General features: G+C 42.2%; 1 protein-coding gene and 1 non-coding gene across 2 annotated transcripts; both read right to left on the bottom strand.

Annotated features, from left to right (window-relative positions):
• Window positions 1-12,742: 12,742 nt before the first annotated feature.
• On the bottom strand, window positions 12,743-52,616 carry HSD17B3 (hydroxysteroid 17-beta dehydrogenase 3). Its single transcript, XM_008711805.1, has 11 exons — window positions 52,463-52,616; window positions 49,026-49,072; window positions 28,293-28,368; window positions 26,510-26,617; window positions 25,178-25,245; window positions 23,890-23,925; window positions 21,040-21,074; window positions 19,876-19,957; window positions 19,151-19,216; window positions 17,616-17,765; window positions 12,743-13,922 (listed from the first exon to the last, which is right to left on the bottom strand). The coding sequence occupies exons 1-11, from the start codon at window positions 52,614-52,616 to the stop codon at window positions 13,824-13,826; spliced, it is 921 nt and encodes a 306-aa protein (XP_008710027.1). The 3' UTR covers window positions 12,743-13,823.
• LOC121100162 lies at window positions 29,253-29,358 on the bottom strand. The gene has a single exon (XR_005831902.1). It is a non-coding gene; the product is annotated as a U6 spliceosomal RNA (small nuclear RNA).
• Window positions 52,617-72,089: the final 19,473 nt, after the last annotated feature.

Raw genomic sequence — 72,089 nt, 5'->3', positions numbered from 1 at the left:
CTGAATGCTTCCACTTAATCTCAGAAACAAACAAGGATTTTTCTGCTTTCATTACTCTGATTCAGCATACTACTGGAAATCCTAGCCAGTGCAATAAGGCAAGAAAAGGAAATAAAAACCATACAGTTTGGAAAAGAAGAAAGAAAACTGTCCTTATTTGCAGATGACATGACTGTCTATGTAAAAAATACAAAAGAATCTACAAAAAAAGTTCTTTTTTAAAAAAATTTACTTATTTATTTCAGAGAGAGAGGGTGCACTTGCAAGTAGGGGTAGGGGCAAAGGGAGAAAATCTTCAAGCAGATTCCCTGCTGAGCACAGAGCCTGACATAGGGCTTGAGCTCACAACCCATGAGATCATGACCTAAGCTAAAACCAAGAGTTGGCTACTCAACCACCTAAGCCACTCGGGTGCCCCACAAAAAAGTTCTCGCCATAATAAGTGGCCTTAGCAAAGCACAGGATTTAAGGCCAACATGCAAAAATAAATAAATAATTTCTATATACTAGTAATAGAAAGTGAAATTTAAACCACAATACCATCTATAATTGCTGGGGAGAAAAGAGAAAGAAAGAGAGAAAGAGTTAGGTATAAATCTAACACAATATGTATGGGATCTATGTGCTTAAAACTATACAACTCTAATGAAAGAAATTAAAGAAGATCTAAATCAATGGAGAAACATACCATATTAATGCACTGTGAAGACTTCACTTAGTGAAGACATCAATTCTTCTCAAAGCAATCTACAGGTTTAACACAATTTCTGTCAAAAATCCTGGCAGTATTCTTTGTAGAGATAGACGAGGTAAATCTAAAGTTTATACAGAAAGACAAAGTAACTAAAATGATGTCTTTAAAGTATACCTGGTTTTAAGACTTACCATAGCTATAGCAATAAAGATAACGTGATGTCAGAAGAAGCATAGACACATAAATCAATGAAACAGAATACAAGTTTCAGAAATAGGCCCACACAAGGATGGCAAACTGAATTTAGACAAAGATGCAATAAGAAATCAATGGAAAGGGGGTGGTCTTTTCACAAAATGGTACTTGAGCAATTAGGCAATCATAGGCAAAATACAAGAACTTCAACTTAAATGTCACACATTACGTAAAATTCACTTAAAATGTAAAATTCACTTAAAATGTAAAAATTCACTCAAAAGGAATCATAGATCAATATGTAAAATTATAAAAGTTTTAGAAGAAAACTGGAGAAAATATTTGTGACCTAAGATTACAAACAAAATTTTTAGATATAACATCAAAGGCACAATCCAAAAAAGAAGACTGTAATCAATTGGACTTCACCAAAATTAAAAATGTTTGCTTGGCAAAAGATCCTTAATATTAAGAGGATAAAAAGACAAGCCCACAGACAGGGGATGGGGGGAGCAGAACACTGCAAATCATATCTGCAAAATTCAAAGGACTTGTATGCAGAATACATAAAAACTCTCTAGACCCTACAGTAAGAAACAAACAAGCAAGCAAAAAAAACAAAAGAAAACAAAAGAAAACAAAAAAACCACCTATTTCAAAAATGGGTAAAAGACTGGAACAGTCACTTCACCAAAAAAGATAAATGGACGGCAAAAAGTCCATAAAAAGATGTTCAATATCATCTATTTGAAATAAACAGAAGTAACTGTACACTAGGTTTAAAAATGCATACTCTGCAAATTCACTGGGACACTCTCCGTCGAAGCTGAGTTGCCAAGTAAGAAGATCTCTGTGCCGCGAGGAAGCCCAAGCAGGGAGGCTTCAGCAAACAGCTCCAGCCGACATCCCTGCCAATAGCTCTCATCAGTTGCTGGACGTGTAAATAAAGAGACCCTCCGATGATTCCAGTCCCCAGCCACTGTCACATCCACCCATCAAAACTTCCCAGCTGAGACTCTGCACACCCTGAAACAGATACAAGTTTTTTACACCGTGCCCTATATGAATTCATAACCTGCAGAATCCATGAGCACAATGAAATTGTTGCTCTAAGTTGCTAAGTTTTGGAGTCATTACCCAGCAATAGTAACCAGAGGAAACTGGCCCTCTTTGTTCTCTCTATAAAACCTACTGACTGCAAATCAGTGAGTATGCTTACTGAACATCTACTACCAAGCATAAAGCTCCTCTCTGCTATGTACCCTTTCATTTCTTAGGAGAAGGCATCGTGTTGTTCCCAAACCTGTTTATGTCGATTGTTTTTATTATTATAATTATGCAATTGAATTTGAAATTATATAAACCAATAAAATCTTGGCATCAAAAGAAAAAAATATTATAATGAAAACAGGTGAATGCTTTGGAAAGACTCAATAAAAGCAAATAGACAAAAATTACTTCAGTTAAATTAGACGTGGACGAGACAACGGTAAAAGATTGTTGCAGGGCTTTTGAAAATCCAAAAGGATTCAGCGTTCAGATTGTTTTTAAATGTCTTTAAGTTCTCATTCCCCTTTAAAGAAATAAAACCTATATATTGTAGTTGATGCATTATATGGATGTGATTTATATGAGAAAGGCTAGCAATTCCAATCAGTGGACGCATACTTAAAAGAAAGGACTTGGCCCTACATCAAAAGGTTGGCAAAAGAATATACTTTTATATGTTTTAAGTTAAAATAAAATGTTTAATACACTAACCCTTTGACCTAGTAAATTCACTCCTGGGTATAAACCTAAGAGAAATGGAAACATATGTCCAAAAAAAAAAAAAACAGGCAAAAATGTTCTTAGCAGTATTTGTCATGATAACCCAACCTGGAAAACTAAATGTCCATCAAGAGGAGAATGAATAAGCAAATTGTGATATATTCCTACCTGAAATAATACTCAACAGTAAAAGGAACGAATGCAACAACATGGGTGAATCTCACAGACATGATACCAAGTAAAGCCAAACACAGAAGAATACATACTGTATGATTTCATTTATATAACATTCTAGCACACAAAACTAATCCATAGTGACAGAACTCAGGAAACTTTCCAGGGCAATGGAAATGCTCCATATCTTGATAGGATTATGTTTCACACACCTGTATCCATTTGTCAAAATTGCATAGTTAAGATTTGTGTATTTTAATGTAAGTAAATTTTACTTTAAAGAAAATGGAACTTTAAAACTCAAGTGGGCAATGGGCAGAAAATGAAATTATAAATAAAGCAGGAGTGGCAAAACGTTGGTGTTATTGAATAGTATAATGAGGGTATGATACACTAGTCTAATTACTTTGTGTATGTTTGAAATTTTCCATAATAATTTTTTAAATTAAAATGTTAAACGTTTAAAGTATGCATTATCCTCTATGATTCCCAGATTTAACCAAACTTTTTTGATGAGCTGCCCAACTTCCTTCCCAAGTCAGGGGCCTCTGCCACACAGATCCTTGTGTGTTCTCTCCAAAGGGCGGAGTCACAGCTCTGGTGTGAGGTCGGCACATGGGAGCTTTTAAAACCACAGCCTACTGCTGGAGGGGGACCACTGCTCTCTGCCACATATCCTAACACTTAACAAATATCTGCCTTGTTTTATAATTGATTCGTGTCTTGGTACCTCATTAAAACTTTAAGTGAAAGGTGATGTGATATACCAGGAGGAAAAAACCATGAATTTTGTTATCAGGCAGAGTAGGGGCAAATCTCAGGTCTCACATTTTTAATCTATGTGGCTTATGACATTTAATGTCTATGTCCTTATCTGTAAAAGGGGGGCAAAAATTGGGCACAGATGGCTGTTGTCTCCCTGTCTCTGTTGCCCATTTTTTCCCACAGTAATAGAAGTCTTGGGATGTAGGTATGGTGTCGCAGAAAGCCAGCCCTCCCTGCGCTTAGGTGTGGCAGGGTGACTAAGCTCTGCCTACGAAAATAAAAGAATGTATTGCGTGACAGCTTCTAGGAATCTTCCTTAAAATGAAACTGGCATACTCTCCCGCTCCTTTTTTATCACCGCTTTCCTCCATTGCTGCCTGAATGTGAATGTGCTGCTGGAGATCCAGCCACCAGCTCGGACACTCTAGGAGTAGGGTAGCGGCAAGCCGGCAGGAACCTGGGCACTTCAAAGCTTCATTCAGCTGAGCTACCATTCCTGCCCTCGACTGCCCTCTACAAACTTTCATATGAAAAAGAAATTAATGTCTTTCATTTTTAAGCCGCCGCTGGAGTCTCTATTACACCACTGTAAGTTCACAAGTGAACTTCAACCTAACTAATACGATAACTACTTCACAGCGTGCTGTGATAAGTGGAAATGCGTGTGTCCATAACACATAAGAGGTACCAAAAATAATACTAAATAATAGTCCGCTTTGCATCCTTTGAGTTAAAGTCTTGTTGGTTTTCTTTAAACTCCTCTGGGTCTAGCATTAAGTAACAAATAGCTGTGGGAGTAAATTAAATATATCACACTTCCGTTTTTACTGAAAGAAGACATACTGATCCCAACGGGAAGAATTAAAAAGTACAATGGTTTATCATTGGCCAGGCATGATTAACATAATTCTAAAACCAAGAATTGATGGGGGGAAACAATCCTATATTGAGACAGACACCCTCATAAACCAAAGATCAATGTTTCTCACCATCAGTACTAGTGACATTTGAGGCCAAATAATTTTGTCTTGGGTGGAGGGAAGAGGGCTGAGCTGTGCATTGCAGAATAATTAGAAGCAACCTTGGCCTCTGCCCACGGGACATTCCAGTAACAGCTTCCTTCCCTGAGTTGGGACAACCAAAAATGTCTCCAGGCTTTGCAAAATGTCCTCAAGGGGACAAAATCACACCCTTGGTTGAGAACCACTGCTAAAGATGGAGGTATGTTTATACAACTTTTCTAGGAAAAAAATGGTAATAAGTATTAGGAACTTTAAAAATGTTTAGATGTTTTCATCCAGAAATTTTACTTCAGGGAAATAATCAGCATGTAAAATACACACACGTCAGTTTAAAAAGACCACCTCATTTCAAGATGATCTGAGTATAGTTTCTCCAGAGAAGATATACAAATGGCCAATAAGCACATTAACAGGAGCTTAACAGCATTAGCCAACAGGAAAATAAAAATAAAAACCACAATAAAATATCACTTCATATGCACCAGGATGGCTATAATCAAAACACAGATAATAACAAGTATTGGTGAGAGTTAGAATGGGAAATATTAACAAAACAGGAAACAACAAATGCTGGAGAGGATGTGGAGAAAGGGGAACCCTCTTACACTGTTGGTGGGAATGCAAGTTGGTACAGCCACTGGAAAACAGTATGGAGGTTCCTCAAGATGTTAAAAATAGAGCTACCCTATGACCTAGCAATTACACGACTGGGTATTTACCCCAAAGATACAGATGTAGTGAAAAGAAGAACCCCAATGTTCATAGCAGCATTGTGCACAATAGCCAAACTGTGGAAGGAGCCAAGATGTCTTTCACCAGATGAATGAATAAAGAAGATGTGATACATATACACAATGGAATATTACTCAGCCATCAGAAAGGATGATACCCACCATTTGCATCGACATGGATGGAACTGGAGGGGATTATGTTAAGTGAAGTAAGTCAAGCAGATAAAGACAATTATCATATGGTTTCACTCATATGTGGCACATAAGCAATAGCATGGAGGATCATAGGGGGAGGGAGGGAAATCTGAAGGGGGAGAGATCAGAGAGGGAGATGAACCATGAGAGACTATGGACCCCAGGAAACAAACTGGGGGTTTCAGAGGGGAGGGGGTGGGGGGAGGGGGTAACTGGATGATGGCTACAAAGGATGGCACATGTTGTGATGAGCACTGGGTGTTATATGCAACTAATGAATTATTGAACACGACATCAAAAACGAATGATGTCCTATACAGTGGCTAACTGAACATAATTTTTAAAAAAGGAAGTGTACAATAGCCATACATAAGGATTTTTTTTTTCTAATAAACTAGTGTCCTTTTAATGTTTATATTGTGGTCTTTAGCATGGTTTGGCTGCCCAACTTCATTTGACTACTTCTCCAATGCTCAATTAATCTCCTATAGGAGGAGCCTGAATCTCCTTTTCTCATGATCTGTCATCTAGGTAATAAACATGTGGTACAGTGATACAGCCAGGTATCCCCCACTGGTATGAGAAGAGAGCAGCAGTAGTAGGCAGGCTGGCATTCACTACCCAGTACCACCAGCATAAGCTTCATATCTGGACAAAGTGGGCAGGTGCAATGAAGTATTACTTGGAGTAACCTCTCCTTGTCCCTAGCTGGATAGCCTCCAAGACTAATTCTGATGACCCAGGATATTTCTGATCATTAGATCTAATAACTGTTAGTGGATTCCTTTACTCCTTAAACTGTTCAAAATGAGCTATTGCTTACAACTAAAAATCTAGTTAGATATGCAGTTAGTGACAGTGCAATTCACTCCAAAATACAGTCCAAGGTGAAGATGTCAAAATTCACCAGCCATTATAATAATACTCGCATCATCAATATCGACCAAACAAAAAGATGCACGTACAAGGATGTACGTTCTTTTAAGTTATTTATAACTTAAATATTTATTTATTTAAAAGTAAAAAATACCTAAATGCAAAGCAAAAGGGATGGTAAAATAAATTATGTTTAGTCGTATGAATAAGTATTAAGTAACCACTGTAAATCATCGTTTGAATTGACACAAGGAAATCTCATGCTGTAATCTTTTTTTTTTTAAGATTTTATTTATTTATTTGACAGAGAGAGAGACAGCCAGCGAGAGAGGGAACACAAGCAGGGGAGTGGGAGAGGAAGAAGCAGGCTCCTAGCGGAAGAGCCTGATGTGGGGCTCGATCCCATAACGCCGGGATCACGCCCTGAGCCGAAGGCAGACGTTTAACCGCTGTGCCACCCAGGCGCCCCTCATGCTGTAATCTTAAGGCAAAAGGCAGAATGGAAAATCTGCACTTAGACACACAGACACAGAGAACATTTATTTTAAAAATCCACAATCAGGGGCGCCTGGGCGGCACAGCGGTTAAGCGTCTTCTTGGGCTCAGGGCGTGATCCAGGCATTCTGGGATCGAGCCCCACCTCAGGCTCCTCCGCTGGGAGCCTGCTTCTTCCTCTCCCACTCCCCCTGCTTGTGTTCCCTTTCTCGCTGGCTGTCTCTATCTCTGTCAAATAAATAAATAAAATCTTTAAAAAAAAAATCCACAATCAGTGAAAAATGGTTAATATTGGGTGATGGGATAAATGGTGATCTTTATTCTCTTCTCTTTCATCTATTGGTTCTGTATTTCCTACTCTGCATAAATGTTTATAATTAGGAATTTATTTTTCAAAGTTTGAGAAAGAAAATTTATTTCCAAAACTGCCTTAAAATTTATAAACGATAAGAGCTGAATTATAGAACATGAGGTCAGGCCTTCTCATTTTACTGATGAGGTAACCAGACCCCCAAGAGGCCCACTCTCAACCATCTCAACAGTGTGTGAACCTGAAACAGTCCTTTTCTTTTCTTTGCTCCTTTTCTTTGTCTCTTGATGAACCTCCTACAGACCCCCCCCCACACACACACACAGGCAGCACACAAAAATAATTGAGGGCATTATGCTAAGACAAATAAGTCAAACAGAGAAAGACAAATACCATATGATCTCACTTATGTGTAGGACCTCAAAAACAACAAAAAACAAAAACACCTGTGCTCATAAAGAAAACGAATTGGTGATTTCCAGAGGTGGGGGGTAAGGAGGGGCGAAATGGGTGAGGGTGGTCAAAAGGTGCAAACTTCCTTGGGGCGCCTGGGTGGCACAGTGGTTGGGCGTCTGCCTTTGGCTCAGGGCGTGATCCCGGCGTTGTGGGATCGAGCCCCACATCAGGCTCCTCCGCTAGGAGCCTGCTTCTTCCTCTCCCACTCCGCCTGCTTGTGTTCCCTCTCTCGCTGGCTGTCTCTCTCTCTGTCGAATAAATAAATAAAATCTTTAAAAAAAAAAAAAAAAGAAAAGAAAGTTGCTAAGAGAGTGGATCTTAAAGTTCTCCAAGAAAGAAAAAACTTGTAACCATGTGTGATGATGGATGTTAACTAGACGTATCGTGTTGATCATTTTGCAATAAATGCATATATCGAATCATTATGTTGTACACCTGGAACTAATATAATGTTATATGTCAATTATATCTCAATTAAAAGAAAAGAACTGAAAAAAAAAAGATTTGAGGGATTTCTTTTCTCAAGTTGGATTCTGTTCTAAAATTCCTACAGGATTAGATAGAAAGACCCACCCAGCCCATTAGAGGGCAGTAGCAAGTCAGGCCAGGCTGAGCCCTAAGCACAGTGGATAAACTACAGTGAGAATAAACATCGTTCTTTGGCATCAGAAGCAGACAAACTTGATTAAAATCATGCTGACCCTGGGATGACCGTCTTCAGTTTTCTCTGGCAAGTGTGGGCTAATGGAGTCTGTTTGAAGTGGGGCATTCTGGTTCCCATCCCACAAGAGCAAGACATGGATGATGCCCCAGGGAGCGGCCCCAGCAACAGCTCCCACGTTTTTTCAGAGCAGCAGCCCATAATCACCTCATTCTCTTGCTCCGAGTGTTGTCAGAGGGCTTCTCCAGGCTTTGGCATCCTGGGAGGTAGCACAGATGGAAGGCTGGAAGAACACGGAGTGAATCCTTCTATCAAAATGACCAGCTGCTGATGCTGTTCCTTGGGGTTCCAAGCTCTCCAAACAAAAAGAGAATCAGGCGAGAGACGAGAGCCCAGTACTGCTCAGCGGAAACAAAAGTTCAGAGATATTTGGCAAGACTCCTTCTTCCCAAATGCTTCCCAGACAATGGTAAATTAGGAAAGTGGTCAGTGTTGAAATTGAGGTGCGTGGGCTTGGCTGCAAAGCCTAATTGCTCCCCTCTCTCCATGATATGTGATAGTGAAAAACACAGTGTTGGGGGAATACTGCTCACCTCTTGTTCTTAAGCCCAGTTAAAGAACCTTATCTGAGGCAAGTAGGGCTCTACCATAGCCTAGAAGATGACCCATGTTCAAATCCCAGCTCTGCCACTCACTTGGTCGGGTGAACCTATGGGCATTACTCAACCTTTCTGTGTCTTCATTTCCTTATCTGTAGAATGACGGTAATATTAATAGTAGTTCCTACTTTCTAAGTTGTCATGAAGATTTACATAGTCCCTTACCCATTATTAGTATTCAACAAATGTCAGCTAGTTTCTAGTGCTAGACCTCTTTGACCCTCGCTTCAACATCCTGGGGCCTTTGCTATGAGGAAATCCTCCCTTAATTTAAAGGCCCTTAGGGCATCTGGGTGGCTCAGTTGGATAAGTGTCCAACCCTTGATTTCAGTCATGATCTCAGGGTTGTGAGATCGAGCCCACGTCAGGCTCCACACTCAGCGGAGAGTCTGCTGGAAATTGTCTCCCTCTGCCCCTACCTCCCAAATAATAAATAAATAAATCTTTTGAAAAAATAAATAAAGGCCCACAAAAAGCTTGCTAGACAATCAATCATTCAAATCAATCCAGGATTAATACATTGGATAAACCCACATATTACACAACTAAAAACTAGATCTAAAATCTGCCCCAGGTTGTATACGCTGAAGTGCATTCCTTTGTTCACCTAAGCTGGTAGTGGAAGTTCCTCCCCAAAGGCAAATTTACTAAGATGGGATGTAAAGGTTTAGATGCCTACACTTTCATAAGTTGCTCCATCAATAGTTGAAATGCCAAGTAATCCCCTATGATCCATGCTAGGACAAACACTTACTGTAAGATTAATTAGTATGGCTCATTGTATTTTCTAAAGATGGCCACAACAATATTTGGGTACTTCTCCCATCAGGAGGTGGGCTTTGTGTTCCCTCTCACTGAATCTGGAAGGGCTTGAGAATAATGTCATGTGACTTCAAGGCTCATCATACAAGACAGCATGGTTTCCTCCTGGTTTTCTCTGGGATGCCCATTCTTGAAATCCAGCCACAAAGCTGTGAGTAAAACCACGCAGAACATAGAGGGGCCATGTGTAGGTTTCCATCCAGCAGACCCAGCTGTGGTCCCAGACAATAATTGCCATCAATTGCCAGATATGTAACAAGCAATCATGCAGCTCCAGAGGCTGACACATTTCCAGCCTTTGAGTCTTCCCAACTGAGCCCCCAGATACCATGGAGCAAAACAAATCATCCCGATGTGCTCTTTCTGACCCACAAAATCTGTGAGCACAAGAAAATGGTTGTCATTTTATGCCACCAAGTGGGGGATCACTTGTTACATGGCAATGATAACTGGAACATGGTTGTCTCACATTTAAGCAGATTGGGCTTTAATGTCTGTAAAATGGCTCCTACTTTGCTGAAATCTTGAATTCCACAATAAAATATTTATTCTTTGGGTTTAAAATATTACCCCTTTTGAAACATAGAGTTGAGTGTAGGTAGAAGCCCAGCATCCCATCTAGGAGCTACCAACTATTAATGGTATGACTTTGAGAAAATCACTTATTATGTGGGTCTTCCGTTGCATCCCTTCCCTCCAAATCCAATCTCTGTTCTCCCCCACCCCTGAACCTGGTGCCTCAGGAGATTAACCTCATGAATTACATCAGTGAGCTAGCGTCCAGTTAGATGTGACCAATGGGAGGCACCAGCAAGAGACCCAGAGGACAGCAGCAGAATGAAATTGAGGTATTTATTCCTGCAAAGGAAAAACACGACTGCTTCTCCTCTTAACACTCTACTCTCAATAATTCTGGTCATCAAATGTGTGGAGAGGTTTTCTCACACCAAGCAATTCTCAGACACCAGCTGGGTGTCCTACAATTTAACTCATTTCTGACACTCTTTTCCTGAAAGGAGCATCAGATCCCACAGGTTAAAGGTTGTCCTACAAGACTGCCCCCACTTCAGATGCCAGTTGCAAGTCCAGGCTGTCACCTGAGCTTCTGACCAATTTACTGGCTATAAAGTGAAAGTCCCCACGAACCCTCCTCAGGTTCAGTCATTTGCTGGAACAGCTCATACAACTCAGGAATAGCTAGATGCAAGAGATGTATAGGGCAAGGTACATGGGAAGAGGTGTGGAACTTCCATGCCCTCTCCAGGCACGCCACCCTCTTAGCCCTCCGCATGTTCACCAACCCAGAAGCTCTCCCAACCCATAGTTTATAGAGCCTTTATTACATAGGCATGATCGATCAAATTATTGGTCATTGTTGATCGAACTCAACCTCCATCCTCTCAACCTTCCCCAAAGATTAAGGAATAAGACTGAAAGTTCCAACCTTCTAATCACATGGTCAGTAGCCCTGGCAACCAGTTCTCATCCTTAGGGGCTTTCCAAAATCACCTCATTAGCATAAACTCAACCATGGTTGAAAGAGGCTTGTTACAGATAACAAATGGTGCACTTACTGGCACCACTTACTGGCTCTTACCATACCACCTGGAACATTACAAGGAATGGGGATGAAGGGGACATCTCCCTCTCTTTGGGGTGGCCAAAGCCTGGCAGCATCTCTCAGCTAGAGGTCAAGCTCCTCTGAGGCAGTGTTCCTTACACTGTTCTTTCTCCATCCTTCTTCTTCTTCCTCTCCCTCCCCCCCATCCCTCTCTCCATCTCTCTCACTGGGTCTATAATTGCTCCCTTCCCAGCCCCCTCAGGCTTTGGGGTAATAAAAGCACAACTCTCCTAGCTCTGATGACTTCCCTACACCCTCCCCACGTTTGCAAATAATTCCTCCAATTGCTCGATCATGCCTTCTGTTTCCTCTGCAGACCCTGACTGATAGAGAGTTTCTGATTCTTCAGGGTCAAAAAAGTCCACCCATCCAGCCTGCATCCCAGATCAGGCAAGAAAATCAGCAGAGCGTAGTCTGTCAGGACTAGTGACAAAAAGAGAAAGCACATGGAGCGATTCAAAGAGAAGGGATTCTGGGAAACAAACTGAGGGCTTCAGAGGGGAGGAGGGTGGGGGATTGGGATAGGCCTGTGATGGGTAGTAAGGAGGGCACGTATTGCATGGTGCACTGGGTGTTATACACAAATAATGAATCATGGAACATTCCATTAAAAACTAGGGATGTACTGTATGGTGACTAACATAACAATAAAAAATTATTCTAAAAAATAAATAGAAAATAAAAAAACAACAACAAAGAGAAGGGATTTAGTAGAAGGAATTGGCAACACCACAGCAGGAGGCGGAAAGAACACAAAGAGGGTACTTAGGAGCTCAGGTATCAATAACTGCAGGGCTGGCAGAACCAGCGGAGCAGGTGCTGTTTCCAGGAACTGGGTGTTGCAAGGGGGAGCCTCTGCATGGCTAATGCTCAGTGCCCTGATAGGGGTGCTGTGGGACTGGTGCTACCATCCAGCTTCCTGGGTGGTGCTGAGGCTGGCTACCGCTGTCCCCTCTGCAAGGGGATGGTAACCAGAATGCAAACAGGAAGGAGTTTCCCTCAGCCCTCACCTTCTTTTACTCTCCCAAAGTTGCCTCCCACGGGCAGAAGCTAACAAAAAAGCCGGCTGGCATAAGTGCCTTAAGACCTGAGCCTGGAATTTCCCTGCCCAACATCCTCAGAGTATGAAATGTGGGGCTTAGGACAGAAGACAACAGGTGAATAACCAATACCTATGGGCACCATCAAAACATTCTGTACTGTAGTTATTATTGTTACCCATAACTGATAAAATTTAAATCAATCTCCATACCTCAGAATGAATTTTTCCCAGTCTTTTCCCCAGACCAGGTTTGATAAAAGCTATGCTATTTCAGCCCATGATTTCCAAGCTTACCCAGGTTTTAAATGTTCTATCTACCCTGAGCTTCCCCCCAAACATCAAAATGCCCCATAAATACCAACCAAATTTCCCAGACTCCTTTTATAACTAGAGCAACAGTACATAAATTCTTTTCTCACACCCTAAGTGCCTCTGATGGTCTCAGGAAAGATGAGTGCCACCGAGTGTCTGCAGAGCCGAGAGCATGGTGATGTCTTAGGGGGAGCACAGGGTAGACTGACCCGGGCCAGCCAAAACACGCTCACTGGTCTGCTCCTCCTCCGACTCCCTCAAGACCTGAAGGCAAGTAGTTCCCCCCACACACCACCCCCTATATGTTGACAAGTAAAGGCGACAGCCCAGCACCCCAAAAGCTGGAGACCTATAAAAGTCTCATTCCTGCAGGTATCAACACCTGCACCACAGCAACGGTTTTTCAGCTATTTTTATCAATGTATGTTTTTCTGTTTTATTTTTACGCACACACTCTGACATAGAACCCCAAATATAAATAAAATAGATAAAGCTGGTTCTGCATTAGTTGAAATGGGAGGCCCCAGAAACTGGCCTGATGCAGCTGTGGGCCCCACCCCTTCCGCTAGAGTTTCCGGGGTCTCTGAGGAGCCCAGTCCGAGTGCTCTGGAACTACAGCAGGCTCGGGAAAGTTCGGTAACTGCTGACGTTCTTTAACACAGCCACAAAGGTAGCTTCTCTGTGTGAACGTTCTCAATATTCACGGTATCAGAGGCTTCCTTCTCACCACATTTATATTACAATCCCACATAGAAATTCTTCCAGTTTCCCCTATAGACACCCTCATCTTTTCACACACAAAGCCCTAAACCCCATTGCACAATGCATGTGTTCACACTACAGCTTTCCTAAGACGCAAGAAAAATGGGAAAAAAAAAAAAAAGGAAGTTGTATTTGGGGACTGTATTTGTGACATGGCTTCTCCAGCGTCAGGGGAGAGGGGGCTCTTCTCCTTAGTTTTCTGCGGCCAGCGGGGAACGTGGCGAAGAGAACACCGCTGGATGGCGCGTCGGCCCGCTTGGACTATACGGTGTTGGTATTCTGCTTGAGGTAGTCCATGTATTTCTTCTGGAATGTGCTGCTGTACAGAACCCGTGATGGGATCAGGCTCAGGAAGCTCCGCTTAAATAGACAAAAACATGTGTTTGGGGAAGAAAGAAGAGCAAGCGAGTGAGAAAGGAACGCCTCAGTGTATATTCGCCATCTTTAAAAATATTTTTCGGACTGCTAGACTTAAGGCTCAAAATCTTTTAGGCACGTGCTAAAATTTAAAGGTCTTATGACACTTTCGCAGCAAACAAGGTTTTCTCAGAAACCAAAACCGTCACTTGTAGAATCAACCCTGAGGAAATTCTAAATGAAAAGAACTCTGTCCCGAGGAACACGCTTCCCCCCCTTTCTCCTTCTCTTAGCGAGCACGTCCTCTTCCTAGTGCCCAATCTCCCAGTGTCTTCATGTTCTTTTCACCAAGGAGATTCCAGAAAACAATCAGAAATGCTTTCACCACCTGGCATAATGCCTGAGGCGTAGTAGGCACTAAGCAAAGACACAAATGCATCGAAGAGTTTATGAACAAAAGCCAGACACAGCAAAGTATAAATCACTAACATGGAACATTTGCTTGGAAAAGTGGGGGGTAGGTATGGAGGGGGGCTTCAAGTCAAGGCATGAAGGCTTAGTTGGACGCACACCAGGCAGTACGCACAGGCCTTGAAAGGCCTCTTGCCCTCGGATCATACCCATGTCCTGTAAGACAGCTTCAGGCCCCCGGAAGCAATCACTCTGTCCGCAGGGTAATCCTGGGCGTCCAACACTCCTCAACGTACTGCTCCCCACTGAACAACAGGATTTCAACCAGAGGAAAGTGTAAGCGTTTCAGTAAGTGTTCCTGTTCTTCAGAAAGCTCAGATTCTCAGACTATTGCACTCATTGAGATATTTCAAAGCAGGGGACCAAAGACGGCTTCTGGGGAAACAAAATAAAACCCTTCCTCCACAAGCCAAGTCAATGAGTGAATGCAACTTTTTCCTCAGGAACTTCATTATTATTCCCTTTAGAGCTTTTTAATGTCACAGCAAAATCAAGCCCTTTCATTAGCCTTGCCTTAAAACTAAATGTTTTGGCTTAATGAAGTCAGCCATAAAGAAAATAAATTAAAATTCCAGGTCCCTAGAAAATGTTCTAAAAGGTCCCTTCTTCTGTCTCCTCCTTGTCGTCTACCTTCTCCCAATCTAGAAGGATGGTGTAGAAGAAACCAGGGAAAGCATGGCATTGCACAAAGGTGGACTAAAACCCTAGCCTCACCATTACCGCCAAGTGGCCTTGGGTATCTCATCTAGCCTGAATCTCAGCTTCCTCAACTATAAAACAGGAACCAAATGATCTGTCTTACGAGATGGTTAAGAGAAGTAACCCCGAGTACCACATGGACCCTACATTAGAGGCTCTATTCCAGCCCCCGTTCCGGTCCTAAAACTCCTCGGGAGCGAAGTGCATGCTGTCTTTGCCTTGCCTTTCTGGAATAGAAGGTTTGCTTGTTTACCAGTCAATTCTACTTGATTGCTCAAACTTCAGAGTCAATGATTTTTCTAAATTCCAGCAGGCTCTCAATTGGCCTTAATGGCTTTAAAGATTTGTGTGTTCTCCTTTGTTTGCTCTTTTGCTTCAATAGGCACGAAGACTCTTTTGCCTAGGCTGTTCTTGGCCTCTATTTGCCAGAAGAGATTTGATTTGTTACATAAGAAATCAAAAGAGAAAAGACAAAATTTTTTTTTTCAACTTTTGACAACTAGAATTGCGTTGTGTAGCAAGACGATAATCTTGCAAGCCAGGCTATGTCTTGAGAAAACATTTTCTAAATGTTGATGGATTCCATTTAAGACATCAACATCCCAGAGGACATGTATTCTTCTATACGTGGGCCTAGGCTGGGTGGAGGGCTGGGATACCAGGGAATTCAGGTGAAGAATATGAACATGTGGGGTGCCTGGGTGGCACAGCGGTTAAGCATCTGCCTTCGGCTCAGGGCGTGATCCCGGCGTTATGGGATCGGGCCCCACATCAGGCTCTTCCGCTATGAGCCTGCTTCTTCCTCTCCCACTCCCCCTGCTTGTGTTCCCTCTCTCGCTGGCTGTCTCTATCTCTGTCGAATAAATAAATTAAAAAAAAAATCTTAAAAAAAAAAAGAATATGAACATGTGATAAATAAATAGAGGGGACACTGAGGGCAGAGGAGGAGATATCACCCCCATTCTTGGGGAACATTATCTCAGCATGGCAAGAGAGGTGCTGGCATTTGGTTTTCCAGCATTAGTCAAGTCCATGTTGATGCTGATACAGAAGTGAGAGCCAAAGGGCCTTTATGAACCAAAGATCCAGATGGACTGTAGGTGTATGGCTGCATGAGGGAAGTACAGCAATTCAGGGCTCTGCAGTCCTTAGTAGCCAGGAGTTCACTGACCAAGCCAAATGGATAGAAAGGGTCATTGCTCCCCAGAGTCATAAATCAGCAAGGTGAACAACCACCAGGTAGATGTGGGACAACAGCCACACACACTTGAGGACCAGCAGGAGATCGTGAAGATTCTTCTCCCTGATATCGTCTCAGTGAGAGAGGCAGGAGAAAGGCATGCTCCCAGAAAGACTGAACCCTTTAAATAAGAAACAAAAAGCACATTTCCTAAATATCCAGCTCGGAGGACTAGATCAAACTGAATTTGAACTCATTGGACATTCTATTAATTTGTTTTCCTGCCATGCAGCCAGTAGTGATCTGGAGAAAGACCAGATCACCAACAGGCAAGGTCAAGAGCTTAGATTCTTCCCGTGTGTCCACTCGGTAGCGTGTCTTACACTGGGGATGCTGCACATCGCTGAGGCTCTGCAGTAAAAGCAGCAAGTGATCTTCCGAGTCAGGGTCTCTTGTAGAGTCCCCAGGAGTCCCGGGGGTAACTGAACGCTTGGGAAGGGATCACGTATTCCTTCTAGCACCTGAGACAGAAGCAGAGCGGGGAGAAACCTAATTCCCATGACATGAGGCAGAGGAGAAAGTTGACATGTGAAGGGAAAGTAAAGATATGTCTAAAATTTTTTGGTGACACTTGAAACAGAACCACACTGACACTGTCTGTGTTTGTTTCCAGTATCAGTGTGCAAAAGTCAGTCTACCTTTGTTTCATGTTTGTGGTTGCTTCTAAAAGCAGCCCAGGGATGGTAAGACGTCCTCATACCCTATGCCACTAAATCTTACTTCCAGATTCGATGGAGTCCATGTTGTGCTAGAATCAGCTTGTACTTGGCTCTCAAGAGCCTATTCTGCACATTCCTAAATCCAGGGCAAGGACACACAATGGGAGCTTAAAATCAGCCATCGGGGGAGTATTTAAACCATGAAAACCAGCAAACCCTACAAATCAATGTGTTTGGGGTATTTTTCCTGGAGAGCCAGATATTAAAACATTTCTTAACGCAGGGAGCCAGAGAAGACAGCAGCACCCAGTCCCCACCCCGACACAAGGACCTTCCTGTGTCTTGGTCTGCTCTTCCAGACAGCTCAGGGAGCCACCTTACTTTCTGAGGAAAGAAGTGAGGGTGAGCCAAGGGTGATATTTGCCAGTAGGGGGTTATCTACGGACTGAGCCTGGGGGCTCCAGCTTCTCGCCTTCGCTACATACGCTCTTTCACTGGCTATGTGACCGCTTAGCAGCACAGCCTCGGCAGCACGAGCCTGGCCGCGAGAGGACAGGGTTGGCTGCTCCAGCAGCAAAGGAGAGCTCTGCAGGGACTGCGTGCTTCGAGGAAGGAGGTATCAGTTACCAAGAGTTCGTGGGTGAGGCAGCCACAGGTTTCATCACCAATCGTGATGTAATTCAGAGATTCTTTGACAAACTCGTCGGCAGTCTTGGTTATCATGTTGGCATGTAGATACTTCGTCATGGCAGTTGAAACAGCATATGGGGTCAGCACCTACAAGGGGGAATCGAGGCCATAACACAGGAGCAATCTGCCCACCCCCAAGAAATGCACCCCTATTCTAACCCTCCCTTTGTTTTCCAACTCTGTTCTTCTGTAAAAAGTCTCAGGATCTCCACTAATAATGGAGCACTGGAAAGGCATAGAACTGGCACAGAGCTGTGAATCAGAAAAACTGGTTTCTGGTTTAATTTCATCACTAACTCAAGCTGAGGCCTTAGCCACACAACGTCAGCTGGTTCAAGTGTACACAGGGTGACGGAGGACATGAATTATCTCTTAGAACATGGTGACCAGACCAAAGATAAAAATGCAGGGCAGTTAAATTTGAAATCCAGAAAAACAAGGAAAAAAAGTTCAGTATAATATGTCTCAAGTATTGCATGGGGTATACTTACGCTAAAAAAAAATGTTATTATCTGAAATTCAAATTGAACTGGAAGTCCTGTATTTTATCTGGCAACCTTATGTGAGAAGCTTATTGCTAATATATACAACCAAAGTTGGAGCTATTTAAATTTGGATTCCCACTTTCACACTTCAGTTAGGAGCCAGGAGTGACACATACTTGATCATCTTTCCTGTTGTGGTAAGAAAAATAAACAACCACACATCGTGGCCTGCAAAGCCAACACCATCAGTATTTACAGCAATCATTTTAAAGATTTAACCCTGAGTGTGCCTTTTTCATTTCTAATAGTAGGTCATAAAATTTCTTCCTAAACAATAACAAAAAATGTCTGCAAATTGTTTATTCCAGGTTCCAGAAAGCACTTAGCTCTAACTATGTTGCTGAACCAAGCCCATGCATGTCACTGACACCTCAAGACTACAGATGGCTGTGACAACCCAGCTCTGTTGACGGTTGGGACAAGGTCATCTCCACGATGGTTCTGTCATGGAGGTGAAACAGGAAACCAAGTACCTCTTCCCCAACTACTAAAGAACCACAGTGTGGGGATCTTTGGGGCCCATCACAGATGAACAGCTCCCAAAGTACCTCCAACCCCCGCCTGCTGCCTCGTTCCAACATGGATCATTTGCTGTTTTCTTTTGTATCTTCTCCACAATTCCTCCCACCTAAGCCCATCTCCTGTACCTGGGTCAGAGAGTAAAGGGTGGTTAGACAAGACCCCAATTTCTGTCCTGATGCAGTGCTTACTCACTGCATTTCCTCCTCCAGGGCATGGGGGAGGGCAGCAGCAGGCAGAACTAGGGTGGCTCAGTTGCCACTGTGATGGTCACAGGAACTCCCGTGGTGTCATCCAGACCCTCCCTCCTGGCTGTGTGTGCACAGCCGGTCCTGCAGGAGGCAGTGTCCCCAGCTCCATGGGGAGCCACAGTTCCTCGTCCCAAAGACCCAGCGCTGTTAACCTCACCTGAATAATGATTCCTTTCCGTTTATATTCTGCTTGCAGTGCCTTGGAAAACATGCACACAAAAGCCTGGAGCAAGAAGGAGAAAACAGCTAAGGGAGAATTTGTTTTGTCATCTGAGGCAACTGATTCAGATTTCGAAGGGCACTGCAGGGAGCCTACCTGCTTGACCTTAAAATGCAGCAGTTTGCCTGATGGGAGTTAGGACTTTGTTTCTTGGCTTGGGAAAATCTCCCTCAATGAGCAGGAGCATACATTTTGGGATAAATACATGCCGAGGGCCACTGCATACAGGCGACCCTACCCAGGGAAAGCTCTCCCTTGTCTCCCTGCTTGGGAACACCCCCTCCTCTGAGGGTTTGTTTTTAAGACTAGGGTATGGGACACCTGGCCAGCCCCCAGGACAGAAGAAAGCTCCAGTGTTACTTGCTGGCAGCAAGAGACCAGGGCTCTGGGGCAACGAGTTGAGTAGGGCCTGGAGTCCCAGGGGGGCTGTGCCTTTCCTGCTAGTTGCTGCAGGGCTCCATCAGCCCAGGGCCAGTGCCTTTTTCTAATTTGTACCCAGACATCTGCTGAACGGCCCTGTACATAGAAGCCCTCTGGACATTTGCCCTCCAGGCCAGCCTGTCCATCAGCTTGCCAGATGATCTGAAGTCCAGAGGAAAACGCCAACTGGGAGAAACAAGAGAAAGAAGGGGAAGAAGTTTGGCCTCCATGCTGTCACTCACCTTGGAAGCCGAATACATGGAGTAGAGAGGCCAGGGAAAGATGGCCACACCGGAAGAAATGTTCAAGATAAGGCCTTTCTGCCTAGAAAACAAAGGAAAGTTCTGAATGATTTGCTGCCTGATCACACGCACCCTGAGAGGAAAGAGAGCAAAAGAGCTCCTGTGACTTTCACTGGAAAAGTCCATCCCCTGTAGGATGTGCACCACGAGTTCTGCTCCCCAGAGCTATACGCTTCCCTATGGCCTGGATCACGACACCAAGCAGTGACCCCGCTCAGCAGTCAGTTGACATCAAGGGCTGGTGACTGGAAACAGGGGTTCTGCTGCAACAGAGATCCCCCACCAAAATGCCGAGGACCAACTCAGCTCAGACAAGACTCAAGGGGGAAGGGACCCTTCTTTCTCAAATGTGACCACATGAGCTCAAGGTCCCTTTTAACTCCTCAAGATGACTCACACAGGGACAGATGTCAAATGCAGAATCCTGTCTTGGGCAGAATTTGACAGCCCATCATCTACTCACACAGGGACCCACACACGAGTCTCCAGGGTCCTTACTTAATCCTCTTGAAATCTGGTAACTTTAATCCTTCCCAAATAGATGGTTCAATCCAAAAAAACCAACAAACTGCCAATTAGACCATAAGGCCAAGCTCCTTCTTCCTCTTGGGAAGATAAAACTATCAACCATTTGCCTTTAATGAATACCACGTGGGAAAAAGCCAGTTCCCTAAGGGGTGTTGTAATAGGATAATAAAACCATGCACTAAATAGAGACACTGATAGGTGGTGATTTTTTCTACTAAATTTGAGTAATAATAAGAAATGGCCTTGATCTCAGGCCAATCTCTGAAGTTTCTTTTATGATCACCATGAGTTCATGTTTTGAATACAATGTGTGCTGAAATGGCTATTCTCTTCCTCCAGTAGTGCTGCCCTATACTTCAACTATGCTTATCTGTTTGCGAAGCTGGCCTGGTCCAGCATGTTACATTTTCTCCTGCAATCTGCACGTCCTTCATCACAGTTCTACCATTGGTTAAAGCTGCAGCGGGATGAACTTTCTCCGCCTACCGCCTTCACCGTGTCCCAAGTCCCCAGGTCAGCTAACGGCCAGGCCAGGGAGGCCATGCTGTTCTGTGCTTTTTCAAAAACAGACCTTACCTTGACTCCATGTGTTTCAGAATTAGCTGTGTCATCTATAAGAGAAGGGGTAGAGTTAAGTCCTCTGACGAAGGAGCTGAGTATCCAGTGGGTGGGGGCTTAGGGAAGTAGGAGCCAGAGGAAGCCAGAAAATGAGCTTAATCTCTCAGGTGGCCTTGAAAATCTGCTGACACTTGTCGGAGGTAATTCTGGCAACACTAGAGTCTGACTACAGCCCACAAAAGGCAACCTAGACAAACAGCAAACTGTTAGAGTCCTCTGGTTTCGTCCCCATAAACCTAACGTCTTCCTGGAAAATGAGGGCAGTGAAAAATTATGGAAATTGGCTTCTGGCCATGGGTTCCCCAGATACTCTTCATTCTGGGAGACAGGTGTAAGTAGGTTGGCCATCATAAACCTCACCCACGAGTTAGAAGTGGGGGGACGTCAGGAAACCTAACCAGTGTCCACGAACAATCCACATACAAGGCATGAGCTAGAGAAGGACATCTCAGTCCAACAGCAGCCACGTAAGCAGCTTGCAGACGGTCTGTGGAATAGCTGCATAGGGAACCCATGTCTGTCCATTGGAATTGCAGGTTGAGAAGTCCTTTCCCTGTCCCAACTTGCTAGTCCCGGAAGAGGTCTTCCTAACCAGTTCTGGAACTTAAATAGCCCATTAAGAGAGCTCTTCACTTCATAATTACAGGGCACCCCTTTTAAGAATTAAGGAAGAGGCAAACCCACAAACTGATATGTTCTCAAAAGGACAACTGAGTGGCATCAGGCCTTGTCTCAGGAGCAGGTTTGAGGAGAAAAGATCCAAACACATGGGGAAGGGCAGAGAAATAAAGGGGACTGAAGACCGGAACACAAATTTTGCCTATTTTTCCATGTTGTCTGGGGGCCCTGCAGGAGCTTCCCGGTAGGCTCTGTCCCCGCCTTTGCCCCTATATCACAGGGCAGGCTCCTAAACCCAAGCCTGGGGAACTCCAGATAATGTTTCTACTGCCCTGGGGCAGCAGTGGGGGCTGGAGTAGCCATAGACTATCTCCTGAAACACTGGATTTGGAGGGAGGTGAGAGAAGCATGAGGACTGGATCATGCCGTTACCTTCCCCTTGGCTCGGCCCACCTCACGAAGGGCGCCACAGGATGCTGGCAGCACCAGCATCTCCTCCAAGCCTCCCACCTGAATTCCCTATGATCCCAACAGAGAGACAACATTGGGCTTTGTGGGTCTCTCTGTCTCAAAGCTCCTGAAATTTAGTCTCTTACCCGAACTTCCCTTTGCCCACGAACTCATTCCCACATCTCTGCCCTTGACAGAGAATTCTGTTATTTCCAGATGACTCGTTTGGGGTAACTAAGTGGTGCTAGGCATGCTTCCAACCAGTGCGGCCAACTGAGGCATGGTGTACTTAGAAAGCTAATCTTCAATTAGTTTTCTTCACTATTTAAGGAAATTAGTGTCTACCAATATATATAACAACGTTTTTTTAGCAAATCAAAGCAATTCTCTGCTAAAGGAGTCAGAGGGTTGTCAAATACATTGGGGAAACCCTGTGACCAAATGGACCAAGCCTGAAAGATCAATGTGTAAAACAACATGAAAGATTTTAGTGGTAAGGCAGCAGACAACAGTTGAACATATAAAACTTATAATTACACCAGCTGCGGTTTTAAAAAAACTATTGATTGCTCAGCATAAAAAGAATGTATGTACCAATGAAAACTGAGCAGGAAACTATAAAATACCGGTATGCTTACAGAAGACCAACCAACGATCAACTCAGCTCATCCACCTAAAAATAATTTTACATGGTTCGTTCAGCATCCATCTCCCTCCTTATGTTGATGGCAACCTCTTTTCCTTTGGGAAACCAGCCCTCCTCTCCCAGGCCTTGCTATAAAGATGAGACCTGCTGCTCCTTAACTGGGGTCCCAGCACTATAAAACCAGGGATCATACCTGATTCACTGCTGTTAGTCAGAGTGGTCACAAGGACTGCCATGCACAGTTGGGAATATTGTATACTGAGCAAGGTGTCCAGCTGTGGGGTGACTGTAAGCTGAAAGCCCAGGGTTCACTCACAGGCAGTTAGAACGGCTCTCCCCATTCAAAGGAAAGGGAGACATCGTGTGCACACAGAAGCATCATCTATCCACTCTAAAGCAGCACCTTCTTCCGAATTGTCCGCCCAGGGGGGTGCCTTTTTCTTACTCATTCAGAGGCACAACACAGGACAGCTTTGGGATAACCACACCTGTAAAGGCTGATGCAGTTGACCCTGATCAAAGAACCCAACTGCTGAATGGCCCCCGACACATCCCTTAATCCAACACCGTCTCAACAGCAGAGGAAGAACGGAAGTTGGGGGGAGTTAAACAGCAACGCTGCCCAACCAGCCAGCAGTTGAGATGAGATCAGAATACAAACGAACGTGAGTTTCACTCCCACAAATATTTATTGAACGTCAAAAGTCCAGAAAATCCAAGCCAGGCCTTCTGTCATTTTTCCAAACTGAGTGAGCTTTCCACTATTACCAAAAACTAAAACTGGAAGAAGGTATTTTTTTTTTCAAGTTGCCCTGTTCTCCCAAATAAGTTGCAGTGTCATCAGGTCTAATATGTTCTGACATGTGACAAAATTGGATGTAAAAATAAGATTCAGATAGTCTGGAGAATAAATTCATCACTGTATTTTCTGGATGAAAACAGAAAACGACAATCAAAAGACCACAAAGGGGCTTCTCAACCAAGTGCAGTTCAATGTCAAAGACTTCCTCAGGGGAGAAAGCAATTTCCCCGAGTTGCCGGATTTCAACAGTCACTACAGTTTAATGCATTCAGCGCATATACTGAGCACATACCTTCACTACCGAGGTGACGTTACAGTGGATGAGACTCTGTAATGAACAAGCACAACCACGGATTAGCTGGCGATTTGAGAAAGTCTCCGGAGAAGTAGTCAGCGCTAAAGAACCATAAAGTGGCAAAACCGTGTGTCTGAGCAGTGCGCCTCACAGGCACTGCCTGGAAACTGATTCCTAATTCAGGGCCACCAAGCACACACTGGGACCGGTGAGCATCTGACAGCCACTGTGACTCTCTACGAATGTGATCTTGAGAAGTTAATGAAGAAGTTAATTAAGAAATAATTTCCTTCAAAATTTAGGGACTTTCCTTCAAAACACGTTATTTCAAAGGGAGATGGTTAATTTCCATCTGGAGGAAGCAAGGTGAGCATATGTGGGCCTAGAAGACGATAGCATGGAGAATGGAAAGGTGAATGGTAATATAAGTAGAGGTTTGGGGCTACAAGGGGCCAGATAGAGAATCCACTGGAATCACCCAAGACAGACAGAAAGGAAGGGAGGGACAGATAGAAGCAAGCACTAATGCAGACATAAGCAGGGAAAGAGAAGCAAGAATGGAGCCTGCTTACTGGAGAGACACAGACTTGTGCCAGCAACAGGGAGTTAGATGGGGTTAGACATGTGACCAGGAGGGGAATTTTGCCAGGCGGCGTTATTTGCCCATGCAGTACACTTGGGGCTTACATAGGACCACGGGAACACCATGACAGCCTGTTTACAGTGGGTATAACTCCGTGATTCCGAAAGTCAGGGCCTGGAGGAGAGTCAGCCAACAGTGCTTTCAAGGACTCTTAAATGCATAACAAACAAGCTCCTGCCCTCCGCGGCAGCCCCATGGGTCGGTCAGCCTCGCAGTTTGCAGCACAGACCTTCCTAACGCTGAAAGCTCAAAGAAATCCTATGACTTGCGAAGACAAGGAAAGCCAAAGAATTGGCCTTCTCCCACTTATAACTACAGATGTGAATTTGTTAGCCGACACAAAGCCCCGAAAGATTAAAGCAGAATACAGAACCCCAAAAGAACGGGACAGTGGACAGGTACGTTCTGATGTGCAGAGAAGAAGGATGTCTCTGTTCCAGAGGGGGTCGTGAAAAGTGGTGCCCTTGCCCGTGTGTCAGGTACTAAGGTAAAGAGAGAGATCACAGACACCCATGCGGAATACAGAACTTCGGCCTGACCGTGTCCTAGGCACTCCTTCCCAGGCCCGGGGGACTGGTAACCCAGCCAGGGGGCCCAGGCTGCAGTGAGGGGAAATCATCCGCAGAAAGAGCCCAGGCCTACCTGGATTTCATCGGGTGTATCAAGGAAGTGGCTCGGGAGAAGGTTTGGAAGCATTCCGACGTTGTTGACTGACAGAGGCAGAATAGAAAGATGTCAGAAGAGCCGGTAGCGAATGTTTATTAAAAGCCTTAAACATGGGGCGCCTGGGTGGCACAGCGGTTAAGCGTCTGCCTTCGGCTCAGGGCGTGATCCCGGAGTTCTGGGATCGAGCCCCACGTCAGGCTCCTCCGCTAGGAGCCTGCTTCTCCCTCTCCCACTCCCCCTGCTTGTGTTCCCTCTCTCGCTGGCTGTCTCTGTCTCTGTCGAATAAATAAATAAAAATCTTTAAAAAAAAAAAAAAAGCCTAAACATGTTTATATTCAACCCCAGAAGATCCTTTTCTTGGGAAGTTTTCCTAAGGAAACACGTACAGAAAAAATGTGGAGACAAGGCTGTTCTTTGCCCCATGATCTGATAACTAGGAAATTGGAGGAGAAAACAGTTGTCCTGTAAGAGGGAGCATCAGGTGGACCGGGGGCAGCCAGACGGTGGAGTGCGACACGCTCACACAACGCTGCGGCTGCTTAGCAGTGTGAAGACACGGGGAAACATTTGTGGTTACGGTTTTTAAAAAATGTTACAAAACAGTATGTAAATTTCGTCCCAGTGTTGAACATTTGCGTGTATGTGTCTGGAAGGATAGACATCAAAGCGTTATCTCAGGCTGTTGGGTTTTTAAGAAATTTATAGATCTTTTATGTGCTCGTGTATTCTTTTTGGTTTTTTTGCAATAATGTGGTTTACATTTTTATTAGTAAAAAATTTAATTATTTTTAAAATTCAATAGGAAGTGTAGAAATCAAATCTTCTTTCCAAGTATAATACAGACGCTGTGCTCTGTATGAGGTAATAAAATGTCACAGAAAAAATATTAAATATTATTATTATCATTGTCTTGTTTCCTGAATACCAGAGTCAATTCTCAAAGAACCATGCTGACTCACTATTTCGTGACTCAATCACAACAATGTTTGTCTGCTAAACTAATTCTTCAGGACAGTGTTTCTGAGATTCTTCCTAACATCCAAATCAGTGGGAAAAAATCCATTTTCCTATTATAAAATATGATTGGGAAGGTTGACATATCTTAGTTTCATGCATTCCAAAGCCATAAATAAATTTGTTAATCCAATATGCCTCTTGAAGAATTGAGCTATAATATTCTGTTGAATGCTACAGCTTAAAAGACAGTCCAGAGTCAAGTTCAAGTTTACCACAGAAAAATCAAGTGTCACTAAGATAATTACGTCACTGATGTCTTACAATCAGCTTTGTGTTTTGCCATTTACTTACCTAAAATTCCAATGTCTAAGCCTTTAAGTTTTTCTCCAATATAGTCATAGATGTTGTCTTTGGTAAAATCTGCTTGTATAATCTTCACACTGCTCCCTGTAGTGCACTCTGCATTGGAGACAACAGGGATTCTTGAATGAACGGGAATCCAAATCCCTCCCCTGCTCATGGACTTCTCCAATGCTCCTGTAATGTGCTAAAAGATTTGTGAGTGATGGTTTCTGGTGTTTCTAAGAGTTACTGCGGTGACAAGTGCGTGCACCAAAATAAAGTTAATGCAGTGATTCTCAAAGTGGGGTCCACAGGCCACAGCATCCACATCGCTGGGAACTTGTTAGAAACGCAAATTCTCAGGCTGCACCCCAGACCTACTGACCCAGAAAGCCTGAGACTAGGACCCAGCGATCCATTATTGCATGCACTCCCAGTGACCCTGATCCATGCTCTAGTATGAGACCCCCAGTCTAGAGGCTGTGAGAGGATAGTGTGATATTGCCTCTGCTCAGCGTCCCCTTGGCTTAGAGCAATCCTCTGTTTTTTCTAAGTCTTTAGCATTCACAAAGCATTTACATACACAGTATCTTATTTTAACCCTCTCTACAACATTGTGAAGTAGATTTTACACCCATTTTCAAGAGGAGAAAACTAAGGTTTAGAGAGGCTAGCTTGCCCAAAGATACCCACTCTCTGTTCCCTCCATGCCACTCCGCTGTTCCGTGTGGACTTGGCCTTGTGCCGGAGCTTTCGGCGGATATGAAAGCAACAGGTAGGTTTCACCAACTGCTGCCTGCTCAGCTTTGGGGTTAAACCCAGTATTTCTGGGAGAAGTGATCTTGAGGTTTAGTTTGGGGAGTGGGAGGTGCTTTCAGTCCAAAGACACTTCTTGCTTTTCAAGAGGACAATAAAAAGCACATCTTAGCATTATGACAGAAGCACTGAAGAATGTCCTAGTCCTGGTCAGAGTACTTTTGATATCCAGACACAGAACAAAAGCAGAATTCATTAGTTGAAGGGCACTGAGCCTCCACTGGGCCTCCAGCCCCATACCTCCCACATCCGTCTCCCATCCCAAATCTCCCTCAGGGACACAACACCATTTCCTGATAGCCTGACCCAGTCTTCACAAGTCTTCATAACTGAAGACTTGTTCCTTTGAGTTAAGGACATTATGAATTGCTAAATTAATAATTAATTATTAAAATAAATTACCCAAAGAGGGATATGATTATTATTAACTAAGAACACTTCACAGTGAGTCATAATAATAAAACATTGTAATGTAAATGCTGCCTCATAGAGTTGTACAGTGTACAACCTTCACAACCATACGTGGCAGCCCTGGATCAAGTCTTCTTTTAAAAAATCTGACAAACACCAGTAAGCATCACCCCTCACCTTCCTGCAAGGAGCAGGGCATAGACATAGGGAAATGAAGTCCCAAACAGATCCTGTTTTTGAAGGGAGTAGCAGAAGCAACAGGGCGGCTGGGACCTGTTGGTGAGCAGAACTAATTCTAGAGATGAAGACACAGGACCAAAGGAGATAGTGGACCTCTGTGTGCATGAGTCTGTTCCTACTTCATCCAGCCCAAGGAATCCCTGCTGAACCAAAGCTGCCTATGTCCTGCACCTAACTTTGTCCAGTGAGCTCCCCACAGAAGGGCCAGTGCCCAGGCTCCAGGAGCAGCCAGCCTTAGACACTGATGGAGCTTCCGACGCAGGACAGAAGCAGACTTGGTTGGTGGGCTCCACAAACATCTCCCTGGTTTCTCGGGGTCACTCACCAATCTCTGTGGCCATGGCCTGTAGTTTGTTAAGTGTCCGGCTAATGAGCACGACGTTGAGTCCTTGTCTTGCTAGCTGGGAGCAAGGGTGGGAAAACCAAAAAAGAGAAAGATGTAAGCAGATAGGGAAGGCTTGTTTTCACGGTGAATTGGGGCATCAGCCCCTTGGCCACAGCACAGTGGGTTTGCCCCTCCTGGGTTGTGACAAAGGTTTCTGGATCATGAGCGGAACAGCCACACTGGGCCGGGCTCGAGGTGACATAACAAGAGTAGTCTACTTTTTTGTTCATTATGTGCCAAGAACTATTTATACAGACCCACAATCTAAACGCCTTCTCATCAGAAATGTCTGGGCTCAAATGTGTGCTTGAATTCCACATTTGGAAGATTTATACTACCATGTAGATAACAAGTCTAGGGCAGCTCCCCCTGTTACAAAGCAGTATTTCTGCAGAAACTTTTGAGCTGCTTGCTATTCACAAGGACCTTCTCAAGGTTCACTTCACTCGGGCATGGTCGTGAGCCTGAGCTCTCTCTGTTCTCTGGCTCTCAGCAGGACAAAAAGTAGAATAAGGAACAGAGGGTAAACCGAGGCTTCCCAGAGATCAGGAAGGAGCTCTTCTTCAGAGCAGATGGTGCCTTGATGCAGGGGGCTGAGTGGCAGCGTGCAGGGGAGGCACGCACTAACATGGCACAATGGACAGGCCACCTCGCTGTGCCTGTCACGGACAGGCCCAGACTCCTCACACCTGAAACTGTCGCAGGGAGAAAAGCTAGAGCTTTCCCTGAAGACCAAAGGAAAAGCCAGCATTCGTGTAAGCCGAGACTGATGACATGTGAGTTAGTGACCACGGAGTCTGTTAAGTGAAATCTTTCTCTGTGGTTTTAATTAAGTGATTTATACTTTTATTTTTTTCAATTGTGATAAAATCCATAGAGCATACAATTTGCCATCTTAACAAATACACGGAACGTTTCATGAATCTGCGTGTCATCCTTGTGCAGAGCCCTCCTAGTCTTCTCTGTATCGTTCCAGATTTAGTGTGTGTGTTGCAGAAGCGAGCACTGTGCCACTGTTGTAAGACGGAATGATATATTACAGAAAACACAAAACAAAGCTGAATTAAAGACGTAACATGGGATCTCCAATAGCCAACAGGTCAATGTTCAAGCCAATGGTTTCCAAGTCACCCAGGGAGGTGTCAAAGGAAACAGTAATCCCCACCCAAACCATCCAAATAAAAATGTCTGGGGTTGAGGCATCAGCATTTATGTCTTCTTCTATTTTAATTTATTAAATTATACTATGAAATACGCAAGTACAAGCCCATTGTAAAAGACGTCCCCAAATCCCCCAGTCCCACTTCCTTACCCGCCCCCAGGCTCCTTCAGTTTGCTGTTGACCCTCTTGTCTTTTTCTCGGCATCTACGTGCGTATGGAGGTACACACAGCAATAAACATTCGTTTTGTGGGATTTCTTTCCTTTCGCACTTCATAAATGGCATTGTAAATACTGTGCTTTTACCTTAATGATGTGTCTTATCTCTCAATAGCGTATCTATCTCCCTATCAGTCCAGTTTGAGTCCCTTGATCCTTTTCTTTTTTTTTTTTTTTAAAGATTTTGTTTATTTATTTATTCCACAGAGATAGAGACAGCCAGCGAGAGAGGGAACACAAGCAGGGGGAGTGGGAGAGGAAGAAGCAGGCTCATAGCGGAGGAGCCTGATGTGGGGCTCGATCCCATAATGCCGGGATCACGCCCTGAGCCGAAGGCAGCCGCTTAACCGCTGTGCCACCCAGGCGCCCCCGTTGATCCTTTTCTATTGCTTCATAGTGTCCCGTAGTTCACTTTTGGGTGAGCACTGAAGTTATTTTCAAGTTTTCCTATTACCGGTATTGCTACAATAAACCCCCTTCTATTTAGCTCTTTGTGTATACAAGTGAATTAATTCCTAGAGTAGATAGGCAAGAAGAAGTGGAATTGTTGTATCAAAGGGCGCTCGCTTTTTAAATTTTAACAGTGTTGCCAAATGCCGCTCCTTGAAACTGTCCCACCAAAAATATAGCCATAGCTATTTCTTCACACTCAAGCCAATATTTTTTATTAGCAAACTTTTCAACTTTTCCCAACCTAATGGTTTAGAAATTATAGCCTTGTATTGTTTTAATTTGTATTTTTCCAATTCTCAGTGGGGCTGAGCAGTTTTTGTATGTTTCTGTGAGTTACCAGTGTAAACACTTTGCCCCTTCTTCTACTGGGTTGTCATTTTCTTAAAAATTGGTAGGTGTCTTGTGGTTTTTTAATATATTCTGTGTATTCATTATTTGCCCACTATATATTTAGCAAGTATTTTCTCCTCTATTTACAGCACCTTGACCATACATTATATGTTAATTTTCATGTTATCAAGTTTGTGGATATTTGCTATGGCTTCTTAAAAATTTCCTTTACGAACTTCCCTAACTCCAAGGATATAAAGATATTTTCCTATAACCCTTCACAGTGTTTTTATCTTTCTTGTTTGTTTATTTTTGAGAATAATGTGAGTGTGAAATCACCCAACATTATTTTTTTCAAGGTGGGTGGCAATTTTCTTGACATTTTTCTATTTTTCCATTCCTTCTTGATTTAAAATGCTAACTTACTCATCTGCCCAATTCTTATATGTACATGGGTCTGTTTATGACCTACCTGGTCTGTTTCACTGACTTACCGGCCAATTTCTGTGCCAGTGCCCCTTCTGATTGAATCACAATCTTATAATAGGCTTTGACGTTTGATATGTGGAACAGGAAGTTCCTACCATTTATTATTCTCTTTCAAAATGTGTTTGTTTTATCTTCTTAGTTTAACTTTCCAAATAAATGATAAAATTGTCTAGTCAAGTAGTATATAGAAATTAGAGATATATAGAGGAAATAATATTTTATAATCTTATGATCTTTGCAGTAATCAGTTGTCTCATCCATAAATTTGGTATCCATTTAACCCAATGTTATGTGTTTTTCTAAAAACTTTTAGAAGTTTCTTCCTATAAATCTTGGACATTTCTTGTTAGTTTGCATTAGTCACATGGCCCCACGTAGTTGGAAGCGAGTCTGGGAATGCCCCTGCTGGGCAGCCACCTCCAGCTACAACTCTCCACCGTGGAAAAAAGAGTAGGGGTCTGGGAGGACATATAGCTGTTCCTGCCACCAATACCTTACATTTATTTGTTGTCATCATGAATTAAGTTATTATGGAAAGCAGAAGAAACTCTAGAATGAAATACGTAGGTTCAATTCCTGTTTTCCACCACTTAAACTTGTGCGCACAAGTTACTCGGACCAGACGTTCCTCATTAGCAAACCGAAGACACCAATTGACATACTTCATTAAATTGTTCTGAGAATCAAATGAAAAAACACACTAGAAGTGCGTGGTGCACAGCCCGCCACGCGGCAAGCACCCAACAGCCTCAGCTGTTTGTTCTCTATATCCCACTCTGTTACTCTCTCTGATTAGGAACTCGGCACAGCCATCCAGCCGAATTCTTTTATTCATTGTAATAGCTTCTTCGTCAATGCTTGGCTTTTCATCATAGACAATGATATTCTCTACAAGGTACAGTTTTGTCCCTCCCTCTCCAATATTTGCATATTTTTGCCCTCATTATGTTGGCTAATACCTCCTGCACTCTGTTAAGCAAATATATGGTCTGTCCTCTACCATACTGAGAACACTTACACAATGTTTCTCAATACAAAGTATGAGGTTTCCTGTTATTTCTGAAAGTCATTTTTTATCAATTTGGGAACATTTTCATCTATTCCTTTTTGCCAAATCACTTCTTTTTTAAATGGCTGGATTCAGTTTGCTAATACTTAACTTGGATCCCAATTCTCTTATGCTATCTTTGTCCCATTTTGATAACAGAGTCATGCTAATCTGTCTACACAATTCCTGAAACCTGTAGGGTCACCTACTTGTCCCAGCATTTTTCCAGTTTTAAAGCTCAAAGTCCCACATCCCAGGATCTGCCCTAGAACCAGGCAAATCAAACTGGCTGGGCATCCTAGAAATGTTTTGGGATTTCTCTTCTTATTCCTGGAAGATTTCATAATATTTACTTGTAAAAATATCTGGGTTTCTTATATAGGAAGAGCTATTCATAACTGCCTCTTCCATCTCACGCATGACTTGAGCCAACTTTGCTCGTTATGTTTCCATAGGAAAATCGTGTTTTTCATCTAGATTTTCAATGTAGTAACACAAAGATTTAAATAGTCTTTTATTCCTTTCTTTTTTCTTCTTCCTCTACTTTAAAAAAAAAAATCTTGACTGTAGCTAGGATCCTAATGTTGTTCCTTTTCTTTCTTTTTTTCTCTTTTCTTGAGTTTTCCAAAGATTTCTTCCCGTTTCTGTTGTTGTTGTTGTTAAGAAGCAGCTTTGGATGAGCAGTTTATTTATGTTGCTTCTGTCACCCATTTTTGTTCTTCTCTTTATTAACTTCCTCCTTCGTCTCTTTTGCGTTTATTTTGTTGTTCCCTTTCTCGAATTTCTTGAAAGCGAAGACTACTTACAGTCTTCCTTATTTTCTAAAACAGGAATTTAAAGCCAAAAATCTTCATTGACATAGCACTTAGACCATAAATCACAGGAGTGCTCATTTTTATTTTTTCTCTAATACTGGAGCAACACCAAAGTATAATTTTTTAATATAGATGAGAGGGTGGATATCATTCTCTAAAATCACTTTTAATTCTATTGATGGTAGTCAGTAAACATAATGGTTTGGTTTTTTTTTTTTTTTTGCTATTTGTAACTTATCACAATTTTCTTTGTAGCACAATAAGTAGACTTTTATGAACGTTTCACATATATCCTTAAGGAATGTGTATTTGCTTTTCGTTGGCTAGGTTTTATATATTTTTGTCTCTCAAATTAAAGTTGAGGTTTACCAAATGGCTTACCAAGTATTGGTTAAACTGGTATGAGAGGGTATTCAAATTCCTTATAAACTTGATGTTAAATTACAAGTTTCAACAGAAGTGCAAAGACCCAATAGAAATCAGATCACAAAGGGATTTCAGAGAGAAAAACAAAAAAATATATATTCAAAATAAATCTAAGAACCAATAATTTTTGATTCTTGAGCCCATCCCTAGGTCACCCCTCACTCATATTAAAAAAAAAAAAAAAAAAAACCATGACAAGATAAAGAGCGTGGCGATTAAGAGAGTTTCATGAAGAGGATTTCTTTGTTTCTGTCTGCAGCCAAGCTGTGCCTCCTATTCCCAAGGCCAGGGTGAGGGAGGAGCATTACTTACCTCTTGCCTCAAGTCAAGGGAGTGCGATACCATTCATCTCACTTCGTGTTGTATATGCTTTCTTGTTTATCGCTCCCCACCTTTGTTTTTGCCTGAATCAGTTAATCAGCAATGCTGTGGTCACAAGGTAATCTTGAAATCTCAGCCGTTTAACATAACAAAGGTTTATCTCTTATTCATTATGCTCAAACTGTAGACCCATCTGACAAATGCTCCCCCAAATCTACAGAGCAAGAGTCATGGCTTCTCGGTGCTCTGACATTGGAGCTTTTTGCTGCTGTGGGCTAGGCCACCCTTCAGACTTGTTTTTTTCCAGGACCAGATAATGGGAGAGAACCTGTGTGAGGTGAAATTCTATGCAAAATGTCCACCCCAAGGCAAACAGACCTCAGCAGAACCAGAGCTGGGGGAAGAATTCAGGGCTGAGGAGGTCAGGGTTCAAGATGAGAGCCCATTCACCAGAGCCATGTGAGAGGAGCTCACTGGGGTAGAGAACCCAGGAAAGTGCCCCATAGGGAGCGTGAGCGTCAAACCATTTCCAAGCCCAGACAGCCAGTCTCCCTCTCATGATAATACCAGGCATATCCTTCCTTCTCTCCGCCCACCCACTCCAAACTCCTGCTCCCCACCCCTGGCAGGCGCAGACACCTCAATGGGCAACCAGGAAAGAGAAACAGAGCACAGCGCCATATCACTCCCCATGAGTGTGGTCTCCAAAGCAGGTCCCAGCTGCAGGAAGGGAGAAGACTGAACTTCAGTTCATGACCAGCATCTTGGTTATTGCAGGTGATTGGACACTGGGACTGTGGAACTGAAATCTGTTTGCATCTGGAAGTGACCAGAAGACCTCGTTTTACCTAAGAGGGATCAGTGAAGTAATAGGAACAGAGGCAGAGAAAGAACCAGAGCTGTGGAACTCTAGGTTCAAAGAGACAAAAGGATCATGGAACACTACTGCAAAAACTAAGGATATACTGTATGGTGACTAACATAACATAATAAAAAATTATTTAAAAAATAAATAATTAATTAAAAACAAAGAGACAAAGGGAAACTGTGATCGAGTGTGCCCTGTGAGTCCTGGCAAGACCACCTATCTAAAAAACTGGTCACACTGTATATTTCTGTTTCTGAAAGAGTCATGGAACTCTCCCACAATGGTGGCAAATTCATCAAATGCTTCTATTCCAATCAGTTTCTACTTACAATATTTTGAAGTTATTATTGTCAGAAATAGGATCGGCTCAATATGAATAATATGAAACTTATCAATATGAATGTTTCTCTTATTATCTTGAATTTTATTTTGTCTAATACTGATATTGCTCCCACTCCTTTCCTTTCTTCTTACATTTTCCTAGGATACGTTTTTTTCCATCCCTTTACCTTCAGCCTTCCTATATTTAACATTGGATTTTTTTTTTTTTAGCTCTTCCTGAGTGTCTGTTATTTATCAAGAAATATAACCAAGGCACATTTACTGAGACTGCAAAATTTACCATGGCTATCTTGTTTTAGTTTTCCTGTTCACTGTGTTTCCTTTGTTACTGTTCTCACTTTGTAGTAAGCAAGACAAGATAGGCAAAGCTGGAGTGACAAAATAGACCCAGACATCAGCGGCATAATGCAGGAGAAGTTTGCTTTTCCTCACACCATGCTTTCTGCAGAGAACCCGACAGTCCGGGCCAGACCCCTCCATGAAATGACTCAGGGATCTAGGCTTTGTCCAGGGTTCAAACTGAGATGACGGAAGCAAAGGACCTAGGTGCAAAATTTTAAAGAGGGTCTCACGCTCAGGTTCATGGTCACCACACATGTCTCACCTCGGTCCCAGCCCTAACGTTTCTATCCACTGGCTCCACTGTCTCAACACAAGGCCTCCACGGCTTTGCCTAATATTGGGCAATTGAGAACTGAACTTGATTGTACTATAGCAAAGACAAATTCGTATCTTTTTGAAAAATAAGTTACAAAAAACAAGAACAGCAAAGACAAATTCGTATCTTTTTGAAAAATAAGTTACAAAAAACAAGAACAGTTTTCCCCAAACTAAATACAGAAAGACCTCTTCTGTATCTGGATTAGTGAAGCATTTCCATAAATGAAAAAATGTTCACAAAACAGTAAACATTTCATAAAAATTCTTACAAGCAAAAGAATACACACCAAACATATTAGCAAGGTTGCAGGTGGGAGGAAGAGAAATGGGAGATGGTAACGAAAAAAAAGAAATTGAGAGAGGAACCTTGTATGGATCCATGATAGCAACTCAATCTTCGTGTCTCTGATTAACAAATAAGAGTCTACCTCCGGTTTTTGTTTGTTTTTTCATTTGTTTTGCTATTTAAATTCCACATATAAGTAAAATCATATGGCATCTGGTTTTTGGTTTTTTGTTGTTTTTTTTTTTTACCCTGTCTGGCTTATTTCACTTAGCATAAAACCCTCTAGGTGCATCCATGTTGTTGAGAATGGCAAGATTTCATTCTTTTTTTACAACTGAGTAACATTCCTTTGTGTATACATACCATATCTTCTTTATCCATTCATCCCTCAGTGGACACTTACATTGTTTCCATATCTTAGCTACTATAAATAATGCTGCAGTAAACATAGGAGATGGGCGAAACAGGTGAAGGAGATTAAGAGGTATACGAACTTCCAGTTATAAAATAAGTAAGTCACAGGGATGGAAAGTACAGCATAGGGAATATAGTCAATAATACTGCAATAACTTCTTATGGTGACTGAGGGTAACTACACTTACTGTGGTGAGCACTGAGTAATGTATAAAATTGTCTAACCATTGTGTCATACACCTGAAACTAACATAATGTATGTCAACTACACGTCAATTAAAAAAATTCTACTGTAGAAAAAAAATAAAAAAGAGAAAGAAGAAGAATAAAAAGAGAGTGGGGTGAGGAACAGGGAAGGAAGGAAAATAGAAAACACTAGAGCACACCTGCTTGGGTAGACCTACGTTTTCATCGAAATAAGTGTAGTAGATGTGTCATCTCCCTACCATCTGTTATTACTATAATTAATATTTTTTAATTTTTTAATTAATTTAATTTTAATAACTGTTAATTATGCCAATTCTAAGTTTTACAATACCCATGCTACCAAAGTTAATTTTCTTCTGTATAAAATCTTATTTTACAGCTGCCTTTAGCCATTCTAGTTTATTTTTTAGCTAAGGTTACCCCTAACCTTATCAATGAATAAGCCTATTTGCACACTTTCTGACAAAGAATTTTATATTTCCATGTTAAATCTGAAAGAAAACTTCATCCCAAACTTAAATACAGGCAAAATGATGATTGCTTGATTTTTTTTTTTAAGATCACCCTAGAATTTTTTCTAAGAAGCCTTGACCTCATCAGACACTTTGGGGCATGTAATTTTGCTTTTATGGAATTTTAACAGTCCTTAGCCAAAGAAGGTACAGAGAGCTCACAGCCAGCAAAGTTAGGGATGGAGGACGTGTCAGGACTTAATAATAGTCTGGCAGAGAAACTAACCCAGAGGTGACACAGTTATTACCCTGTAGAAAGTTAGCCCAGCTGGTACCTAACTTGGCAATATAATCCCACATCCCCTTCCAACTGACTATTCAAATCCTTATTCCTCAAACACCCTGCAGTCAGCAATTTGGGTTCCTACTGGATCCTTACTTACTAAGTTGAATAAAACTTTAACAAGTGCTATCATGTAACTTTGAGACTTGTGCTCTCACAACACTGAAGATAAAATATTGGTCGATCCTTTGAGTTATTTGGTTAAAGGGTCACAACAGTTGGACTATAACCCTAATATCTACAAGATTTCAGAAATGACTGGACTACCATGTTCTAGTAAAGACAAAGAATATCAGAGCAGAGTTTTTAAATCTCACTTTATGATATTTTCAAGAAATATAGCCAAAACATAAGGTCACAGAAAGGTTGAAACTAAAAGGAGAAAACGATTGTATACATAAGGTGAATACCAACCAACAGAAAAAAGGCATCGCTTTATTAATGCCAATCAAAACGGCCACCAAAGCATGTAAGTGTTACTAGAAATAAAGACTAGTAAAAAGTTCAGGTCATCAAAAAGGTACAGCAATTCTAACCCTGGATCTCCTAACGAAATAGCCTTCAGAGAGATGCAAGGAGAGCTGAAAAATACACCATCAGAATAGAGGATTTTCATTTCCCTTTTTGGTAATTGTTGGATGATACACATGAACATTTGGGAAGGACACAGGCTACTGAATCCGCATAAATAATACACTAAATCTAACGGGCATGTATATGCACTAAACAATTGCAGGTAACATTCTTTTGAAACTTGAGTCTTTAAAAAAAAAACTAATGAAACTGGGAGATTTCTATTTTCTTAATGAAGGCACAAATAAACCATAAACAACATTAGGAATGAAAAGGCGGGAATAATTAGAGATTCAGCTGAGATTTAAAATACAGAAAAGGGGTTTCGAGAGGAAACAACACAATAGTTAATTTTGCTACCTCCTGAAATCCCATTTTATGGGAAGCAACTTTTTTCAAGAAAAACATAAGTCCACAGGGACATAAGAGACAAGAGCAATCCCAAATTTTTGGTTCCTAGGAAGTAGATGGGCGCCCCAAGCCTTACACCAGCAATGGGGTAGGCTGAGAACTGAGAAAATGTATACTATTAAAATCCTCAAAAGTCTCAGACACTATCAGCACCAAACCTGGGGTGAAGGGGGAGTTAAATGGGGGGGGGGTTAAGAGCTGTTGGAGAAGCCATTAGAGCCCTAGATGCCCAGCTCCATTCCACACGTCGAAGACAGGGGTCCTCTCTGAGAGCAAGGGGTTGCACAAACTATGGCCCTGCCAGTTCTGACTCCAGAAAGATGGCAGCCAGTCCTCAGCCACGTGGGCGGGAGGTTAGCTCTTTTCTGGGGAATCTTACCCACATCAAGACACTGGCCTGGGGGCTCCCGAGCCAATCACACTCCACTCTAGGACCCACCCCACGCGCGGACAGTCCAGGCAGAGTCCTCAGGCCCTTCATCCGGCTCTCAAACCCAGACAGACCAAGGATTATCTGTGGGAAGCTGCAAACATGAAAGACAGAGGGCCAAACGGGAAAAAAAGCAACTGGGAAGGAGAAGAGAGTTTTTTAAGAGAAGCTGTTACTCTATACAAAGAACAGCTGTTCTACGAAGGTGTAAACAGAACACAAAAGAGCTCTCAGAAATGGAAACGATTTTCAATTTCTAAAAAAAAAATTTTCATTCTTAAGTTTTTAGAAATTTCAAATCTCAAAAGCAGATAGCAAAAAGTGAAACGTTCAATAAAATGGAGGATGAAATTAATGAAATCCTTTTGCAGAAAGGATAGCAGAGACAAAATGGAAATTATGAGAAAAAAAGAGACAAATAGAGGATGATTCCAGGATCTGAATAATAGGAGTTCCAGAAAAAAACACAAATGGCATCTGAGTAATTGGAATTCCAGAAAGTAGAGAGAAAGTGGGGAGAGAGTAAACACTCTGGTGCAACTTGTTTTACGGGGAGACCTGGCTGTGTCCCCCACCACCTCACCTCTCGATACTTCTGCTCACTTTCTGAACGTTCTCAGTTATTTTGTGAACCAGATGACAACCTTGGACTAAATTCCTTTCCTGCTTTCGTTTTTTGTACATAGGAAGAGAATGCTACAAAAAATTATGCCAATAAATTTTAACTTAGGTGAAATGAATATATTTCGAGAAAAATATAAATTTCCAAAACTTATTCAAGAAAAAATTAAAAATTCAAATAGTTCTATAACCACTAAAAATAATAACAATAATAATAGTAAGGTGATGCTGATAATGGTATACATGAGTAGTTTAAATTGTCCCACAAAGAAAACTCCAGTGACGGATGGTTTTACAAATAAGTTCTATCAAATATTTTTTAAAAAAAGGATCATGCCTAAATTGCACAATCTTTTTCAAATATTAGAAAAAGGTAAAATTTCCCCAGTTTATGAGGTCAATATAACTTTAACATCAAAACTTTGGAAGCTAGTTGGCATTATCCAGTAATGCTGACAACGTATAATCTACAAGCCAGCAATTCTACCCCGGGGCATGTTCTCAACTCTTGCACAAGACCTTCAGGAGGACATGGACAAAGTGTTCGTACTAGCAAAAATAGAAGCTACCAGGATGTCTGTCAATAAAGCAAAGGATACACATATGTCACAGAATATTCTACAATACTGAAAATGAATGAACTGTGTTCTATACACATCAGCATGGATGAATTTCAAAAGCATAATATTGACCAATAAGAAACATCACAGAAGACAAACGAATCAATTTACATTAGGTTCAAAACAAACAATATATTGTTTAGGGATACATGCATGTGTAATATAACTTTTTTTTAAGTCAGTAGATTGTTAACACGACGTTCATGACCATGCTTCTTCATCGGTGGGGTAACAGAGGGGGAACAGAAAGGCATGACATGTGCGACCAGATGGCAGGCTGCAAGGACACTGGGGATGTTCTCCTTCTTAAGCTGAGTGGTAAGGAACACATTACTCATTTTATTACTTTTTGTAATCACACTAATGGATTATATACACTCCTGTCTGACAACCTCTGTCTCTCTCAGTCTTGCACACACATACACTACGGGGAAGGTGGGATAGTCAAAGCCTGGATTCGAAATTACAGGGTTGAGGTCAAGCCACGCAGTAACAAGGCAATGAGTCCAGGGGAACACAAAACTAACTAAAAGCTGCTATTTTCACATAAGGCGAAAATGAGAGAGAATAACCTGGGAGGCGACAGGCGTACTTTACAGAGGAGAGAAAGTTAGACATTAGGAAGAAGAATTTCCTCGCTGAAAAGACAAAACACCGCCATAAGTTGCCAAGTAAGTGTGTGCTGATACTCAAAAACAGGGCAAAGCAGTTATTTTTCTTCAGTTGGTCTGAGGCAGAGCTGGCCAAGTGATTTTAATCCGAGGGCCAACTCTGTGCCATTACCTGTAGCTGCCAGGAGCCCTGACGGGACAAGCCCTCTGCCCCGGTCCGCCACACTGGCACGGGGAGCAGCGCCCCCAGCAGGGCCATCGCAGATGCTGGGCAGTGCCACGAACTGCCCGGAGGGGAGGAACGAAGCCACACCATCATTAGTCATGCATTTTGCTTCTAGTATTCTCTGGGCATTCACAGAGAAACAAAAAGTAGATGATGGTTTTTTGGCTGTTTTCTTCTTTACAGCTCTTTTAAACTAAAAAAATGTACATAAACACCATTAGCCATCAGAGAAAGGCAAATGAAAACCACAATGAGACATCATTACCAACTATCAGAATGGTGATAATAAAAAATAGTGACAACATCAAATGCTGGAGAGCATATGAAGAAAATGGATTACTCCTCCCTTGCTGGTGGGAAAGGTAGAGTCGCTCTGGGAAATAGGCAGTTTCTTAAAAAAATAAACAAACAAACAAACTAATCACGCAACTATCACACCACCCAGCAGTTGTACTCCTGAACATTTATCCCAGAAAAATAGAAACTTCTCTTCACACAAAAACTTACATACAAATGTTTATAGCAGCTTTATTTGTATTGCCAAAACCTGGAAACAACCTAACCTAGATGCCCTTTAGTGGGTAACTGGTTAGGCAAACTGGCACGTTCACACCATGGAATACTACTCAGCCACAAAATGGAACAAACTATTGATACAAGAACCCAAGATAGATCTCTAGAGAACTGTGTTGAGTCGAAAAAAAAGTCAATCCAAAAAGGTTTCATAGCATATGATTCCATTTGTATAACATTCTTGAAATAACAAAATTATAGGAATGGGGACCAGATTAGTGGTTGCCTGGGGTTGAGGAAGGAGAGGGACATGTGTGTGGAGTGGGTGGGTGCACTGTGGAGCTCAGGTGGGCCTGAAGCCAGCCGGGAAGCCAGAGGGGCTGGCCCTCTTTGGGGTTAGTTGGGCTGCTTTTTGTACCAGCCAGAGCAGTTGCACCTGGTCCTTTGGGGAGCCCTGTCTGTGGCTGGGCAGCACCCACTGGGAACCCTGAATGGCTGGAACCCCGGGACGCAGTAAATTTAAGCCTACATGGTGGTTTGTAATTATTGGGACTTTCTTGTAGCCTCCAGTAATTCGAGGTAGACCAAGGCTATAGTTCTCCTCCCCCACAACCCAGCCAGCAGATGGTGTGTTACAAAATGCAAGCAAGGCTCCAAGCAAACCCTGCCACACAGAAACATTTGTTAGTAAGCCGGCATCAAAACAGTCGTGAACCTGTTCTTACACGTTAGTGGAGTCCCAGCTCCCTGTCCCTTAGGCACTCCGTGAGTGTCTTTCGTGCAGCTCGTCCCAGGTAGACACGATAACGCCCCCCTGCTGGAGGCAGGGCGTGGTCAACCCTCTAGTGGGGTCGGGAAACCTCACAAAGCAGTGGGACAAGGGACTAAATCCACTCAAGGCCAAGGGCCTACTCTGCTGCCCTCACAGCTCTGACACTTTTGTTCCTACGGGAGTGGAAGTGACTGTGCACGATTTCTAGCCAATCCCCGTATCTTGAAGTGCATTTCTTCAGGAAATGATTTATAACATCTCTTAGGCAAAGGGAAGACCCTAATGAAAGTCCAGTTAACTGAAGCACAGATGGTGATGGACTCTGATTTAGCGTCTTTAAAAGTTAACTGAACACTGGATTTAGCCAGGGTCCTGGCTAGAAACAGCACAGCCAGATTGGGTAACTTGAGGAGAGTTTAATGAAAGGATGTTTAACCATGTATGGGTACAGTGTGAGGAAACCACAATACTCTGGGGCTAATAACAGCAGAGCCTCTGTCACCTGTGTGCCCCAAAGCACTGGGGAATGAACAGTTGCCAGAACTGGAGAAGGCAGCTGTGTGGAAAGGGCCACCTGACAGAGCTATGCCGGCAGCCAAGGGACACAGCCAGCCCCCTTGACCTGCAGGGAGACAGTTGGAAAAAAACCCCACTCTCTTCCCCACCTCTTATCTGTTGCCAGTGTCTCCCACTTGTCAAAGCCAGCTGAACCCAGAGTCCAGCTGAGCCCATTGGGGCAAGTCAGCCTCCTGGGGCACAGAGCAGGGCGAGGAAAGGCAGAGAGTAGGTCTGGAGGGGCAAGAAGAAATCCGACACACACCACCTCTGGGTGTTAGCTTTAACTGATAACCAACCACTGCAGAAATGGGGACCAAGACTCACCTAACTTAAACATAAATTTACCTTCCGACCCAGCAATTAGACTCCTAGGTTTTACCCAAGAAAAAGGGAATTGTATATGCACACCAAAACTTGCATATGAATGCTCACAGCAGCATTATACAGATGGTCCCTGACTTATGGTGGTTTGACTTAGGATTTATCGACTTCGCAATGGCGCAGACGTGATGCACGTTCAGTAGAAACCATACTCTGAGTTTTGCGTTTTGATCTTTTCCCAGGCTAACAACATGTGGTACGACCCTCTGACTCGATGCTGAGCAGTCACAGCTCCCATCAGCCAGCGGGCGGGACGGTGGAAGACCCATAGCACTGACGACCGTTCTGGACCCACACAGCCGTTCTGTTGCTCACTTTCCGGGCAGCATTCCATAAATTACAAGAGGTCATCCATTCTTTGTTATAAAACAGGCTTTGAGTTAGGTGGTTTTGCCCCACTGCAGGCTAATGTCAGTGTTCTGGGCATGTTACGGTAGGTTAGGCTAAGCTATGGTGATGGGTAGGTTAAGGATGTTAAATGCATTTACTACTTATGATATTTTCAACTTACAAGGGGTTTATAGGGATGGTTTGGCTGGAACACAGCTATTATTTAAAAGGTTCTAAAAACCACAGAAAATTTCTCAAAGACTATGATGTCGATTTTGAGTGACTCTAGATAAAGCTCCATTATGGCCAGACTGAGCAAAGGGGAAAGGGGAAAGAAGTTTTTCTAAAACAAGAATATTTTCAGCTGTGCATGTCTCATGCTTTCCTCTAAAAAAACAACCGCCATGCAAAATCAAGTCAAGAAGAGTGAACCCTGAGGTAAACTATGGGCTCTGGATGGTAATGAAGTGTGAGTGTAGGTTCTTCCATCGTAACAAATGTCACTCTAGTGGGGATGTCAATAGTGTGCGGCTCTACATGTTTGGGGGTAGAGGGGATATGGGAACTCTCTGCACCTTCCGTTCAATTTTGTGGTCAACCTTAAACTGTTTCCAAAAAATTAAGTCTATTTAAATTTTTAAAAATTAATGAAAAATAAAAAGATTAAAACATAAAAAACCAGGACTGTCCCTTTTCAAGACTGACCCTGCCAGTGATATCCCAGAGTTTTCTCTCTCTCTTTCCCTATGGAAAACTCTCCCCCACACCCACCTCCAAACCCTCATTTTGACCCTTGGAATCTATCAAAATGGTGGTCAAAGAATTAAGCACCTTTGTCTCACAATTCACTTCATCAGCCCCCTAAAGAGAAGATTGTCCATTAAATGGAAAATAATTTGCATTTTCAGCACAAAGGCTGCTTACTTCCTGGTGGGCTTCCAGCCTCTCCTGAGTTGTGCCATTCCTCTCAAGAGCCACAGACATTTTAAAGGTTCTGTGTGAAGTGGTCTGGGCCAGAAGGCGGGCGTGGAAAACACTTGTCGGGCTAGCATTGTTCCCTTTGTCCATTTGAGCAGGGCTCAAATTTATTTCTAGAATGTCCGGGCTGACAGGCTCCATACACGGGTTTTGCCTCTTTTTCTTCAGGGAGTTAAGCTACGGAAGCCCTCCCTTTCCCAGAACGCACTGTGGCACCACCCTACAGAAGGACTGCTGCAGAGATGAATGCGCCCTGTTTCCTTCTTTACGTTAGGGCCTGCCTGGGGGAAGGTGCTTGTTGCTGATAATCTGTAACAGGTGGCGGGAATGCCAGGGAAAACAAGGCCTCCTCTGTATGGCAGTGAGTAAAAGAAATTCAGGTGCTAAAGGAGCAAAACAGGGTGAAGCAGTGGCCTCAGAGGGAGGGAAGAGTGGACCCCTTTCCCGCTTCCTCCCCCAGCCCATCCCTCACCACAATTGTTTTCCACCTTCTTCTAGGACTACTTGAAATTCCCTTAGCAGGAGGCAGAGCCTCTCTTGCCACACTAAATATAAATACTAAATGCAAATGCAATGCTAAAATGCAATATAGAATAGGCATCCAGAAAGATGGAGAAGTACTTTTCCCCATTCCTACCATGATATGCAACTAAATTGTGCAATCTGGACATAATACATAAAGATAGAAATGACTCTAAAAGATAGGGAGAAGATGAGCTAGGGGCCTCAAGACCCAAGAAACAGCACAGTAGGGAGTTCCTGGGTTTTCTTTTTGCCTCATATATCCCAGACTTATTGGTGGAAAAGCTGGCAATTCAGAAACACAGACATAAAAAGTCCCAACAAAAGCCTGCTCTCTCTAACCAAAGCACCAGAAAAGAGGCAGCCTAGCAAGGCAGAAAACTTTAGAAAAGAACTGCTTTACTCCAGGTAAACAGCTCAAACAAACAAACAAACAGTCTATGGTCCCACCCCACCCCCACCCACAAAGGCTGAGTCAGGAGGTGAGACTTCCACCCTGGTGAGACCCCTGGCCAGGGTGGCGTCAAGGAAGGCTGAGTGGGGAGGAAGGACATTCATCCCAGCCACCCCCTCCCATGTCAGCGGATCTGAACTTCTACTTCCACCTAGAAGTGCCAAGGCAACATGTCCCTTCCCTCCCCTCACCCATCACCTGGGATGGTAAAAGAGGAAGACTAGTGGAGAGTTAGGACTTTCACTACCACCCCAGTGGTGGTGAGGCCACCTCCCCCAAGTACCACTGGCAGCCTCATGGGGAGCAATTAAGGAGGCACTCCTGCCTCTCCCACCCTGAGTGGTCCAGTAGGGAGCCAGCACTCTCACCCGCACCCAACAGTAACAAGGAGGCAGCACCTACCTAATGGAGGCCAAGCAGAAAGCCTGCGCTTCTAACTTACCTGGTAGGAGGAAGCTGCCACCCCCTCCTCCCTCTGCTGAAGCAGTGTTGGTACAGACCCAAAACAGATTTAAATAAGATCCAGAGTCTCATAACAGAAAACTAAAAATGATCACAAATCAAAAGTCACTCAGCATACCAAGAACCAGGAAGATTTCAATCTGAGTGAGATAAAAGCAATCAATAGATGCCCACATTAAGATAACTCAGATGTTAGGGTTCTTGGACTAGGATTATATATTTTTTAAAGATTTTATTTACATGTCAGAGAGACAGTGAGAGAGAGCACAAGCAGGGGGAGCAGAGGGAGAGGCAGAGGGAGTGGGAGAAGCATGCTCCCTGCTGATCACGGAGCCCGATGCAGGACTCGATCCCAGGACCATGGGATCATGATCGGAGCTGAAGGCAGATGCTTAACCAACCGGGCCACCCTAGTGCCTTGGACTAAGATTTTAAAGCAGCCATCATAAGAATGCTTTGACAAGCAATTATGAACATTTTTAAAACAAATGCAAAAAGAGAATGTTTCAGTAAAGAAATGGAAGATACAAAGTAGAACCAAATGGAAACTTTAGGGCTGAAAAATAAAATAAATGAAATTAAAAAAAAACTCAACAGATGGGCTCAGTAGCAGAATGGAGGGGACCAAGGAAAGAATCAGCAAATTTAAAGATAAAACAATAGAAATTATCATTCTAAACAACAGAAAAAAACACAATGAAGAAAATGAACAGCATCTCAGAAACCCGTTAGACTATAAGAAAGATCTAACATCCATGGGATTGGAGTCCCAGAAAAAGAGAAGGCAGCTGGACAGAAAACATATTCAAAGAATAATGAATGATTTCAAGAAACTAAGCAAACCTCAAACAAGATAAACCTAAAGAAATCCACTCCAAGAAACATCATAACTAAACTTCTGAGAACTAAGGTCAAGGGAAAAAGTCCTGAAAGCAGTGAAAGAGAAACACCTTATCGGGGAAAAAAACAATTCAAGTTACATCAAACTGATCAGAAACCAGAGAGGCAAGAAGAAAACCACACCACATTTCTCAAGTGCTGAAAGCAAAGGACTGTCAGTGCTAAATCCTATACCCAGCAAAAATATCCTTCAGGAATGAAGGGGAAATCAAGACATTCTCTGAGGAAGGAAAACAAAGAGACCTACCCTTAAAGAATAGCTAAGGGAGTTCTCTAAACAGAAAGGAAATGACAAAAGAAAGAACCTTGAAACATGAGGGGGAAAGAAAGAATAAAGGAAAGAGTACAAATACGGGCGAGTACAGTACATTGTCCCTCTCGAAAAAAGCAGTATATAGGCAAGGAAGCACAGTTTAAACATCCAGTAATAATAGTGGCTAACCTTGGAGAGCTTACTCTAGGCAAAGCACTTTGCCTGCCTCATTCCATCAAATGCTTACAAAAGCCCCAGTGGGATTACCAGGGCCTCCAGTTTACTGATGTGGGAATTCTGCAGTAAGCATATGAAGCAGGGTTTGAGCACACAGATTTCTGATCGATTCCCACCCTTGGGCTCTTAACCCTTAGGTCGGTCGGTCTGCAGCATCTCAGACTCTGAACAGCTTTCCTTGGAGAAGCAGTTAGCAAGCAGAGCAGAGCAGACTGTCTGGAAGGCAGAGAGCCTGAATGATGGAGAAGTAGGGAACCCAGAAAGTTGTTTAACACAGACTTAGGAAAGAACAAGAGGAAATGAAGAAAAAGGTTCTACAAGAAAGAACAAAGCAAGAATTTGTTAGTACAGAAACAATTTAGAACTAGGGAGGTATTTTTTGCACTGGTAAAGACACAAAAGCCCAGAAAGGATGGGCGACTTGTCCAAAATCTCCAGAGAGTTATTGCCAGAGCGAGGACCGGAACCCACAGCTCCTGACCCCCAGGCCATTGCTTTTGGAAAACAGTAAAGAAATTAATGGCTAAGTTTTCACATGGTCTCCTTTAAGTAGAAAGAAAAGTGTCCGAGTCTTAAGACATCAAGTGGACCATTAGTAGGTCAGGTCAGCATGAATTTGAGGAAAGAATCTGCAAAATCATGAAGAAGGAACCTGGATATCAAGGCAATCCAGAGAACTAAGAGGTAAGGCCGTGGAACTTTTGGATGAGGGATTAGGTCCTCTCCAGAAACCTGGTCTAAGGTGGAAAATAGTTATATAAAAGGTGATACAGTTCTAATGCAAATAGCTAGAAAAGCTTTCCTTCTGATTTTTGGGTGAGGCAGACACAAAGCTTTGGAAAGTGGTTGCTGAGGTCTCCCCCACCTCCACACTCAAATATGACCACCTGTCTCCTGAGTGTGGGGCAGTACCGTCATCAGAAAGTTGCTATATACAAATCAGGATAAGAGCGGAGAACTCTTTAGCTCAGAAAAACAGAGTGGAAGCAGAATGTCCATACCAAAGAAATGATCGTTGGAGGTTAGGGGACAGACCTGAAAGACTGCCTCTGCAGTCTTGCCCCATCCATTTCACTGTCCATTTCACACAAGATGGTTTGGCATCTATCATGACGCCGGCCTTTGGGGAGAAGAGAATACATGGGTACTGCACTGTCATTGAATGTAGTTTTTGTAATTGAAGTGCTTTTCATTATATTTTTAAACATTATTGATTTTTTCATCCTTTTTTAATTTTGAGGGTTCTATTTTTTCTGTTGTGTTTTACATGATTCTAGAGGTCAATGTAATAGGCATGATGAAGAAATAAAATAATAAGAATTCCAGGAAGCAATATTTCATGAATGAAAATGTGGAATTTCTAAGAATAATAATCATAACAACAATGGCAACATACAAAACTACATATACTCTAAGTGCCTTCTTAAAAACTATAACTACCCATATATCTATCTATCTTCAGGTAAACACGAAGCCTGGAAGTCAATACCCAGAGACACTAATTGGATTCCAGGGACTCTCAGCCCTATCATATCCTCTCTTTACATAATATTTTATAATGCCCATTAATCTTCTTGAAATGACAGTTGTAGGTAGTATGTCCTGCTTATACAAATAATTTTTTAAAAACCAATATATAACTTACCTACAATGTAAGGATAAATAAAAGGAAAATAGCTTATAGTTTTAATTGTATTTAAACATGTAAACTTTTATGGTATACTTACATTAGAAAATAACACCGTCCCCATAAATTTCTAAAACGACTCCTAAGGAATGATACTGGCACCTCTGAATATCATTGTGGTTTTTTAAAAGATTTCCAGAGACTGAGATTATGATTTCTAAATTTTCTTTTTGTAGAAAATATTTGCCTTCATAAATTCGTGTCTATGGCTTTTATAATCAGAAGGTGTTGGGGGTGCCTGTCATGTGATCATGGTGTGTTCAATACAAGGGGAAGGGAAATTCTCAAGAACGCAACTTACCTCAAATGAATAAGCTTTCCCAATCCCATCTCCTGCTCCAGTGATCACTGCAAAAAGCAGAAATGACTTTAAAGAACAGAATTCATCTTTAAAATGCTCTTTCTCACCAGCTACGGTGTTTGCAGGCTTACTGCCTAGGACACAGAATTTCAAAGCAGCACCCTTCTGCTATACAGCCCTACTCCACTCAGCTCTGGAGCTCCCAGCCCTGACTCCCCTCATCAAATGTTCCAAATGAAGCTGCCTTTTTTTTTTTTTTTTTTTTTTTTGGAGGGGTTGGTAAGGCTGTGGAAGATAGCCTCCAAAATGAAACAAAGAACCTCAGCCAGGTAACATTTCATTAAGACCCCAAACAATGTACCCTATTATCTCTCTACCCACACACCCAACTATCACGTAAGGACATTTCAAGTTTCCTCCTAAAAGTCGAGTGTTTCCCTCTTCCCATGCCACCCTCACAGGACAGTAGCACTCCAAGTCCACGGGAGATAAGGAGCTTAACAAAGAGAAAAACACAGAAATGCCAAAAGGGGATACAGTGACGTAAAGGGACCTGAAGAATCTGCAGTCAGTGTATCAGTCAGATTGACCTAGTCCTTTTATATCCAACACTAACACCTATTTTACGACTGAGCTCTAGGATAAACCCCATTCAAGCGACTGTCACAATTGGAAATTGGACTGCAATTCAGTATTTATGTATCTGCAATTTACCTTTGCATAGCAATCAGAGGGTACGCTTTCCCAAAGTGTGACTAAAACATACATTTAGCTTATTGGAGAGTAAGAGCCAAGCTGTACAAGCTTCCAGAAACACACTGGCAGAGTGCTCTCATTTTCTTTTTTTTTTTTTTAAGATTTTATTTATTAGTTGTTTGAGAGAGAGAGAGAGAGTGCGAGCAGGGGGAGGAGCAGAAGGAGAGGGATAAGCAGCCTCCGTGCTGAGTGTGGAGCCCGACTCACTGCTCGATCTCATGACCCTGAGATCCTGGCCTGAGCTGAAATCAAGAGTCAGACGCTTAACCTACTGAACCACCCAAGTGCCCCAGAGTACTCTCATTTTCATAACTGCTAATAGTTTTACTTGTTCACTTGGGTCCTTTCAGGTAAATCCATGCATATTACCTGTTCCTCTTGGTACAGGTGCTATGCTCAGGGTTATCTTCTGTCTCACTTTCCCCTCCCTTATGGGAATCTTCAAAATCACCCAATATAGGGTCCATACTATAGTTAAGATAACATCAGGGGCGCCTGGATGGCTCAGTCGTTAAGTGTCTGCCTTCGGCTCAGGACGTGATCCTTGGAGTTCTGGGATCTAGCCCCACATCAGGCTCCTCCGCTGGGAGCCTGCTTCTTCCTCTCCCACATTCCCTGCTTGTGTTCCCTCTCTCGCTGGCTGTTTCTCTCTCTGTCAAATAAATAAATAAAATCTTTAAAAAAAAAAGATAATAACATCATAAATGGCTGGTTTTTATTGAGTGCTTACTTTTTTTTTTTTAAAGATTTTATTTATTCATTTGACAGAGAGAGAAACAGCCAGCGAGAGAGGGAACACAAGCAGGGGAGTGGGAGAGGAAGAAGCAGGCTCATAGCAGAGGAGCCTGATGTGGGGCTCGATCCCAGAACGCTGGGATCACGCCCTGAGCCGAAGGCAGACGCTTAACCGCTGTGCCACCCAGGTGCCCCTGAGTGCTTACTTTCTGCCATGTACGGTTTGAAGTGTTTTAGATGCATCTTCTCATTCAATATTCAAAACAAGCTCATAATGCAGGGACCATTGCTTTCCTTAGTTTATATAAGAGGAAGCTGACAGAGAGAAAGTAACTCAATCAAGGTCACATTGCTAAAAATAATGACAACAGGGTTTGAAACCTGGCTATCTGACTTTGGGACCACAATTCTATAAAGATACGCCAGTGACATAATTTCCTAATCAACGACAGAGTTCTGAGAAGTTGAATGTTTTTGTCTTTAATAATTGGATTTTCTTCTGGCTCCCCACCAGAAATATATGCTCCTCCAGAGATCAACCTATGCTCAGAGACATTGTAATCTTGCTAGTGATAACTCTATTCAATATTGACTCAAAGAAGAGGTTAAGATTATGTGTATTTAATGTGAGTTAACAAATACTCTTGTCTCTGGCCCCATGTGAACTTCTTTGGAGTGTGTGTTTTCGGAAGGGCTTTGCCTTACACCGATGAGCAGCCATTGTACGGAGTTCTAAGAACCACCCCACCCCCTCCAAGTGTGTGGACATTTGGGTCTGCGTGGGGCAGGATATTTGGATCCAGAACACTCAAGTGCAAGCTATTTACCAAGTTTTCTGGAGATACTGCCCCAAGATTGAAGGAGTGTTCACACACACACACACACACACACACACACACACACTTCAAATGTAACATGCAACAGTTAAAAACCCATTTTTCATTCCAAACAATTTTCAGATGGCAATTTTTTAAATATCTGCTATAGTTGCCAGCTTTAGCAAGTAAAGATACAGCATGCCCAGCTAAATTTGAATTTCAAGTAAACAACAAATAATTTTTTCGTATAAGTATGTCCCACATAATATTTGGGATGTCATAGACTAAAAAATTATTCCTTATTTATCCAAAATTTCAAATTTAACTCAGTATCCTGTATTTTATCTGGAAGCCCTATAAGGTTGTTTATAATCTCTCCTAGTTAGCCTGCCATGGTACTTTTAAAGCTGTTTAAATTCTCTGGTTTTTTTTTTCAAGTCACTGGATTTCTTGGATTTCTTCACGTAACCTCAGCACTTCATTCAAAGAGATGCTGACACCATAGTCTCATGTTTTTCACCTTAAATCTAGTCATCAGGCTGAAACTCTGTGTGGTAGTTCCAGAAGATAGAACCATTGGTAGGCAGTGATTAATCTACTTGGGACACAAACCAGACCCGGATTCCATCTAACCATCTTGAACATGTGTTCCTATAAGGACTTTGTTACCTTGATTTTGTAATACCCTCATTTCATGAAAGGGTTCAGAGAAATTTTTTTAAATAAAGTGAAGTAAAATTATTTGTACTTCGGAATTTTGAAATACCCTTCCACAAAATGGCAGTACCCTGAGCCTTCAAAAATCTGGAGAAAAGGATGCAGAAATTTCTGCAGTACTTATTATTTGTGTCACAAGAAACTCCAAAAAGGAGAAAACCCAAGTAATAAGGATGAGAGGACAAGCACAGAGGCAAGAATTGGGTGGAATTCTTCCAGTTAATTCTTCTCATGCCCCGTAGCTTGTCTTTTAGACAATTCCAGTTTCACTCATGCTTTCCAGGCAGCTAAATAAAAGTCACCCAAAGGAATTACACCTTTGCTCTCAAAAGGAAAAGATGCAATTTATCTTTCAAGATATACATAATAATAAGACATAACGAGAAACAAGAGATGGAAAGCTGTCTTTACCTGCCCATTGTCCCATTGACTTCAAGAAAGACTTTGGCAAAACTTTCCAGAAGTGCCGGAAAATACATCTGGAGAATCTCACACACTTCACCAGGTACACCAGGCACACCAGCAGCCCTACAAAAATGAAGAACTGTTCCAGAGCCACCCCCATGACTGCACTGGACCAGTTTCAGACATGGCCTGGCCCCTCCACAGACCTCCGGGGGCGTGGCTGCTCTGGAGGCGGGTCAGTCACCCTTTGGAGTCACCAACTGCATTCCACCGTGTAGAGACATTTAGATTAGAGTAACTTCTTTACACAATCCTCTGATTCACAGGCTTTGGAATAAAGTATTCTTTCTAATATTCTTACAGTACCTTCGGGCTTTTGTGACCATGGGGGAGCTGGTAAAGAAGAAAAAGGAAGACATGAAGAAAGATAAAGCCTGGACAAAGAAAAAATGGCTGTGCAGGGTTCTTTCCCTAAATTTGGAAGCTATAAAGGATGCTAAGAAGGATGCAAAATCCTGTAAGTCATGCATTTATTTACTAAACAAATACTTATTGACTGTCTACCAGGTAGCATTGCTGTTCAAGGGTTTGGGAATACTTCATAGTAAACAAGACCATGTCACTGCCTTGGTGAAGATGAGTTTCTAGTAGGGGAGACAGACAATATGCCAATAAATAAGATAATGTCATATATCAGTCCCCTGAAAAAGTGTTATTGAGTAATCTGTTCAAGTGGCTCGTGGTCAATTACTTTAAAGAGTGTGTTCAGGAGGGGGAAAAATGCTGGAGGAGTAGGGGAACCCTATTTCAACCAGTCCACTGAATTGAGCTGAAAATTTACCAGACCATTCTGAACACCCACAAAATCATCCTGAGGTGTAAGAAGATATATTCGGATCTCTACAAACAGAACATCTCCGGCAGTTGGTCTCGAGGTATGAAGTGGGGAGCTGAGATTCTGTAGGCAGATAGTGGAAGATAAACAGAAGGGGGAGGGAGCCTCTGTGCTCTTGCGCCGGGAAGGCAAAAACCTCCCGTGCTAAGGACAGGGCACAGACTCAGAGACCTGTAGTGGGAGGGAAAGAACTTTAGGGAAGCCCCCCAGGCTGAAATCTGGAGCTATGGGGCACGCACAAACAGGGGGACAGCTCGTGGTTTTAGAAGCACAAAGGGCAGAGACATGCCCGGCCCTGGGAGCAAAGGCTGGGAGAGCTGCTGTGGGGCACACAACCCAGGAGATTGAGGGTTTTAGCAGCATAGACAGAAAGGGAGACAGTGTAGCCTGGAGAGATCAGTGAAGAGCAGACTGCGATCTCTCTGTTCTGAGACAGAGGTTTGGATATGGTCACTTCTGCTCTGACTCTCAGAAGAGACATGGAAAGCCGCCAGAGAACAAAAGCCCCCAAAACCGGTTTTCACTGAGCCCATTCCGCCCCCCCCCCCAACAAGAAGTAGGGCAATTCTGCCCGAGCAGGGTTGCCTGAGAAATAGGGCAGCAGGCCCCTCCCCCAGAAGACAGGCTGGAAGAACAAGAGGCCCACAACCCTAAGGTCCCTATAAAACAGGTGCATCTTGCTTGGGTTGTGATCAATAATTTGGACTCTGTACATTCCTTCAACAACCCCTCAACAGAATCCCCCCACAAAGGAAAGAAGCAGAGACTGTGGCCTCTGCCGCAGACCTAATGGATATGGATATAACCAAGATGTTAGAAATAGACTTCAGAGTAACAATTATCAAGGTGATATCTAGGCTTGAGAAAAATATTAACAACAATATAGAATCTCTAAGAGCAGAACTGAGATCTAATCAGGTCAAACTTAAAAATGCTATGAATGAAATGCAGTCTAAACTGGATATTCTGACTGCTGGAGTAAATAAGGCAGAAGAACGAATTAGTGAGTTAGAGGATAAGATGATAGAAAAGAAGGAAACCGAGGCAGCACGGGAAAAACAAAGTAAAAGCCAAGGAATCAAACTGAGAGAAATTAGTGACTCAATGAAACATTCCAGTATCAGAATTATTGGAATGCCTGAGGGGGTAGAGAAAGAGAGAAGTCTAGAAGATATATTTGAGCAAATCATAGCTGAGAACTTCCCTAATCTGGGGAAGGAAACAAGCATTTGTGTCCAAGAGACAGAGAGGACCCCTCCCAAGATCAATGAGAAGAGAACAATGCCACGATATATAATAGTACAATTTGCAAATCTTAAATCCAAGGAAACAATCCTGAAAGCAGCAAGGGGGAAGAGATTTCTTAGGTACAGAGGGAGGACCATCAGAATAGCATCAGACCTGTCCACAGAGACGTGGCAAGCCAGAAAGGGCTGGCAAGACATATTCAGGGTACTAAATGAGAAGAACATGCAGCCAAGGATATTTTATCCAGCAAGGCTGTCATTCAGAATGGATGGAGAGATAAGGAGCTTCCAAGACCAGCAGAAACGGAAAGAATATGTGATGACCAAGTCAGCCCTTCAAGAAATATTAAGGGGGGTTCTATAAAAGGAGAAAGACCCCAGGAGTGATAGAGAACAGAAATTTACAAAGACAATCTATAGAAACAAGGACTTCACAGGCAACATGATGACATTAAAATAATATCTTTCAATAATCACTCTCAACATGAATGGCCTAAAGGCTCCCATAAATGCCACAGGGTTGCAGATTGGATAAAAAGACATGACCCAACCATATTCTGTCTACAAGAGACACATTTTGAACCTAAAGATACATCCAGACTGAAAGTGAAGGGATGGAGAACCATTTTTCATGCCAACGGATCTCAAAAGAAAGCTGGGGTAGCCATTCTTATATCAGAGAGATTAGATTTTAAGCTAAAGACTGTAGTTAGAGATACAGAAAGACACTATATCATTCTTAAAGGGTCTATCCAACAAAAGGATCTAACAATTATAAATATCTATGCCCCCAACATAGGAGCAGCCAACCACATAAGCCAACTGTTAACCAAAATAAAGAGACATATTGATAAATAATATGTTAATAGTAGGGGACCTCAACACTCCACTCTCAGCAATAGACAGATCATCTAAGCAGAAAATCAGCAAAGAAACAAGAACTTTGAATGACACACTGGACCAGATGGACCTCATAGATATACACAGAACATTCCACCCTAAAACAACAGAATAGCCAATCTTTTCTAACACACATGGAACTTTCTCCAGAATAGACCATACCGTGGGTCACAAAACAGGTCTCAACTGATACCAAAAGACTGAGATTATTTCCTGCATATTCTCAGACCACAGTGCTTTGAAACTGGGACTCAATCACAAGAAAAAAATTTGGAAAAAACTCAACACTTGGAAGCTAAGGACCATCCTGCTTAAGAATGTTTGGGTCAACCGGGAAATTAAAGAAGAACTTAAGCAATTTATGGAAACCAATAAGAATGAAAGCACAGCCTCCTTTCCTGATTAAAACTCTTCAGAGTGTAGGGACAGGGGGTACATTCCTCAATTTCATAAAAACCATCAATGAAAAACCCACAGTGAATATCATTCTCAATGGGGAAAAGCTGTGAGCCTTTTCCTTAATATCAGGAACATGACAAGGATGCCCACTCTTGCCACTATGGTTCAACATAGTACTAGAAGTCCTAGCATCAGCAATCAGACAACCAAAAGAAATAAAATGTATTCAAATTGGAAAAGAAGAAGTCAAACTTTCTCTCTTTGCAGATGACAAGGTACTTTATGTGGAAAACCCAAAAGACTCCACCCCTAAATTACTAGAACTCATACAGCAACTCAGTAATGTGGCAGGATACAAAATCAATGCACAGAAATCAGTTGCTTTCCTATACACTGACAATGTAACTGCAGAAAGAGAAATTAGGGAATTGATTCCATTTACAACAGCACCAAAACCATAAGATACCTTGTAATAAACCTAACCAAAGAGGTAAAAGCTCTATACTTCTGATATTATCTCCAAATGTCAAAACCTGCTCCTCTTGCAGACTTCCTATCTCAGGTAATGGCAAATCTAATCTTCCAGTTGTTCAGATTAGAAATCTTGGAGCTATCCGTGGCTTCTCTCTTTCTTTCACATACTGCAGCCAGCCTGTCTCCTACTGACAGATGATTGGATTTATATTCAGTTTTAGATTATGCTGAACAATACTGCTGTGGATATTCTTGTATTTCTACTGTGTCACAGATGTGCAAGTTCCTCTCTTTCTCTCTCTCTGTCTCTCTGTCTCTCTGCCTCTGTCTGTCACACACACACACACACAGACACACACACACACACACACACACACACGATTGTTGGGTCCTACATGTTATACAACTTCAGTTCTACTAGTGTTTCAGTCAGGTCCACTCAGAAGACAACATACCACACAGCAATTTAGACAGGTGATGAGGTTGTGGAATACAGGTGAGGTTCAGTGGGGTTGAGTCCAGAGCCGATGACCAAGAAAGAATTCTTGAGGCATCTTTAGTGCAAAATGGTGGTTTATTAAAGCACGGGGACAGGACCCATGGGCAGAAAGAGCTGCTGCCCCGGGGTTGTGAGGAATGGCCCATTATATACACTCAAGTTGGGAGGGGGTTAGGGATAGCGTAAGTCTCTAAGGAATTTTGGAAGCAAGGACCTTGAGGGGGCTAGCTGTTGTTGGGAAAAGGTCATTTATTACTGTCTAATAAAACCTGAGTCATGAGACCCTTCAGATGTATATCGGTGGGCCATATGCTTGGGGGATGATTGCCACACGATCTTGGGGGTTAGGAGATAAAGGAAGTTTCCAAAGGAATTTTTTATACATTAAAAGTAGACTTACAGGATCTTGTGGAGGGAGGTCAGGCTAGGACTGCCTTTTGCCGCCTTACAAAGTATTAACATTGAGGCAGCATTCTGAATTCCTAAAGGGAATGTCACCATGCCTGTTTCAAGACTTCAATGGGCTGTAGAGTAGTAAGGACTGGCTTTCTTTGTCCTTCAGGGCAGCCAGGAGTGCCTGAGAATGTCACATACATCCCATGGGGGCGAAGTGTTTGCAGGGTGTCGCTCTCTGCTTTGTCCTCTCAGCTTGCCTTCCGTTCTCTCATCATTTCCCCTCTGAACAATTAGTGACCCTTAAATCTTTAAGGTTGTTTGGGTGGAAGGTTCTCATCTTCTGTAACTCTACTTCCTGCTGAATAAGGGCGTAGAGATGCCCTGTTCACCTACTGGGTCAACATTGGTCAGTTAGTGAACATACAGGGGAGTTATGAAGGGGAGGCGCTAATCCAACGTGGACACACATGGATGAGACCTCCTTTGAGTAGAAGGTATTATCTGTTAGCCGGAAGTTACGGTGGTGAAGGTGGTGTCTTGGCACTAGGCAGGGAGACATCAGATATGGCAAAACAAGGTTAATATTATAAGGAGAGATCTGAATAAAAGATCTTTGATAGTTGACCTTTGATAATTTTCCTCCAGTCCAGGAGTTTAAAGCAATCACTAAAGGAAAGAGATAATTTAAAGCACCAATTTGAGCATTCATGTCAGGTAGAAACCCAGAAGTATTTTGTGGTAATCTGGACTATATACACAGCATTGTTTTTATGCTACCACATATTTCACCTGGTATAGCAGTTAAAAACATCTAACATCACTCTATTCTCTAGAATATCACTTAGGGCTTTGACCATGTATTCAAGAGTTTCCATGTGCCAAACAACATTCTCCAGTCTCAAAGAGGTAACAAAGATAGATGCTAGGTGGTCATACCAGTGAGACACAGAACATGTCCACCATGGTTTTAAATTTGGAAAGTTGGCTGAGTTGGTAATGGTTTTAATAATGCATCCATGCATCCAGGCAAAACCCAGAGTACAGTGGCTTATCCAGCAAGGAGGAAGCTATAGACACAGCTTAAGTTGCAGAGCCATTGGGTCCCAGCCAGGAGCCAGTCATATAATACTGGGCCTCCTTGAACTGCAGTCAGGATTTCAAGGGCTACTTGGTTTTGAAGGGCCATACATGCAATGATCAGACCCATATTTGATTGGGGAGTTATGGCTTGATAATAATCCCTTTTTTTTTTCAAATTGCACCCATGAGCATGGAAGACCAGGGAAATATATATGAAGTCAGTATAAACATTTTTAAGGCTTTTGCCAATTGCAAAGCACAGGTGGGCGCTATTAATTCTGTTTTGGGGGCAGACATGTTGCTAACAGGGCTTTGCCCTCAACGGTCCCGAGTCAGACCTGACTATAGCATATCCAGTTTTTCTTACCCCTTTTTTCCATGAAACTATTACCATTGGTGAACCAATTTCCTCTGTATTTTCAACAGAGACATCTTAAATCTGGTTGACTAGAATAAACAAGATCAATAACCTCTAGGGTTATGCTCTATAGAAGTACAATGGTCAGGTCCAGGCTTAAGGGTAGCTGGGTTTAAAGTTTTACAGGTTTTAAGTATTATTTCAGGTGCACCTATAAGCATAGCCTGGTATTTAATAAGTCGGCTTCCCATCACCCATTGGTGGCTTTTGTTCTTGGAACTGATGTGAAGTCATTACAGTAAGGGACTGCCCCACAGTGAGCTTTGAGGCTCCCTTTTACCAGGAGAGCTGTTGTCTGCTCGGCTAAACCCTCTCCTTATGATTGTACATTCAGAGAGGTGGCTTCTAGGATAAATTAACTATGCAAGATGAAAGCATTAAGAAGCCTTCTTTGTTTGAGGTCTAGCCTTAATATCTTAACAAGGAATCACTGGCGTGGGGGGAAGACTTGTCAAGAGATAAAGGCATCCCCAAGTCATCATCCAGTCCAGTCACAAGGAAAGTGGGGTCATCCATTATCTCCACAAGCCCATAGTTAACCCTATGGAGTGGGGTATGCTCTGGCTTTTAGGGAATGATTTCATCATCCCAGCCACATAGAATTGGTCAAGGTGATAGCCAAGTTATACGATCATTGGGGAATTAATCCCATTTCCCAGTTGTTCAAATAATTAATTATATGCCCATGGGTCCTGTTATTAGTCCCATAGAATAAAAAGCATGAAGATTATCTATACATGAGCTATTGTATAGGAATAGAAAAAGCTATTTCTCTTAAGTTTCCCTTAAGTTGTTTAGCTTAAGCAAACATTTAGAGACAATCAGATCTAGAATTTAACATCCACAAAGGTGGGTTATTTAAACATAATTTTTCTCTCTAAAATAACCCTCATTTCCAGAGATAGCCAAATCAGGACTAATTTGTTTGCAAAACAAGCCAGTTTTAACAAACTTGGCCTAATTATTTACATAAATTCAGCAAGAATAGTGACTGATCGTATAGATCTTTTAGAATCTGCTTTGCTGGAACTTTTATAAGGAATCTCTAGTTGAACTTTTAGTAGCCTCTCCAGGCCAGAAGCCAAGCCAAGTACTTGCCATCAGATATGCCTGTAATACCTGTATTGGGCGGATTCCTCTCCACGAGGTCCCCAAAGTATCCTGAGGTTCCTGCACCTGCCAGGAAGTGACATTCTTTACTCACCTGGTGAGGCTGCTGGGAACTCTGTAAGCAAGGTATCAGGCCATTTCCAGGGGGCTTTATGGCTCCAGGTTTCGTAAAGTCAATCTTAGTTCCTGAAAGCTGTTTGGTCATATCTGAGTCTATGCATGTCTCTCAAACATGACATTCCAGTCAAAGACTTATGGTAAAATAACCAATGTTTCCAATGATGTCCTATTACAAGGACAACAATACTTATTGAACTTATGCAAATGATTATGATTGCCATGGTAGAAAGAATACTTGCTGAGACCTTTTTAATTTCAAAGGGTTCAGGTAGAGAGAAAAGTTAAATGCTTTAATTTGCTTTATTCTTATTTCTGTATATCACTGATGTCTTAAGGGAAAGTTTCCTCAATCTGGAAGAGCAAGCATTAGAGAACCAGTAATGTTTTAAGCAAGAGTCACAACACTATAATCTTTTAGTTAATTTAGTCCCATGTTACTAATTCTTGTTTAGTTTGAACACAGCTTTAGTTAATTCTGGAAATTCTTACCCATTTCAGTTTTAGGATTCCATAAAGATATCAAAAACCTGTATCTGTCCTTAAAGTCCTTTATATGAACTTCCTTGAAGATGAAACTCATTTTGGAAGAGAATAAGAACAATTACAAAAAACAAAAACACAGAATGGACATGGTTAGTAACTGATGAGTTTACAGAATAGCTGGCAAGGAAGTCAGGTTACTTCCGTAACACACAACACTTCGATAGCCAGAAAAGAGTGATGACGACCTTATATTAAAACATTAAAACTTTAGGAATTGCATATTATCTCTAGAATAGTTACAGCATTTACCCAAATGTAACCTAAGGCTTATCACTTGTTTAACAGTGCTTCCAGAGTAACTCAGCACACCAAAGAAAAAGGTCTATTGAGTTAAAGAGACTTCATTTACAATTTAAATCTTGGTAAAGTTTGTTAAAACCTTAAAATTATAGCACAAGCCTGAATCGGATTACAGATCACTACGAAACTCTATTTTTATTTAACCAAGGTGACAATATGAGATTTGAAGGCAAATATGTAGGGTTCTATAGTTGTCAGCAAAACTTAGCTTAATACGGAGAAGTTTTAACTAAGTATTTGAAGACCTGTTAATGACAAAACATAGAAACTTTGTTTTCTGGACAAAGAGAAAATTGTTTCCATTTTCTTATCCAGAGCAGATGAACAATTCAAGAAACCTTTGTCTTTCTAAACAGAGAGAAAACAGACATAGATCTTATACCACTGTATCTTAAAAATCCATTCATTTCACACTTAGTCAGTTCTGACCACACCTAAAATTCCTTCTACAACTTTCTTTTGCATTCAGATTCTATCCCATGCCGTCTTTCCATAAAACCATCTTATTTAGGACAAAATTACCTTCTTTTACCTTCAGCAAAAATGCATTCCCATTCCTTACACTTCTTAAGTATCTCTTACTTTTCTACATACAGAGTTGCTTCCCTTATTTCCATCAGCCTTCATTACATTTAGTAGTTTTGCTTTTTTTTTTTTTTTTTTTAGAAATCGTAGTCTCCAGTGAAAACTAAGTAGTAACCAACTGTGAACTGTTACGCCAGAATTCCTTAGATGGCAAATTTATGCATCAGTTAAGCACAAAACATGTTAACCACCAGATTTAAATATCCTTAGTTTTTTGCAATAAGTAGTCAAAAGCACAAACCTACATCCAGCACTCAATGCTTCAGCACTGTATCTTATTTTAAAAGGACCTAGATGTCCAATGAATTCAATCCCATTTACCACCCAAGCAATAAAGATTCAGGTTACCAAAGACTTTGAAAGCTATTTTAACAATTACTCATGAAAACTTTGATGAGACAGGCAATTAACCATCATTTTAGTCATATTTTTACTAACAACTCACAACGGAGGTAACACAAGTTTGTTTGACCTTCAGTAAACCTCGATAGAATAAAAGTTTTACATTTAGTGCTGATAACTTTAAAGACGGGTCTATCTTAATTAAACCAACAAACTTGACTTAGTTTAAATACTGAATTATGTTCCACCTGTGCCCACCCCATTTTCAGTTTTTACCTGAGACACTGGTGGGGAAATCTGGAGTGGGTAACGTTAGGTCCAGGGGGTGCTCTTCCTCGCTCCTTGATGGTGAGGGGAGGAGGAGCAGCCATGGTGCCTGAGGCACCGAGGATGGTACAGAAACCAGTTGTGCAGGCTGCACCCCAGGTGGTGCAGAAAGAAGGGGGAGGGGGAGACAGTAGGGGCAGAGTGCTGCCAGAAGGCAGAGAGAGGGTTTCCGGTTTTAGAGCTCATCAGCTCCAACAGGAGCAGAGGCCACGTTTCCCCGCCAACAAGGGGGAATAGGCAGTCCATGTCGGGCCAGAGAAGACAGGGAATTTCCCCAAAACAAAGGGAGTTTCGGCAGCTGCTTGGGAATATTCCTTAAAGTCCCCGTCCCGAGGGAGACTAACCACAGATGGCTCCAGTTATAGCCATTAACCCAGGAAATGAGTGAGGGAGATGCCCCCACATCTGTTAGAAGGAACAGCGAGAGAAAAGAGTCAGAGTCCCCTTTGCTAGGGATGGCCTGTGTTTCCTCCAGCAACCTGGGTTAACTTGGAGGAGGCCTATTTAGATAATTGTCATCCAACATGTCAGGAGAGTTTACTAGCTGACCCATTTGGGCAAACACATTCTGCAAGAGGCCCTTATGCCGGGGTCCTGGTGTAGAGCAATGAAGGCCTAGGTATGAGCAATGAAGGTACCCTAGGTCCGTTTGCCCTGTTCCTTCTGATAGACCCCACTGCAGCCATGCAGTGTTACAGGAGATCAGTGCTTTCCTAAATTCTGCAATCCGAATTGTTTCCAATGGGTTAGAAGGCACCCCAAGGGAGAGTCCTTGGGAACCGAAGAAGCAGCCTACTGAGGCCACACTCAGAAAAGTAAAGAAGGTCCATTACCAAATCCCCCCCCCCGACTCCCAGGTGGCGTCCCACGCAGGATATGTCAGAGGTTCCTGTGTGTCAAAAGCGACCAGAGGCGTCCCTCAACAAAAATCACTATTGATCACAATCCTGCCTTCCCATGAAGGCATTCCTGCCATAAAAGGCCCATAAGAAGGATGCCGGTGTCCCTCCCCTACCCCATCGCATCCTAGGCTGCCGATGGGTGCCTGGTGAATGGACTGAAAATACCATGCCTTGAAGGTGGTGCCATGAAGGTCACACCTTATTTTATCTTGCCTTGAAGAACCAGCTGTTTTTAACCCATAGAGAACACTAGAAAAGTTTTACAAGGGAAAATTACTAAATTTTGTAGCCTAAGTAATTAGTAGAGGACATTGACGGAAAACAGTAAAGATAGAAGTCCATCATGGTCTAAGCGACATTCCAACACATGTGGTCCTTACAGCCAACTTCCCTGGGAAACGGTCCCGGTTGGGTTGTAATTCGGTCCGGTACTGGTTTCGGCCGACTCCAGGTGGAGGTCCCGCGGCCAGAAGCGGCTAGACCAGGAATGTGGAGGGGATCGCATTAGATCAATCAGGAGGAAACCTCACACGGAAGTCTTAAGATTGGCAGCTGTGCTAGTCACTTAGGTAGCTGTCCCGTGCCCAAGACAGACAACTTTGTATGAGGACAGCAGTAAAGAGGGGGCCTCAAGTATCTGGGTCTTAGTACCATCCCGGCCAGGGTACTAACTTCCAGCCAAAAGGCAGGCCTTCTCCTCCCCACAGAGTAGCCATGGGCTAGAGAATTACAGCCTAACCTAGCAACATGAAAGTGTTCCAATAAGACCGTACTCCTTGAAGAGCCCCAGAAATGAGAGTAAAGGAAGAGTACAGAAAATACTCACCAAGTTGGCACCGAAGCTCAGAGTCCAGATGTAAAGACTCAAGCCCCACATTGAGTGCCATATGATGAAGTTGTGGAATACAGGTGAGGTTCAGTGGGGTTGTCCAGAGCCGACGACCAAGAAAGAATTCTTGAGGCGTCTTTGGTGCAAAATGGTGGTTTATTAAAGCACGGGGACAGGACCCATGGGCAGAAAGAGCTGCTGCCCCGGGGTTGTGAGGAATGGCCCATTATATACACTCAAGTTGGGAGGGGGTTAGGGATAGCGTAAGTCTCTAAGGAATTTTGGAAGCAAGGTTTCCAGGACCTTAAGGGGGCTAGCTGTTGTTGGGAAAGGGCCATTTATTACTGTCTAATAAAACCTGAGTCATGAGACCCTTCAGATGTATATCGGTGGGCCATATGCTTGGGGGATGATTGCCAATACGTATCTTGGCGGGGGGAGGGGGGTTAGAGATAAAGGAAGTTTCCAAAGGAATTTTTATACGTTAAAGTAGACTTACAGGATCTTGGTGGAGGGGAGGGGGTCAGGCTAGGACTGCCTTTTGCCCTTAGCAAAGTATTAACATCGAGGCAGCTGAGTTCCTAGAGGAATGTCACCATGCCTGTTTCAAGGACTTGTCAAGGGGCTGTAGGTAGTAAGGACTGTTTCTTTGTCCTTTAGGGCAGCCAGGAGTGCCTGAGGAATGTCACATACATCCCATGGGGGGGGGGGGGTTGCAGGGTGTCAGCTTCTGCTTTGTCCTCAGCTTGCCTTCCCTTCCCTTATCACAGGCACTGTTAAATACAAAATAGTACTAACTATTTGTAGGGAATTAGCTACTAAATGTCCATAAAAAAGAACTCCAAAGACCCTAGGGCTGAAGGCGATTATCTAAGGAACACACAAATGTGGATCCAAGCTGGGTTTCAAACCTCACTGGAGAGTGTGGGATTGCAGCTCCTCTGCGTGGTGAGGAATTTCTCTGCGTTGCCTGATACAGAGCTCTTCCACAGTTAGGAGGATAAGACTGATTAGCAGGGACTTGCTGCCTGGGACAGGAAACCCCCACTGGGATGCTGACAAACCTGAGGTGAGTCCTACTGGGAGTCAATCTGGGGAGAATTGATGTTTTTGCAATATTGAGTCTTCTAACTAAAAACATGGTCTACCTCTTCTTTTAGGTCTTCTTAATGTCTTTCTTAACGTCTCTCAATACATTTTTATAATTTCTCCTAAAATATTTATACTTGTAAAAGTTTATATTGAGAAAAATATCAAAAACATAAGAAAATAGGAGATTAAGTTGATGAACTCCCATTTATTCATATGTTATGGGTAACGATAACATTATATAAGTAACTATAAAATACTAAATAAATGCCTTTTATTTAGTGTGTTTTATGTACCAGAAATTAACTATCCTTTCACTGGCCATTGTTACTTTGCATATACCCACTTTTCTTACCCTCCCCACCCCATAACAGCAAGGACTCTTTAAAAGAATAACATAAAAACAGTGCTGTTATTACAACTGAACCATTAACAGTAATTCTCTAATACTATCAAAATACAGTCAATACTTAAACATCTCTCATTATTCATACATATTTTTAAAATTTTTTTTTGAGAGGGAATATGAGCAGGGGAGGGGCAGAGGAGAGGGAGAGAAGAGAAAGAATCTTAAGCAGACTCCATAAAGCCTGACACGGGGCTCAAACTCACAACCCTGAGATCATGACCTGAGCTGAAATCAAGAGCTGGACACTTAACTGACTGAGCCACCCAGATGTCCTGTTCATACATATTTTTATGTTGACCTTTGGAATCAGGATTTTTCTTAAAGACCTACACATTGCATTAAGTTGATGTATCTCTTAAAGTTTCCCTCTCTCACTCTTTTAAAAAAAATTCTTTTACTAAAATTTGTTTGTTAAAGAAATTAAGTTGTTTATCTTGTAGAGTTTTCCACATTTTGAATTTTGCTGATCACATCTCTAAACATGTTCCTCTGTCTCCTTTATTTCTTCTAAACTATTAGATCTAGAGCAAGGACAGCAAACTTTTCCTTAAGGGGCCAGATAGTAAAGATTTTAGGCTCAGTGGACCCTATGGTCTCTGTTGCAAAGACCCTGGCCATGGTAATGCAAAAGCAGTCACAGGTACTTAGTCATACATACAATACGAATGGATGGACCTCGAGGGCATTATGCTAAATGAAATAAGTTAGACAAAGAAAGACAAATACTGTAAGATCTCTCTTATATGTGGGATATAAATATGTATATTTATAACCTCCCAAAAGTAGGAGTTGAGGGATGGAAGAAATGGGTTAAATGTTTTTGTTTTTGTATAGTTTGAATAAATTAAATCTTTTTTAAAAGAAAGTAAGAAAGGGGTTGAGGAGAGAGATGTGCAAGAGAATCAGGAATTATGTGTGATTAAAATGTTCCAATCTTCTACAAACATAGTGATGCAAAGGGGCGCCTGCACCCCAATATTATAGCAGCAATGTCCACAACAGCCAAACTGTGGAAAGAGCTGAGATGTCCATCAACAGATGAATAGATAAAGAAGATGTGGTATATATGCACATACAATGGAATACTACTCAGCCATCAGAAAAGATGAATACTTAGCATTTACATTGACATGGGTGGAACTGGAGGGTATTATGCCGAGCAAAATATGTTGGCTAATTAAATTTAAATTTAAAAAGTTCCCATCTTCTCCAGCCTTCAGAAATTAGTAATGCCCAAATAACAATAGTCTAAATCTCTATTCTACTGCCATCAAGAAGTTCAGTATTTTATTAAGTTTTCCCTCTCAAGTAATTCTTGGGAACCCCTAAAGAAACTGTTCCCCAAGTTCTCCCCGTCTAGCCAGGCAATTTTATATTCTCTGGCTCTGGAACAATACCCCTCTTCTGCTGGTCACTCCTTGCCATCTTGTTGCTTCTCTAGGCTGCTGTCTCTCTGTTCCTTCCCAAAGGCAAATGAAAACATTGAGATATAAAACAGCTTAAATTACATTTAGGGGGGGAAATTAATGTTGCCGGTCACTAATTTGCTACTTATATTCTAATTTTTATTCCAAAACAGAATATTTAACATCTCAGTCTGAAGCATTTGCATATACACATATATACACATATATACGAATAAAATGGGACTCAGGGAGTGGTAGATGCATTAGCATTACCAAAGGTTCATCAAAATGTTGCTTCCAGAGTTAAAGGACAGTCTGCACCCTAAAAATACAACCTTCAAAATGACAGTTCATTGTACCCCTCCAAATGACAGTTTTCCAACTCAAAAAAATGTAAGATCTTGTGTCCACCAGCTATAGAGGTGGCAATGTAAACTTTGTAAATCAAAAAGAAATTCTGTAACAAGTGATGTGATCTCTGGATTTTGCTTACATAAACAGAAACAGTTATAATGTGCATGGCCAAGCTAGAGCCAAATATACACTGAAAGAGCAGTCTAAATGTCCTTGGTTGAGAAACTCTGGGATAATCCGATGACTGAAACTTCATATCTTTTTTTTTTTAAGATTTTATTTATTTATTTGTCAGAGAGAGAGAGCACAAGCAGGGGGAGTGGCCAACAGAGCAGGCAGAGGGAGAAGCAGGCGCCCTGCTGAGCAAGGAGCCCAACGCAGGACTCGATCCCAGGACCCTGGGATTATGACCTGAGCTAAAGGCAGCCGCTTAACCGATTGAGCCACCCAAACATCCCTGAAACTTCCTATCTTGATTTAAATGTCCATACTACCCAAAGCAATCTATAGATTCAATGCAATCCTTATCAAAATTCCAACAGCATTTTTCACAGAACTAGAACAAATAAAACTAAAATTTGTATGGAATCACAAAAGACCCTGAGTAGCCAAAGCAATCTTGAGAGAGAAGAACAAAGCTGAAAGTATTACAATTCCGGATTTCAAACTATACTACAAAGCTGTAGTAAAACATTATGGTACTAGCACAAAAATAGACACATAGATCAACAGAAGAGAATAGAGAGCCCAGAACTAAACCCATGTTTATATGGTCAATTAGTCTATGACAAAAGAGACGAGAATATACAATGGTGAAAAGACAGTTTCTTCAACAAATGGCGTTGGTAAAACTGAACAGCTACATGCAAAAGAATGAAACTGGACCACTTTATTACACCACATACAAAAGTACACTCCAAATGAATTAAAGACCTAAATATGAGACCTGAGACCATAAAACTCTGAGAAAAAAACATAAGGAGTAATCGCTGGATGGTGACCTTAACAACATTTTTCTGGATATGTTTCCTCCCACAGGGAAATAAAAGCAAAAACAAACTATTTGGATTACACCAAAATAAAAAGATTTTGCACAGTAAAAGAAACTGTCAATGAAACAAAAAGGCAACCTACTGAATGAGAGAAGATATTTGCAAATGATACATCCAAAAGAGGTTAATATCCAAAATATATAAGGAATTTAACTCAACACAAAAAAAACCCAAATAATCCAATTTAAAAATGGGCAGAGGATCTGAATAAACATTTTTTTTCAAGAAAGACATCCAGATGGCCAACAGACAAGGAAAAGATCCTCAACAGCACTAATCATCAGGGAAATGCAAATCAAAGCCACAATGAGATATGAGCTTACAAATGTCAGAACGTCTAAAATCAAAAAGACAAGAACTAACAAGTGTTGGTGAAGATGCAGAGAAAAAGGAACCCTCATGCTCTGTTTTTGGGAATATAAATTGGTGCAGTGGCTATGGGGAAGGCTCTGAGAAGCCATAGAATGCACTGCAACCTCTTCTGCCTTAAGTACAGAAGTAAAGTGTGTTTATGAATTGGCCCTCATGCCCGTTGATCAAGGTTGCCCCATGGACAATTACATCCCTCAATTCCAGGTTTGCCTGTATGTCAGATGACTAGTGAGCTCCTGTGGGTGAAGAGGAGCCCCAGGGAGGAAAGTGAGACATACCAGCTACTGTCAAGTTCAGCCTACATTCCTCTCTAAACTGGGCCATATGTTGACCATATCACTTTCCGCTAGATCTTTATCAGGAGCAGCTACTCGCTTCAAGGGTCAATTGCTCATAAAGCTATGAGCTGCCTGAAGAAAGCACAAATAGTACGGAGAGTAAACTATAATTAGACCAAATGAGATGGCCTTTGCTGATAGCAGCTTCCCATTCTTTCCCTTTTTTTCAGGCCAGCCTATATTTAATATGCTTTGTGCATTGGAAGGTGCATTATGTACTTTACAAGGATTACTTGTCTTGTTCAGTCCTCATGAGGTGAGCGTTATTACTCTTCCCATTGAAGGGTTGGTTGGCAAAAGCAGGTGTTGTTGATCAGCTATCTCAGTGCATCTTCATGTGCTGCCAAAAGAGTAAAAGGCTTAAATGTTTGATAAACATGAAGACAAGTAACTATTTTTGCTAAGGTTTGGTAAAAGGCCAGTCCACCCCTCCCCAGCACTCTTTTCCATGACTCTGGTTCATTATCTTTTGAGTATATTATTCACTGGTTTATCTATTTGCTTATTGTTGGTCTCTTGCCACTAAAATGTTAGCTCCATTGGCTTGAGACTTTATCTGTTTTGTGAGAACAGTGCCTGGAAATAGTAGTTAGTCAATAAATATTTACCATTGAATGAAAAAGGAGAAAATGAGCTTTCACAGGTGTGGGTGGTGCCATGAAGTTTATCATGTTTAAGAACTTTTTGAGGAAGAAATGATATATCCTTGTACAGGTAAGGTGCAAATTGCAGTCTCAGGGAGCAGGTATAGATCTCAACTGGAAGCTCGTGAAATGAGGAAATGCAAAAAAGAGAATGAAAAGGAAAAGATTGAAAGGGATTCATTAACAATCTCCCCAATATCAAATGTTTATTTAGGTGTTTTATCTATTCCAGTACATAATAGAGGACACAACAGTTGTGTACAATGTGATAAAAATATATAGGAGAGAGCAAAGGGGAATCAGAAGCTGGGGAAATTTAGAAGAAACAGGCCTGAAGAAGGATCTCTATAGAATATTTGTAAGGGCCTGGACTTCTCTCCAAAGCTTTCATGTGAGTGATCTGTGGTATATGTTAGGGAAAAGGATTATAGGAAGTTTCGCACTAGAGAGAGATGAAGGGAATTTGACATTGCGGCCAAATTTTAAGAGGCAAAGATGGCAAAGCTAATGTTTTCTGTGGATGTAGTTCATCCAGAAACGGAGAGCAAGCTTTCCTAAAGAAAAAACACAACAAAGAAACAATAATGTAAACATTAGCTCCCTGAGGGTGAACTTCCTGGAAGTGGTAAGGTCTAGAATATCTAAGAGAAAAAAGGAACAAAACAAATTCCCTTGGGCTTGGGGAATGTGGAGGGTGGCGTTGGGTGTTAGGTACTGAGCCAGTAGTTGAAGTGGAGTTCTTTGACCAGTGAATCACTTGCTTTCTTGGTCAAAGATGAATTTGTCAGACAGACCTCCAAAGGGTTTGAGGATCCTAAGGATCCCAGGAAACGTGCCCACTCCTCCTTTTTTGTCTTGTAGAGAGAAACCAAGGACAGCTGCTCCAAGCTGCTCCACTTTGGCATGCAGATGATGCTGAGCAGAAAACAATCAAGGCCCAAAAGACGCAGGAAGAAATTTGACCTCCCTCTCTCAACTCTGCCTAAAAGAAGGAGGAGAGCTGTCATGTCACCATAGCTAACTATATCATGATATGAACTAGGAATGGTAGACAAGGAGGAAGCTAGCATGGCTGTTTTAAACAAAGTTCTCTATATGTCCCATTGTTTCCGAATTGTCCAGGAAACATTGGTTTGCCAAATACTTGCTCTCTTTCATCTTTCTGTGAATTGCATTCCTTCCCTTTGAAGTCCCAGACCCCTACCCCCTTCTCCTTAGTTCAAGATGGCATATATAGCTAATTTTGCCTGACTGCCTTTGGACTCTCATGTCTATATTTCCCATACATATAGAACTAAATTTGATTTTCTCTTGTTAATTTGTCTCATATGAATTTAATTCTTGGTCCAGTTAACAGAATCTCGAATGGCAAAGGAAAACTTTTCCTCCCCAACAGTATCAAAGGCCCTCTCCCACTGTTGTCTGCAGGGCTACGTTTCCTTGTCTATGGGGCAGAGTATGGCTTAGATCTAGAGGCTGGAATCAGAAGAGACATACCTGACTCCTACACACCCATGTTTCTTTCCCTTCATTTGGTGGTATAACTCTGGGGGACCAAATCCCAGGGTGGCATTTCTGGCCTTTCCTAAAACTCTCTGTGCTGCTCTAACAAATAATTTCACTGTTATGTCCGTGATGTAAGACAGTAACATGCTGCCTAGAGAAGAAGAATATTTTATGCTTTTATTTCTTCTTTTCTTTTAGCAAAAATTTGTTGTTCCCATCCATTTCTGCTAGGAGAGAAATAAATTCCACTTAGGGAAGAGAACTTTTTTTTTTTTTTTTTTACTACACTTTAGCTTGGTGCCTGGTCAGGTTGCCCCACTGAGTACAGAGTAGCCATGATGGAAAAGCACAGTGTGGGTAAGCCTTGGTTTACACAAACGAGGTGCTCTAGCCTCCATGCTGACTCTCCCAAGATTTTCAGCCAGGACCAGGTCTCCTTACTGCAGAATGACTGGTGATTACAAATTTTATAAAACTTCACTGGATCACATGGTTAATAGAGCCCTGAGCAGAGGTAAGTCTGGATTGAGGAAATACTTTGGCCTAGTAGAGATTACATGTATCATTAAACAGATTATGAAATCAGTATCATTTGTGAGATCAGCTTTCTCCCAGCTACCCAGGCTGGAAAAATTAGAGTCCTCTGGAAATTTCTCTCGTTCCTTTACAGATAGAAGCAGTCACCAAATCCAACATTGGAACCAATCCCTCCCAGTGATTCTTTCCTTTCCATGCCCTGCCATCTCCATGGCACAGCTCATGGTCTGGGAGGCAGCTAGGAGGAAGGCACGGACTCTGAGAAAGACATTCCAGATGTGCATTTTGGTTCTGTCGTGTGACTTGGATAAGCTAAACTTTCTGCCCCTCAAGTTACTCTTTTAAAATGGGATTAATGCTTCTTACTTTGCAGAGCTACTGTGAAGTTTAAATGAAATAACATCTATAGAAGTGCAGGTGACTAAACAGTGAGTCCCAATTATACATTTAGATGTGACAATTAGCAGAAAAGAAATATAGGGAAATTCACCAAAATGTTAACAATGTTTTTATATTGAGATGGTGGATTTAAGGGCTTGTTTTTTTAACTGCATCTTTGT

The sequence above is a fragment of the Ursus maritimus genome, unplaced genomic scaffold (assembly GCF_017311325.1).
Source record: "Ursus maritimus isolate PB19 unplaced genomic scaffold, ASM1731132v1 scaffold_34, whole genome shotgun sequence".
Taxonomy (NCBI): domain Eukaryota; kingdom Metazoa; phylum Chordata; class Mammalia; order Carnivora; family Ursidae; genus Ursus; species Ursus maritimus.
The sequence above is the reverse complement of the archived record's forward strand: the minus strand, read 5'-3'. Positions and strand labels throughout refer to the sequence as shown.

Coding starts and splice junctions, on each gene's coding strand:
- HSD17B3 (XM_008711805.1), bottom strand. CDS start 52,616: ATGGGGGTGGCTCTGGAACAGTTCTTCATTTTTGTAGGGCTGCTGGTG. Junction 28,369..49,025: donor GGAAAGCTTATTCATTTGAG/GTAAGTTGCGTT, acceptor CCTTGCTCCCAG/CTAGCAAGACAAGGACTCAA. Junction 19,958..21,039: donor CTGAAACACATGGAGTCAAG/GTAAGGTCTGTT, acceptor TTTGTTTTCTAG/GCAGAAAGGCCTTATCTTGA.